Genomic DNA, 72,089 nt, shown 5'->3' on the forward strand with positions numbered 1-72,089 from the left:
AATAATACCAAATACAAGAGGCTTACGTTCTAGTATTTCGAATATGTTTTTCGAAGTTGTGTTCTTTTGTTTTGTTTTTTTTTCCTTGTGATTTGATTGTTCTTTTTGGTTAACCTAAAGTTATTTTAGGAAATTAAATATTAGATTTCTATAAAAGGTTTTGTCTAGTCGGTGGTGGTTGCTCACATATCCAAGAAGGTCATGTGGCTCGCCACGTCAGTACTGGGAACCAATTATGAAAATTAATATTTAATGGAATTAATAACTTAAGGTGACTTGGGTCGAACGTGTTAAGTTCCGCAGGAGATCCAAGTCAAAACCTAAAAGAACAAATAGATTAAGTTTTGGATCAAACGTGTTAAGTTCCGCAGGCGATCCAAAATTTAATTTAAAAGAACACATGGTAGCTAGGAAAAGGTTCAGACCTTTGTACAAAATTTTTGTACAGTGGAACCTCTAGGTTTTCCGAGTAGCAACCAACAACAAGAAGGTCTCGTGAAATTACAACAGGATTTGAAAAAGGAATTGATCTTGATTTGGAACCTGTTCTTTCCATGACCCCTCTTCATTGATATTTTCTTATTTGTATTTTTCTATATATTCTATTTTTTTTTATATTCTAGCTCGGCTAATTGGAATTGCCAAGTCATTCCCTTTCCCTTTTATGAAAAAAGGGCAGGGTCAAATGAATAAAGAATAATTTTTTCAGTAAGCAAAAGGAGAGAGAGGGATTCGAACCACGATAGTTTTTTGTTCAAACTATATCAATTTTCAAGACCAGAGTTATCAACCACTCAGCCATCTCTCCCATAGTTCATTTATATTTTATTCCTACAAATGGAATATAACTATATGAAACACTAACTATATGTAGAAACATCTCAGATACGAATATATATTTCGATGTATCTAATTGTGTGTATATATATATATATCATCAACATTTCTACTTGTGAAGTAAATACTAAACTCCCCTTAACTCCATGTCCGAATAAAATAAAGTGGTAATAAGTTCTAAGTTCTAAAGAGTCAACTTATTCATGGTTAAATCCCTACATGATGTATTATTTATATATATTTTGACGAAGCGATGGATTAAATGGTATAGTTTATTTGTTGGTAACTTAGAGGATTACAAACATGACTATTGCTTTCTAATTAGTTGTTTTTACATTAATTGCTACTTTATCAGTTTTACTGATAGTATACCCGTTGTATTTGCTTCTTTTGACAATTGGTTAAGTAATAAAAATATTATATTTTTTGGTACATCATTATGGATTGAATTAGTCTTTCTAATAGCTATTCTTAATTCTCTCATATCTTAAATTGAAACTTATTTTTATTTTCCCGATCCAAAAATGGAAATCCTTCAATTTTTAAGTTCTAAGAAATTCGGATTGTGAGACTCATTAAGATTCAATCTGAGTTCAAAAAAAAATATATTTTATTTTTACATTTGAATATTTGGCATGTACATATGATCTAAATGTTACATGTCATATATGTGTGGACTTATGGATGCATAACAAAAAAAAAAGTGAATATGGTCAAATGGTAAAATTTCTCTTTGTCAAGGAGAAGATGCGGGTTCAATTCCTGCTATCTACCCGTGGTAAAGTAATGTATTATGATAAGATAAGAGATAAGATCGCAAATTCGAACTAGTAATACTAATTCCTATAGAACTACTACTACACTTTACCTTTTTTTTTTTTTTTGGCTAAAAACATAGTTATTAATTAATGATACCTCATTTTTTTTTAATGTTGCGGAGACAGGATTTGAACTAGCAACCTCAAGGTTATGAGCCTTACGAGCTACCGAAGAACCAAGAACTTATGGACAAAGAAAGATGGAATACACCTCTTTACCACTATATACAAATGGAGTATGCTATTTGTACAAAATGGTAAAGAGGTGTAATCCACAATCATAAATCATAGAAATTTATACAAATGGGAAAATATATTTTTCTCCTTACCAACTTGATCTTATTGGGCTTGATAATAAACATGTATGAAACATTTCCCAAGTATGTGTCCAGATATCCCAAAGTCTTGATGGTTAATTCTAGGTCTTCTTATCAAAAAACAACGCCGATGGAGACGTGTAGGTACACTATCACATGGCGGGGATTGCAATTTTACATCAATTTCTCATTTTTCACTTAATGATGAAACTTTGCTTATTATTATTATTTTTGAGGATCGAAGAATCAAATGATATTTTTGTTCCAATTTCTGCCTTTATTCTCCCTCTGAATGAAACTTTTTCTTGTCATAATATAATGTTTAGTCCCTATTATTATTTATGATAGAGTTCGGATCCTAGATGTAAAAATATAAGAAGGTGGATCCTTATCCTCCCTATCCATCGAAACAAATGAGATTGTTGATGTTGGTGGTTTTGAAAGCATGAAAAAACAATTAAACAAAGTAAACTTTAATCACTCACAGTGATCTCCCGAAGAACCGCAACCGAAGACGTCGGTCAATGAAGAGGCTGCCGCTGTCGGAAGCACGATCACGGGGCAACCGGAAAGCGCTTCAAGGTTCACGAGCCAAATCCCAGCCTCTGGACGTTCTCCTTTGCTTGACCAAATCACCGTCGCCTCACACTTCTGTCCTCTCTGATCACCTTTGAAACCTTCTCCTCCGTTTTTCTTCATTAACCGAATCTGTGCTTGGACGCTCCTTTTATAGGAAGGCTAAGGAAGACGAAGGGGAAAGGGCGTCCCTTCGTCTCCCTGGCGTTTGCAGCAAATCGCTGTTTGCAACAGCGAAAGAGACGAAGCCTTTCGTCTCCTGTAACACCCAACATCTCTCACTCGTCCAAGTCAATCCACAAAGTTATATGGTCACATAGACTATGCCAGTCACATAGACTACAAGATGATCATGTCACGAAGACCAGAGAAAATTAGTCACACAGACCAAATAAGTCACATAGACTTTATGAGGATCAAGTCACGAAGACCATAGCAAATTAGTCACAAAGACCAAATAAGTCACATAGACTTTATGAGGATCAAGTCACGAAGACCAGAGGAAAATTTAGTCACAAAGACCAAATAAGAACATCCATTCCATACATTAGGGAAAATGATTTGTGCGACAGTAAGTACATTAAGCATTCAACTGCTAAGAAGATTGTCACACCTTACTTAGCTGCTCCACAGAACGAATAAGAGACATATGTCCATAGAACGAATCAGAGACATAAATGACTTGCCTTTACCCCAGATTAAATTATTTATATAATTATGAACATCTTTAATCTCTCATATTGACCATATGTCAAGAGCATGTTCAATATCTCCAATCAAACAAATTATTCATAATTACATTTTATGTACTGAACTAAAAATGTAACCGGTACCAGTGAATAAATGTCACAGATGTAAATCAATCTTAATCTTCCTTTTTAGCTAGAATTTATTCATTCTAATCAGTCGCTTTCCTAGTTATGCTCCATAGACCGAATCATCCATAGCCAATAGGAAATATGCTAAAGTAGCAGACACTGATCAGAACTTCAAGTAGACAGCTAAATAGTCACTTAGGGTAAGATCGAGATTAACTTATAATCTCAAGGGTCTCACATAGTAGAGAAGCAGAGATCCATTCTCCTACTACCCTTCTTGTCATCATAGCACATGTGGTATGAATCACATGTTACGATGTTATTCTCTTTTCCAAAAAGAGCGCATGTTTTTCCTAAAATTTAACATCGTACAGATTTCGATCTAGACATTCTCAATGTCTAATCCTGAATTTAACATATGAATTCTAATCTGACCTCAAGCAGATTCAGTAAATGGTTGGTGCATTTACTCCAATCATTACACAAATAATCTCCTCTTGACACAAATATCAAGGCGACCTTAACTTATGGGTATGTCTCTATTCACAGGAACATAAGCTGCCTCATAAGCAACGGTCTTACCTCTATTTGTACTCAACAAATAAAGATGATTATCCATGTGAGTGGACCAATCTCAATCTACTAACATGCTTATCGAGACTTTTATTCGAATGTAACAAAAACATATACACTGAATAAATCATGACATTTTTCATTTATCACAATGTCTTTACAATTAGTTACTTTCTTCGAAGTCCCAAAGACTTCACATGCCCATGAAATGACTCTTTAGTCAATGGCTTAGTAAAAGGATCAGCAAGCATATTTTGTGTAGGGATGTACTCAAGAATAATTTTTTTATTGTCAACAATATCCCTTACAAAATTATACTTAATTTCTATATGCTTGCCTTTGCTGTGATATTTGGGATCCTTGGAAAAAGCTATCGCATCTTGACTGTCACAGTACACAGTAACAGACTCCCACTATCCTCAGCAATCTTCAGATGCTTCAGGAACCTTCTTAGCTAGACAACCTCTTATACTGCTGCTGCACAAGCCACATACTCAGCTTCTATTGTCGACAAGGCTACACAAGCTTGCTTCTTGCTATTCCATGAGATGATGCCACCATACAGCAAGAAGACATAGCCGGATGTGGATTTTCTGTCATCAAGGTCCCCTGCCCAATCGCATCTGTGTAGCCACTTAGGCTCATTTCTGATCCTTGGAAGTAGAGGCAATAATCCATTGTTCCTTTGAGATATTTGAATATCCTCTTCACCGCTTTCCAGTGTCTCGAGCCTGGGTTTGACTGAAAATGACTAACTAAGCCAACAACATAGTTTATATCAGGACGAGTACACAACATAGTGTACATCAAACTACCAATGCCACTGGCATATGGTTTCTTCTTCATTTCGGCTATTTTCTCAGGAGTCTTGGGATACATACTTTTGCTCAAAACAGTACCTTTCGCTATAGGCATCTTTTCAATGTTGCAATCTGACATATTGAAGTGTTGTAGCATCTTAGTGATATAAGCTTCTTGAGACACCCAAGAGTCTTTTTGACCGGTCTCTAACGATCTCCACTCCTAAGATGTACTCTGCTTCTCCCATATCTATTATGTCAAATTGTGATGAAAGTCAACTTTTGACTTCTATCACACACTTTATGTCGCTTCCAGTTATTATCATATCATCAACATATAATGATAAAATGACAAACTTTCCTTTCTCTTTTCTTTGGTAAACACAATGATCCTCATTGACCATTTCGAAACCATAAGATAATATTATTTTATTAAATCTTATGTTCCGTTGTCTTGACACTTTCTTTAGCCCATATATAGTCTAAGTCTACATACTCTTTTCTCTTGGCCTTCAGCAACATAACCTTCTTGTTATACCATATAGATTTCTTCGTCAAGATTACCATTAAGGAAAGCTGTTTTTACATTCATCTGATGTAATTCCATGTCATATTGTGCTACTATAGATAGGATGACACGTATTGACGCAAACTTCACAACTGGGGAGACTGTCTCTTTAAAGTCAATACCCTCCATTTGAGTATATCCTTTTGCAACTAATCGAGCTTTGTATTGATTAATCGATCCATCTGCTTTCCTCTTTACTTTGAGAATCCACTTATTCCCAATAGTCCTTCGACCCGAAGGAAGATCGACTAAATCCCAAACTTGTTCTTTCTCATTGATTTCATTTCTTCATCCATTGTAATTTTCCATTCTTTTCTAACTGAGCTTCTCAAAGCTTCCTCAACTGTTTGAGATTCCTCATCATCAATTGGGAGAACCATCAATGCCTCATTCTCAATATCAAACCTTCTCTGAGGAATAATCTGACGACTACTTCTTCGAAGTTTAGACGGTTGAGAAACTGACTCATTCAATGGAAAATTACTCCCACTCGGTTGACTAGATTCAGACATCTTCTGATTTGTTGATAAAGGAGCATTATCCTCCTCCTCTATCTCATATAGAGGAATTGTCTTATCAACTTCACCTCGTGTTGGGAACTCAATTTCAAGAAAAGTAGCATCTCTTGACTCTATTTCAGAGATGGTTCTATCTCGTCGCTCACTAATAAAAACATAACCCTTAGAAGTCTTAGAGTACCTTATAAAGATACACTTCTTACCTCTGGGTTCTAATTTCCCATGTTCGTGAGTCTTATCATGAATGTAGGCAGCTGCCCCCAAGGTCTCAGATTACTTAAATTCGGCTTTCTACCTGTCCAACGTTCATGTGGGGTAGATGAAACTGACTTTGAAAGCACTTTGTTAAGTATATAGGCCGCAACTAATAATGCATCTCCTCAATAGGAGATTGACAAATTAGCCTGCGCCATCATAGACCTAACCATTTCAAGAAGAGTCTGTTAGTTAGAGCCCTAGAGCCAATCATTTGATGATTGTTGTATGGACTCATTATATCATATTTCTTATATATAAAGGCATTTGGTTTTTGGTTATTATGCTTACTTGTATTGGTGCCAAATAAACTAAGTATAATAGCGTCCTCGAGTAGAAGGTTCTTACCTATATCAATCGATTGGTTGAATCGATAGTGAAATGATATAGGGAACACTACTCTTAATCATTCCTAGTCGAGTATTAACATTCAGGGACAATGTTAATGCAATAAGACTAGTATGTAGGTCAACTCGATGACTTGATCTCACAAGTCATGGATATGGAGATATCAAGTTGACACATGAGTATATATTGGAGAATGTATACTGAATGACCCGCCATGAGAAAGTATCATGAATCGTTATATGAGTGGCATATACTTTCTCATGTGACTATTAGTATGACTACTAGTCCTTAGACCTGAAGTCATCATGGTTCCCTACATAAGGAGTTATGTACTTTGGTTTCGTCAAACGTCACCCGTAACTGGGTGGACTATAAAGACGATTACTGGGTATGTAACAAATTATGCGGAGGGATGTGAGTGATGTAGATGAGATCTATCCCTCCTATATGACGGGAGTGACATCGATATTCTTGATAGAGTGAGACCACGAAGTACATGGTCATACCCAAATGAGTCAATATGAGATATTGAGCTCATTTGATTGAGTGAGTCTACTTGGAGTTCAAGATTTGGATTGATTAGAGGATGACACGGTCTATGCCTCACATTGATCAATCTAGATGTCTAAGATAGAAGGACAATGTCATATTTTGTGAGGAGTCACAATTAGTAGTCACAAGGTGATGTTGGATCTCAACATTCTTGTAACTTGGGTAGTAATGATGTGTTGCTAGATACCGCTCATTACTTATGCTCCTAAATGGGTTTAGGGGCATTGCCAACGTTACAAGAACCTATAGGGTCACACACTAAGGACAATTAGATGGAGATTAGGTTCATATGATGAACCAAGAGGATTAGATTCATGTGATGAATCAAATTGGATTAAGAGTAATCCTAATTGGGCTAATTGAGTTGGACTCAATTTGATTCATGTGTTCAATGAGTCTAATTTAGATTATGACTCATTGAATCAATTTAATTAAATGAATTAGATTCATTATATTAAATTATTTTGAATCAAATGGTTAGATTAGATCAACCATGAGAGAGATTTGGTCAAGTTTGACTTGGCTTGAGAAGGAAGATGAAAGGTCAAGTTTGACTTGACCATTTGCCACCTCATTTGTGAGTTGACATTAAGTGGCCAATGATGATGTGCCACATCATCATAGTTAACACATGTGTGTGTCACCTAATGGAGATTACAAATCCCCTCTTTAATGGCCACATTAAATATGAATGGAGGTTACAATTCCATTATGTGGCCGACCACTTTTGTGATGAATGGAATTTTGATTTCATTCAAGGCATTCATTCCATCATCTTCTTCCTCTAGCTCTCACTCTCTTCTCCCTCTCCTCCTCCTTGGCCGAACACTTCATAGGTGCTAACACACCTTTTGTTTGGCCTCTCCACCTAGTTTGTTCGTGTGGATACTTCTAGAGGATCGTACGCTTGACGATCTTGAGATCCGGCCAACCGTTGGACGAGCGGGATTGCGAAGGGCATCGCATCAAGGGTAACTTCCTTCTCCTAGTGTAGATCTAGATGTAAGAAACTCGTACTCGTATTTTTGTTTTATTTTACTTCGCACGGATTCGGTGGCTTGGGGTTTCGGGGTTTCCGCGACGTGAAAAAGCGAGTTTCGCGGCTCGAAAATCCCAACAGAGTCCTATTTCTTCTTTCAGCAACCCCATTTTGTTGTGGAGTTCCAGGGATAGTCAACTATCTAATAATCTATTTCTCATTACACATTGTTTTGAACTGATCTCCCAAAGAACCGCAACCGAAGACGTCGGTCGATGAAGAGGCTGCCGCTGTCGGAAGCACGATCACGGGGCAACCGGAAAGCTCTTCAAGGTTCACGAGCCAAATATCAGCCTCTAGACGTTCTCCTTTGCTCGACCAAATCACCGTCACCTCACACTTCTGCCCTCTCTGATCACCTTTGAAACCTTCTCCTCCGTTTTTCTTCGTTAACCGAATATGTGCTTGGACGCTCCTTTTATAGGAAGGCTGAGGAAGATGAAGGGGAAAGGACGCCCCTTCGTCTCCCTAGCATTTGCAGCAAACCGCCGTTTGCAGCAGCGAAAGAGACGAAGCCTTTCGTCTCCTGTAACGCCCAACAGTTGATGATACAATACATAAAAAATTAATAAATAACTAAACTAACTAAATTTTCTTGATGTAGAGGCAATCAAGAAAGCCGCATAAGTAAATATATAACCTATGGAAAAATGGGTTAATCCAACTGATCTTGCTTGCATAATGGAAAGAGCCACTGACTTATCTCTTCATCGAATCAAATTAGCCGTAGGTATACGTTCATGAGCCCATTCTAAAGTTTCAATCAATTCCTGTCAATATCCACACCAAGAAATTAAGAACATAAATTTAGTAGCCCAAATAAGATGTCCAAACAAGAACATCTAAGTCCATACAGATAGACTATTCATACGAAAAGGATTATATCCATTGATAAATTGTGAATAGTTTAATCATAAATAATCTCTTAACCACTTTATCAAATAGGTAGAAGATTCATTAAATTGTGAAATGTTACCTTGCCATAATGTGATATGTTTCCAATGTCAATAAAAAGTAGCCCATCCAATGATATTTAACATCCATAAAATTGGCAAATTAAAAGCGTCCCAAATAGAAATATCACAAGTATTGCCATGCCTGAGCCTGTCATAAGGAAAATTATAACCAAAATCTTTTTTTATCTAGTATTAGCTTGGAACCATGTGCATTTAAAGTACTTTTTACTAAATTTTTTACTAAAATCAATGTAGTTGCCTGCAAACCTAGAGCAATATCATGATCAACCAAAAAATCCTCAGGACTTATTGTTAAGAAGAATGAATTATTATTCTCATTAAGTGCATTGCCCTCGGGAAAAAAATCTCTTCCATTTTCTAATGACACTATTGTAAACTTGGATCTTTTTTCTCAACAACTATTGTATTGTAAACTTGGCTGTCAATCTTTGTACTAAGTTATAAATGATGGATCGAAAGCGCTAGAGGGGGGGGGGTGAATAGCGCTCGTGGCTATTTTATTTTTCGAAATCCGTAAATCGTACGTGAAACTAATAGAGTAATGAGCAGCAGAATAAAGACAGTCAAACACAGAGACACAGGGAATTACTTCGTTCGGAGCCTAAGGCGACTCCTACTCGAAGGCCCGCGATCCTTGATTGCTTCCGGTGGGCAACAACTATAATATCGTGAATAAGTACAAGGAAATAAGTACAACTGGAATTGAAATAATACCGACAACAAAATAATAACTGAAGCTTTAGGTCGTCGGCGACTGTAACGGCACTTTAGAGTCGTTTCTTGAGCAACACACAGCAGAAGGAAGGCTTGTTAAATCGTTGTCCTTGAAGCTGCACCTCAACCCTCTTTTTATATGACATTCAGGGCGCCTGGATCCTTTCCGGGCGCTTGGAGTGTGACGTGGCCAACCAACCAGGATGCTCCACGTGGCGAAGTCGCAGCAGGGATAAAGTTTGGTCCCGGGCGCCCGGACCACCTTTTTCCAGCAGGTTCCTCACCTGCAAAACAAGGTTAGTCCGAGCAAAATCCCCTGCAAGACAGTGTTAGAATCTGATAAAACATAGTAAGGAATAACTGACAGTCTTCGGACTGTCCGAGTCTGACTTCGGATTTTCGGCCGGAAACCCTAGGTCGACCCGACGCCTACTGTTCCCTCTACGGGGAACGCGTCCTCACCTACTCCCCTCAGGAGAGATTACCTGACGCCAGTCCAATCCTCCAGACCGACTGGACTTTCCGCCTAGGGTTACCACCCCCTAGGACCTAAGGTTACCGCCCCTTAGGGTTTTTCTCCACCTAGGGTTACCGCCCCCTAGGACCTAAGGTTTCCTCTCCTTAGGGTTTTCCTCCACCTAGGGTTACCGCCCCCTAGGACCTAAGGTTATCGCCCCTTAGGGTTTTCCTCCACCTAGGGTTACCGCCCCCTAGGACCTAAGGTTACCACCCCTTAGGATTTTCCTCCACCTAGGGTTACCGCCCCCTAGGACCTAAGGTTACCGCCCCTTAGGGTTTTCCTCCACCTAGGGTTACCGCCCCCTAGGACCTAAGGTTACCACCCCTTAGGATTTTCCCTTTGCCTAACCGCAGCTAGGACTTTCCTGAAACACTTATTCAAACATGTTAGATCACACACTAACTTAACTTTGAATCCTTTGCCATTATCAAAACTAAGGTTCGATCGTCGGATGCTTCCCGCACTAACAATCTCCCCCTTTTTGATAATGGCAACCGAAATTCAATGTTAAGTAAAAAATATGCAGTTATGTATAAACACAAGAACCAAGATAAGCGTGATAGCCAGATAAACATAGCTCCCCCTTAATATAAGTTATTCTCTTTGAATTTTTTTTACTAATAGCCAATAGCTCCCCCTTAATACAAGTTCCCTTTAGAATATTTCTTTGAATTTCTCTACTTGAATTTCTCTACTCTCCCCCTTTGCCATATATCAAAAATGAGCCGGTTTTGAAAATTTTAACTTTTCAAGACGGAATTTAGCAGAAAATAATTTAACTTAGGCAAGGAGCAAGTGAAGGGCAACACCTTTTGCTTGAAGAGATATAGAAAAAAAAGGTGCACTTTTTAACTTAGTGTATTTTGAGGAGTTTCCAAAATTTTCACAGAAAAATTTTCAAAACACAATTTCCAACTTCAGAAATTTTCCGGGAAAAAGAAAAAAATATTCAGGTTTTTAAAGAAAATTTCCAAGGAAAATTTTCAACTTAAAGAAGTTAATTGCAGCTTAAAAAATTTTCAAAATAGAGGACACTTGAATGTTTTAAGTTTGAAAAAGTTTTTTTTTTTTTTTGAAAAGCTGCTTAAGAGGAACGAATTTCAAAGATACTTAAGGCAAAGGAGAAGCGATAACCTTAGTGTTTAATAGTTTATAAATTTTGTTTTAGTAAGGTATCAGATCCCTAAGCATGAGTCAAGATTTGGTTTTGATCAGGTATCAGAGCCCTTAAGTACAAGTTGTCCTAAGGTCCAAGCAAGAGTCAAGATTTGATTTTGATCAGGTATTAGAGCCCTTAAGTACAAGCATGCTTAAACTTTAATATTGCCTCTAGAGAACATCTTGCCAATTAGCTAAGTTTAGAAAATAAGTTAACTAAGTTTAGAGAAAACTTAATTAAGTACTTAGCTTTGAAAACCTTTAGCTTATAGAGGAGTTATAATTTGAAGGTCAGGTCATAAATAATTTTTAGAGCTAAAAAATAGCTTGAATTTTCGAAGATATGCCAAAAATAGTTTTTTAATTTTGATGTCAAGTCAAAATTTTTAAAGAAAAACTAATTTTAAAACCGACTCAAAATCACTCCCCCTTAATTAATACCTTAATAAATTTTTGAGTTCAGGAGTTCAAGCATGAGAGGTTAAAAAATTATTTTCCTAATTTTCCATCTCACTCGTTCTAGATTAACAAGCATGTTTAGCATATGAGTGGGTGTGAGATGGAGTTTACTTTAATTTACAACATTGAAAATCTCAGTTAGAATTCCAAATAGGTGACCATTATTTTGAAAAATTAATTGAGTTTAGAATTTCAAAGAATTTAATAACTTCTGAAAAGGGTTTTGAAATTAATTTTTCAGAGGATATTTCAAATGATTTTTCAAATAGATTTTGAAATGATTTTGAAAAGATTTTTCAAATAAATTTTTTAAAAGAATTTTAAAAGATTTTGAAATGATTTTGAAATAATTTTGAAATTGAGTTTAAAAGATTTTTCAAATAATTTTGAAATAAATTTTGAAATTGAGTTTAAAATATTTTTGAAATAATTTTGAATTGAGTTTAAAAGATTTTTGAAATAATTTTGAAATAATTTTGAAATTGAGTTTAAAAGATTTTTGAAATAATTTTGAAATTGAGTTTAAAAGATTTTTGAAATAATTTTGAATTAATTTTGAAATTGAGTTTAAAAGATTTTTGAAATAATTTTGAAAAGATTTTTCAAGTAATTTTTAAAAGAATTTTGAAATTAAGTTTTAAAGATTTTGAACTGATTTTGAAAAGATTTTTCAAATAATTTTTAAAAGAATTTTGAAATTAAGTTTTAAAGATTTTGAACTGATTTTGAAAAGATTTTTCAAATAATTTTGAAATGAAGTTTTAAAAGATTTTGAAAAGATTATAAAGAATTTTGAATAACTATCAGTTTGAATTTTTAAAATTCCTTAGTCATCTCACCCATCTAAATTTTCAATCAGAGAATTCTATAATTGTTGTGAGATGAATTATGGTTGAATTTAAGGGTCTGGTTTAGCTTTGTGTTAGATTCAGGTTTAGTTTTGGGTTCAACAAGTAAGCATTCTTTGGATAAACTTCTGGGCTATGGTGAGTCACAAGGTACTCATTAAAGTAATCATGCCTTCGAGGTTTTCCAAATAGTCCTACCCATTGAACTTAATACTAAACCTTGGTCTAACTAGTTAGGATCCATTTAAGGGTAGCTTCGGTCAGTTCCACTTGGCCAAATACACCAGGTCGAAGCCATATATTCCTAGACATGCGATGCCCAAGCTTCCCTAACTTACTATCATCCAAAAATTTCACCAGTACCATGGGTCAAGTTAAACCTAGCCCATTTTTTCTAACCTTAATTACCCTGCCGGGTAGTCTACTCTTGTTTACCCATTTCGGGTAGATTAGTTAGGGGTGCCAGCTTTTCTGGACCCTCCTTCTATTTTGAATTTTTGAATTAATTTCGAATAATTAATTTTGAATTTTGAATAATTAATTTCGAATTTTGAATTTTAGAATTTTAGTTATTAATTTCGAATTTGAATTTTAGTAATTAATTTCGAATTTAAATTTTTGAATTTTAGTTATTAATTTCGAATTTGAATTTTAGAATTTTAGTTATTAATTTCGAATTTTGAATTTAATTTTGAATTTTGAATTTTAGTAATTAATTTCGAATTTTGAATTTTAATAATTAATAATAAATTTCGAATTTTTAATTGAATTTTTAATTTTTAATTTAATTTTGAATATTAATTTGAATTATGTTCTTAATATTGTTTTTCTATTAGCTCCCCCTGGATCATAGCCTCGATATGGTCTATCAAGGTAATAGACTTGATCCTTGGGGACCCAATAGTGACTATTTCCAACTTGATTAACCAAGTTAGATTTTGGCACCCATGCTTGGACAATTTTTCTATTAACTAGCGATAAATATGATTTGTATTTTGTTTTAGTTTTAAATCCAAGTCCAGTTCTGTTGTAAACGGCTCGCTGTTTTCCAAGAATCAGATCCAGATTCTTGGAGCCCAAGGTGAACCGTTCCAATGTGTCCTTGAGTTCTTTAATGTGAGCTTTCAAATTGGAATTCTCTTCCTCAAGTTGTTGGACTTGAGTTGAACTTCCAGTTTGAACTGACTCAGTTAAAGAGCTCGAGTCAGTCGCTTCCTTAAGGACCGTTACCTCCTTTTGGAGCGACTTAACCCGGACGTTGGATTTAGCCAACTTTTTTACTAAGTAAGGTAATAATTCATGCAAGTTATCTAATTGAAATTCTGCGAGTAGTGAACTTACAGTCGGTTTTGGTCCTTCGGAAACGAATGCAGATTCGTGGCTTCGATCAGACTCAGTCTCGGATTCGCTCTCGATTTCTGACTCATACTCGGACTCAGTTTCCGCCACGGTTGCTTGTACTGGTAGAGCGAGGAAGCTCGTCGGTTCTTCTTCGTCGGACCCGGATTCATCTGATGACTCGGACCATGTTGCCTTCAGTGCTTTCTTCGTCTTACTTGTTCCTGCAAATAACGCAACACCTTCCTCGGCCGGAATAGTATTAGTCTGCTCAAATAATTTATTTATTAAAACATTCTTACCTATTTTCGTATCAAGAATACCTTCGTGTAGCTCAATCAGATTCTCCCACAGCTCCTTAGCGCTTGAAAATGGGCCGGCGCGATTCAACTCCTTATTCGTTAAACCACATTGAAGTGTATACGTTGCTTTTGCGTTTGCTTCTACATTTTTGATAAGGTTTGCGTCCCAGTTCTCGTACGGTAGTGGCTTGCCGGCGCTGCCAGTTGGCAGTTGAAGCCCGGTTTTGACGATCATCCAGACTTCAAAGTGGGTCTGGAGATACGCCTCCATCCGACCCTTCCAATCTCCAAAATTATCTCCGGAGAAGAGCGGTGGGCGAGCAGTGTTGTAGCCTTCTTGATGGGTCATCTTAGAAAGACAATCTCGCAAAATAAACACAATAAAACTTGTTCCAAGACTTAGTCTTGGATTAGTAATGCGGGAGAGAGATAAAAAATAGTAATTCAGGAATTTTGAGAGAAAAAAATGATAAAATATTATTAAAATATTATTAAAAAAAATATTACTACAAATTTTTGAAAATGCAATATTTTGTTAATTCCAACCAATGGTGAAAAGATGAAAATTAATTTTTCAAAAACAGTTTTGGAGGGAAAAAACGAAAGGCGTAAGGTTATATTTTTAACCTATATAAACGACAAAGCCACGAAAAATGCTTGAATGGTGGTTGCACCAATTCAAAGCGACCCCGCTCTGATACCAATTGATGGATCGAAAGCGCTAGAGGGGGGGTGAATAGCGCTCGTGGCTATTTCGTTTTTCGAAATCCGTAAATCGTACGTGAAACTAATAGAGTAATGAGCAGCGGAATAAAGACAGTCAAATACAGAGACACAGGGAATTACTTCGTTTGGAGCCTAAGGCGACTCCTACTCGAAGGCCCGCGATCCTTGATCGCTTCCGGTGGGCAACAACTATAATATCGTGAATAAGTACAAGGAAATAAGTACAACTGGAATTGAAATAATACCGACAACAAAATAATAACTGAAGCTTTAGGTCGTCGGCGACTGTAACGGCACTTTAGAGTCGTTTCTTGAGCAGCACACAGCAGAAGGAAGGCTTGTTAAATCGTTGTCCTTGAAGCTGCACCTCAACCCTCTTTTTATATGACATTCAGGGCGCCTGGATCCTTTCCGGACGCCTGGAGTGTGACGTGGCCAACCAACCAGGATGCTCCACGTGGCGAAGTCACGGCAGGGATAAAGTTTGGTCCCGGGCGCCCGGACCTGTCCCGGGCGCCCGGACCACCTTTTTCCAGCAGGTTCCTCACCTGCAAAACAAGGTTAGTCCGAGCAAAATCCCCTGCAAGACAGTGTTAGAATCTGATAAAACATAGTAAGGAATAACTGACAGTCTTCGGACTGTCCGAGTCTGACTTCGGATTTTCGGCCGGAAACCCTAGGTCGACCCGACGCCTACTGTTCCCTCTACGGGGAACGCGTCCTCACCTACTCCCCTCAGGAGAGATTACCTGACGCCAGTCTGATCCTCCAGACCGACTGGACTTTCCGCCTAGGGTTACCACCCCCTAGGACCTAAGATTACCGCCCCTTAGGGTTTTTCTCCACCTAGGGTTACCGCCCCCTAGGACCTAAGGTTTCCTCTCCTTAGGGTTTTCCTCCACCTAGGGTTACCGCCCCCTAGGACCTAAGGTTACTGCCCCTTAGGGTTTTCCTCCACCTAGGGTTACCGCCCCCTAGGACCTAAGGTTACCACCCCTTAGGATTTTCCTCCACCTAGGGTTACCGCCCCCTAGGACCTAAGGTTATCGCCCCTTAGGGTTTTCCTCCACCTAGGGTTACTGCCCCGTAGGACCTAAGGTTATCGCCCCTTAGGGTTTTCCTCCACCTAGGGTTACCGCCCCCTAGGACCTAAGTGTTGGTTGCTACTCGGAAAGCCTAGAGGTTCCACTGTACAAAAATTTTGTACAAAGGTCTGAACCTTTTCCTAGCTACCATGTGTTCTTTTAAATTAAATTTTGGATCGCCTGCGGAACTTAACACATTTGATCCAAAACTTAATCTATTTGTTCTTTTAGGTTTTGACTTGGATCTCCTGCGGAACTTAACACGTTCGACCCAAGTCACCTTAAGTTATTAATTCCATTAAATATTAATTTCCATAATCGGTTCCCAGTACTGACGTGGCGAGGCACATGGCCTTCTTGGATATGGGAGCAACCACCACCGACTAGACAAAACCTTTTATAGAAAGCTAATATTTAATTTCTAAAATAACTTTAGGTTAACCGAAAAGAACAATCAAATCACAAGGAAAAGAAAAACAAAAGAACACTATATCGAAAACAAATTCGAAACTCTAGAATCGTATGCCTCTTGTATTTAGTATTATTTCCAAAAATAACTAGTATGATGCGGAAAGGAAAAATTACTAGTTATACCTTCTAAAAAGACCTCTTGATCTTCTACCGTATTCATCTTCTAACCTCGGACGTTGTGTGGGCAACGATCTTCCGAGATGAGAACCATCAAGCACCTTCTTCTTCCTTGCAAGTTTCGGCCACCACAATTCTCCAAGAGAAGTAGAGGTCCGGCCACCACCACCAAGCTCCAAGGGATGCAAGAAACAAAACCACCTTTCTCTCCTTCTTCTCCTAGCTAGAACCGGCCACCATCAAGAGCTCCAAGAGAGGTTGCCGCCGGCCATAAGAAGAAGAGAAGAGGAAGAAGCTAGGGCCGGCCACCAAGGAGGAAAAGAGAGGAGAAGAATAATAGAGTTGATCACCCGTGAAGGCACCTCTACCCCCTCTTTTATAATCCTTGGTCTTGACAAATAAGAAAATTTTAATAAAAAATTCCTTAATTCTTTTGTCATAAAAAAGAAAAATTATTTTAATTAAAAAACAATTTTCTTCTTTTAATAATAATGGCCGGCCACTTCTAATTTCCCAAAACAAGGAAAATTTAATTCACACAAGAATTAAAACTTCCTAATTTGTTTCTGGAAATTTATAAAAATTTCTCCAATAATTTTTATCCCTTCATGATTGGTTAATAAAAAGGAAATTTTATAAATTAAAATTCTTCTTTTAAACATGTGGATAATTTCTAAAAGGAAAGTTATCTCTAAAAATTAAAATCTCTTTTCAATCTACAAATAAGGAAAGATATCAAATCTTTTCTTAATCTTTTGTAGAAACTAATAAAAGAGAATATTTAATTTTTAAACTTCTCTTTTAAATTATTATCATGGTTAAAAAGGAAAGTTTTTCTTAAAAATAAAATCTCCTTTCAATCTACAAATAAGGAAAGATTTCAAATCTTTTCTTAATCTTTTGTAGAAAGCTTTAAAAGGAAAGATTTAATTTTTAAACTCTCTTTTAAAACTATGATATAAGAAAAATTCCTTTTTAATATGATGCGGCCGGCCACCTAAGATTGGGCTCCAAGCTATTGGTCGGCCACCTTAAGGCTCAACCTTTAGGCTTGGCCGGCCCTAAGCTTGAGCTTCAAGCTTGGCTTGGCCGACCCCTATTGGTTGGGAAAGAAGGTGGGTATGTGGTGGGTATAAATCTCTATATACAAGAGGCTACGATAGGGACCGAGAGGAGAAATTGGTTTTGGTCTCCCGATGAAATTAGGCTTCCCGTGTTCGCCCCGAACACACAACTTAACTTCATCAATAATAATTCATTCCACTAAAGAATTATTATTGAACTACCGTACCAATCCCAAATTATATTTTTGGGCTCCTTCTTATTATGAGTGTGTTAGTCTCCCTGTGTTTAAGATAATGAATGTCCACTAATTAAATGAGTTACTGACAACTCACTTAATTAATATTCTAGTCCAAGAGTAGTACCACTCAACCTTATCGTCATGTCGGACTAAGTCCACCTGCAGGGTTTAACATGACAATCCTTATGAGCTCCTCTTGGGGTCATTCTCAACCTAGATTACTAGGACATAGATTCCTTCTATAATCAACAACACACACTATAAGTGATATCATTTCCCAACTTATCGGACTTATTGATTTATCGAACTAAATCTCACCCATTGATAAATTAAAGAAATAAATATCAAATATATGTGCTTGTTATTATATTAGGATTAAGAGCACACACTTCCATAATAACTGAGGTCTTTGTTTCTTTATAAAGTCAGTATAAAAGAAACGACCTCTAATGGTCCTACTCAATACACTCTAAGTGTACTAGTGTAATTATATAGTTAAGATAAACTAATACCTAATTACACTACGACCTTCCAATGGTTTGTTCCTTTCCATTATGGTCGTGAGTTACTGTTTATAATTTATAAGGTACTGATAACATGATCCTCTATGTGTGACACCACACACCATGTTATCTACAATATAAATTAATTGAACAACTACATATATCATAAATGTAGACATTTGACCAATGTGATTCTTATTTCTAGATAAATGTTTATACCAAAAGCTAGGCTTTTAGTATACACTCTAACACTAAGGTTATCGCCCCTTAGGGTTTTCCTCCACCTAGGGTTACCGCCCCCTAGGACCTAAGGTTATCGCCCCTTAGGATTTTCCCTTTGCCTAACCGCAGCTAGGACTTTCTTGAAACACTTATTCAAATATGTTAGATCACACACTAACTTAACTTTGAATCCTTTGCCATTATCAAAACTAAGGTTCGATCGTCGGATGTTTCCCGCACCAACAATAAATAGGTCAAAATAATGTGTTTAATTGGATCAAAGCTATGGAATTTAGAAAGTTTTTTCAATGGTCATATATGATATGATTTATTTAATTGTAATATAAATTTGCTAAATTGTTTTTTTTTAGATAAGTCATCAATTTTTGATAAATGAATAATGGTAAAAAAAAAATCAAAATGTATCCTTTTTCTCAAATCAAAGATATATATATTTTTATTTTTAAATCAAAATGTCTCCCACCCATCAGCCCTTATAAAATAATAAAATTGTCATCTTTGCAAAATAATAAAGTTATCCGATGTATGTTTCTTACATGCATTAAATTAAGTGTCAAATCTTTGTTACATGTATTAAATATGGTGTTAGACAGATTTGACATGTTTAAAAATATTTATGTTACAATAACTATAATTTTATAATTATTACCATCTAAATTTTTATTTATATTAGGATATTAACATATCTAGTTATAGTAGGTAAAATTTATAGTTGTTGCAATATATATTTGATCTTGTTCAATAATATTCATGTTGTAGTAAATATAAATTTTAGTTGCTATAATAATTATAATAACTATAAAATTGTAGTTGTTATAATCAGAATTTATCTTGTCCATACAATTGGTTAATCAGACTGTTTATATAACTAGCTAATGGAATGAGAGAATAGAAGATAATAATATGGGAATTCTATATTTTAAAAATAGTTAATAATAATACGGGAGTGAGTTACTGATGGATTATAAATAAAAAACGAGCACTTGATGCTTAAGAAAAAAATGACTTTTGATTTATGCCCATAAGTTTTTGAAGCTGGTCATTTTGTTTGAAGAATTTGTTCCTTTTGGCACAATTGGGCCTGGTTCCAGAATTTAAGGAGCCCAATTCAGCCCATAAAATTAACACCTACATCGTAATCGATAGCCCCAGTACCGAACCGTCCTTCCGACTTCCTCTTCCGTTTTGTTTTTATCTTCGTCTCGTAAATCCCTAAAAATGTCCTAAACTATAAAACTTCGCCCCAGTCTCCTCTCTCTCTCTCTCTCTCTCTCTGTCGCACTTCATCGCCGATCTGAGGCGAGCAACCAGCGATTCGAAACCCTAACCATTGTCCGTGACGCTAGCCATGGCGGCGCAGTCAGTTAACAACCTCTACGAGACGGCTTCGCAGCCGGACACCGGCGGCGACGCCTACACTTTCCTCGAGTTCAACACCCAGGACGACTTCGACGAGTACCCGGCGTTCCAAGAGCTCTCGCAGCCTTCCCGATCACCCGCTTGGCCGCATCCCTCCCCGCAGCCCGAGCCCGCGCCGGAGTCCCCCGCCTCCGATCTGCAGGCTTCTGAGCCCGCCCTATCGCCTTCCGTCTCGACGCCCCACAGCGCTCCTTCCTCGTCCTCCAAGGGCAGGGGTGCCGCTGGCGGCCAGACGACTGCCCCGGCGGTTGATACCCTAGCGGCTGGGATGGGCGCGCTCAACTTCGAGGAGACTGGAGATGAGGGTTACGAGTTTGGCAAGGGGAATTTTACGGAGCACGCGTGCAAGTATTGTGGGGTGCAGAATCCGGCGTGTGTCGTGAGGTGCAACATTCCGACGTGCAGGAAGTGGTTCTGCAACTCGAGGGGGAACACCTCCGGTTCTCATATCGTGAACCATCTGGTTAGTGCCCAGATAGTAATGCTTTACTTTTCTTTATTTAACAGGCCACACTTTGGATAACTGTTGCGGGGAGAAACCAACTGTATTTTTCTCCCTCATTGAGTTTTTTTTTCCATGTTAATCTTTACTTGAATTTTCCTCATTACCTCTCAAGTGATACGTAATCTAACCATTTATTTGAGAATGCCTTTCTTTCTTTTTTGTTGGAAACACGAGGGCCCATCGGCATTACATGTTAAGTACGTCTACATCCAATTAATCTAATTTGAGGGGTTCACCCTTCTTTCTATAATAATTTTTGTTTTGTTTTAGGCATGCAATATGCACTCCTGTAATCAGTAAATTTTAAGTTCATTCACCTTATACAAGCGTTCCTTTTCTTTTGTTCTTTTGTTTTTCATTGTTAATTGTTCTCTTCAATTCATTCATTAATTTTTATCTGCAACATCCTGTACTTTCCCTACTACATAGCCGGATAATTGCAGTATAATTGCTATAAATAATTTCCCATCAATGCAAATGTTATATGACTTTATTTTGAGAGTTTCTATGGTCTTTATTTAAGTCCCTTCCAAATAACTTTGTTGTTTCCTTTATTTGGAAAAGTAGAAATTTTCTGATGCTAATAGATTTAGTCATGGAAATGTAAAAAATAGTGTATCTAGGAAGCTAAGATTTATGGAACAGGTCTACTTTATAATTTAGTAGTCATTACCAATGGTGAAAGGCTGTATCAATGTGACAATGAATCTTGTGCATGTCAAGGTTATATTCATCTGCAAAATTAAACCCATATATATATATATATATATATATATATATATATATATTACCAACCATATTTGTCATCGAGTGACTAATGGCTGCACTGTTGGATATTGGATGGTGCATAGTTGAAACACACTACACACTGTGCATGTAAGGAACTTTGATGATTGATCGGATTAATTATTTTTGTGGAAAATTAGAATGCCACTTAATTGTTATTGTGAATTTTGTGAGTGTGTTGCCTAGTCTACCTAGTGCAATAAATCTAAACTTTAAAAAAGGTCAAAAATTCAAGATGCTTAGCTGCTTTTATGTGTCACTTTTGGGATGAACCTTCTCCAGTTCATGGAAGTTTTATTTTGTCGGATCTGGTTGCCCAAATAAAGTGAGTTTTTTGTCCATAGATAGGCGAGGCATGGAACGTGGTAGATTCTCTCTTTTTTTTTTTTTTTTTTGTTTTCTGTAGTTGTCACTAGTCATTTTGTATTTGTTCATATTGAAGTTTGTACCATAGGTTTATTAAGGTGCTCAAGTGGGCATTCATGAAAGGATTTTGACTATATTGAGGCATTCGAGTGGAAGAATTTGCAAATGAATTCCATAGTGTGTGCATAGATGATTACTGAGATGATAATATGAAAAGCATTTTGATAGATGTACAGGAAGGGTGTTGTTTTGGGAAAAGTCGATTCTTTTTTGTAAGTGATTTTAGTTCTGATAACTGCTCAGAATAATCATCTTTATGTTGCATGTGATGATTTGGCCTGTAGGTCGAATTTAGTACCGTATTGCATTCTATGGGTAAGCCTTGGCAGGCAACTGTAAAAATTTTGAGCAAAGCACCCATTTAATTTTCATTCTTGGTGGCATGCTAATTTTGTTTTTTGAGTTCCTTTTACCTATTCTGTATTTTTACCTCCCTCAACTTTTTTGCCTATATCTACATGTGTTTTATGTCTTCCAAAGCTGGCTAAGTCTCTTGAAACCAATCCCCCTCCAGATCAATTAATGTTGTTACTGTTTTTAGGTGGTATTTACATTTGTCATGCAACATTTAACCATATGCTATTTGTACCTTGTTTGTTTATAAAGGATCAACATGTTGTTTGAGAAACTGCAATTATTTCTTTTGTTAGATTACTATTATAGAGTGAGATCCTGTTTATACTAGTTACATTTTGGATATGTGGATTGATATTTACTGGTTACATATTAATTGATTTTAGGTGCGAGCAAAGCACAAGGAAGTTTGTCTCCACAAGGACAGTCCCTTGGGAGAAACTATTCTTGAATGCTATAATTGTGGTTGCCGGAATGTTTTTCTTCTTGGATTTATTTCTGCTACAACGGAAAGTGTTGTTGTTCTCTTGTGCAGAGAACCATGTTTGAATGTCAATGCATTAAAGGACATGAATTGGGATCTTAGTCAGTGGTGTCCCCTTATAGATGATAGATGTTTTCTACCATGGCTCGTTAAGGTTTGCTACTTTCACTTACATTCTGTAGTGGTTCTTCATGTCCATGTCACTTACTCTGGTTATTTTTACCAGGTGCCTTCTGAACAGGAACAACTGAGAGCACGCCAAATAAGTGCTCAACAAATTAACAAACTTGAAGAGCTATGGAAGACAAACCCTGATGCTTCTTTAGAAGATCTTGAGAAACCTGGAGTTGATGATGAGCCGCAGCCTGTTTCATTGAAGTATGAAGATGCATACCAGGTTAGCTTCTGTCCGGAGGTTAATTGTTTGCTGGGTGTCTTTAGCTTAATCTGTATTGGGGCTTCTAATCTGTAGGGTCGATTTAGTGTACTTATTTTATTTTATTTTTTTCCCTGGTTTGCCAGTACCAAAATGTATTTGCTCCACTGATAAAGCTTGAAGCTGACTATGATAAGGTATGTGAACTTGCTTTAATTTACAGTTTAAACAGTTTTATTAAATTAGATGAAATTGATCTTCTTCCAACTAACATATATGCTAAGTAATTATAATTAGGTGTTTTTATTCCTTCTTACCACTCTTATTTGATAGCATGAATATTCTGACCAATTTGACTTAATGTTTGAAGATCTTCTGGTTAATATATCTGTGGCTATGCACATAGGCATTCACACTAATAAGATATTTCTAACTAATTCATGCAACTTTAGTTGTTTCTGATGGTTGTCTTCAAGCTATGTTAGTCCCAAGTTTTAATTGTTTCTCCAATCGCTTAGGGCATCCGCATTGGTTTGAACGTTAATATATGCCACATCTTCAAATAACATGTCACGTACCTATTATATGAACACCTTCCTTTTATTAACACACACATTCATTTAACATTAACATTGTTTATTTGTGGGTCCCACTATCCATTTATTCATTTTTATTTTTTATATCCAAAATTTATTTTCTTATTTTTTTTTATATAAAATCCGCTCATTAACCACGTTCAAAGAATTGAACATTGTTAATGTGTGAGTGTTATAACATTCATCCATATTGGTTTGTAACACTATTTAGATGTCATAACACTCATATATTAACACCAATGTGGGTGCTCTAATAAATATGCTCACTTTTTGCTTGATTATGTTAATGACTTGCAATATTTGTATTTGTGTAGATGATGAAAGAATCACAAAGCAAAGACAATGTTAGCGTACGCTGGGATGTTGGCCTTAATAAGAAGCGTGTAGCCTACTTTGTCTTTCCTAAGGTTGTCTCAAGTTATTTATATTTCACTGTTAATTGACAAATTGTTTTAATGTCATTTACTGTGTTTTTCTCTATTGCCAATCCTTAACTGAATTTATTATAATGTTATCATAGGAAGACAATGAACTCAGGCTTGTTCCTGGAGATGAGTTACGTCTGCGATACTCCGGTGACACAGCTCATCCTGCGTGGCAATCTGTTGGACATGTGGTATGCTAGTAATTTATATACATGAATTATGAAATAGATGATATGCATGAGTTCAAGTTTTTTACTATTTGCGGTCAAATTCATTGACTCAAATGAACACATTTCTATCACTATTACTGGGTCATTCAAAATTGTTCAGTTTTTTATGTTTTCTATGTTGATTAAGCTACCCCAAATGGTTTGGGACTATAACAGTTTGTTGTTGTTGTATGCAGATTAAGCTAACTGCCCAAGAAGAGGTTGCACTTGAACTTCGTGCGAGCCAGGTTTAAACAAATTACTTCTTTTATTAGATTCTCTTTTGCTGGGAGAAACATGCTAATACCATCTTTATTTTTGCCAGGGAGTCCCTGTTGATTTGAGTCATGGCTTTAGTGTGGACTTTGTCTGGAAAAGTACTAGCTTTGACCGAATGCAAGGAGCTATGAAGACTTTTGCAGTGGATGAGACAAGTGTCAGTGGGTAAGTTTTATTTTAGTGTATGTTACAATTTACTTTATTGATCTCATTTTAATAATGTTGGAATATTGTTCCTCGGTAATGTACAAATAGTTCATGAATTACCTGTAAAAGTACCCACTTATTCACAGTGTTAGAGAAGATGTAATGCTTACATGCTATTTTTGTTTTGCAAAGCTATTTTTGACCTTTTCTCCCTTTGTTTTTTGTGTCTGAACTTTTATCATTACCTTGTTGTACAGATACATATATCATCCCCTAAATAAGATATAATGCTTAGATACAATTCCTGTTTGAAGAACTATCTCCAAACCTTTTTCTTGATTCTATATATATATATCTATTTGAGTGAGTCACAGCCTTATTAATGGGCAATGCAATTAAAATTATCTATTTCCTTCTTATGCAGATACATATATCATCACCTTTTGGGTCATGAAGTTGAACAACAAATAGTTCGAAATACTCTACCTCGGCGGTTTGGTGCTCCTGGGCTTCCTGAATTAAATGCATCCCAGGTAAATTAAACTACCATTTTCTTTATTTATTCATCCAATGAAATTTCAACTCAAAGGAGAGAGAAAGAATGATAAATTAATCATTGAATAGTTGCTGGTCTCCCTTTGTGTCCTCTTTTTTCTTTCTTCCACCTCGCCCCCCTCCACTTGGCTTATGCCAACAACCACTACTTCATGATGACACACATTATGTCAGTTGGCTCTGATACCATCTCGTTTTGGTTAGCAACTGACCTACCGGCAAGGAATAAGATTTTAATCCTTATACTGCTAGAGGGGTCAATTGAGTCATTCCACAAATTGTAAGATGAAATGTAATATTTGCTGATTTTTCAGGTTAAAGCAACTAGCTAGAAATGTTAGTAAGTAGTAGATTTGTTTTGAACATGGGAGGATACTGTTTTCTCTTACGCAACAGTGCCAATAGGGATATGAGCAGTTTCTTGTTAATGTGTTGGTTTATAGAAGTAAGCAGTTCTTAGGAAGCTCTTGTGGCAAAATTCTCCGTACTATGTACTGCATTTAGAAATAAGTATATTTCTCAGTTCAATAAATAGTTGTACGATTAAAAAATATGGTGTTTTCTTTATTGGTTTAGTTTACAGATGGCATTTTTTGTTTTGTTTGACGATTTCTGATAGCCATTAGAAAGTTAATCAAATTATTTGACAAGGGAAACTTCTGAGATTGCTGTGGCACTTGGAGGCATGAAATACTTATTTTGGTGTATTAGCCATAAGCATTTCAGTCCTATTTGGTGATCCTGAAAAGACCCATAAGCATTCTGGTAGCTTTTATGATAATGCTACACTTTTTCCCTTAACTGTAGGGAACTGTGCAATGTAAATGCCTTTCTACCATGGAACTCATTTGTAACTTAGTTCTAGAGTTTGTTGTACAGTACCACAATTGCGTATTTATTTATTTATTTTTTTTTTTTCAGTTATAGGATTTGATATCTTCATTTTGCATTATGATCTATGTTGAGATTAGCTGATCCCACCCAGTGGATAAGACTTGGTTGTTGCTGTTTATCGATGTTGCAATTTTCCCTTGTTTCTTGTCACATTTTGTTTAAATGCTTCCTTCCTTGGACAGGTTTTTGCCGTTAAGAGTGTCCTTCAGAAACCAATAAGTTTGATACAGGGCCCACCTGGTACAGGAAAGACTGTTACTTCTGCAGCAATTGTATATCATATGGCTAAACAAGGACAAGGACAGGTAAATGAATATGTTTAACGTGTTGTTTATGCTAGGAGCAAATTTAGAATTCATTTTGTTTTAGGTCTTAGTATGTGCTCCAAGTAATGTGGCTGTTGACCAACTGGCAGATAAGATAAGTTCCACGGGTTTGAAGGTATGAAAATTCATTCTTCTTCACACCATATCTTGACATACATGTTTTCAGGAAAATCTAGTTTAATTTTCATTACATTTTTTACAATAGATCCGAGTTTAAATTTCTGCTGTGCTGTCTATGTATCTTGTTTCCCATCACTAATATTGGTTCTTTACCTCTAGGCCTCAAGGGTGATATTGTAGGTTCCATGCTTTGCAATTAGAATTTTTTGTGGTTCTCCAGAACTTGGATGTAGTGCTAAATATGTAAGAGTTCGCGTTACAGGGTCCGACTGTAACGCCTCAGCAAAGACCGCTACATCTCCATGAGAACTTGGGTGTAGTGTTAAATATGTAAGAGTTCTCACACTATAGGTTGGATAAGAATAAATATGATAGGAAAACTAATAATCTAAGATTTGGAACATGGAACATAGAAACTCTCATTGGTAAATCAATGGAGGTAGTAGATATGATGATTACGAGAAGAATTAGTATTTTGTGTGTACAAGAGACAAAATCGGCAGACGAGAAAACAAAGATGATAGAGAACTCGGGTTTTAAGTTATGGTACATTGGAAAGAGTAAAGCAAGAAATGGAGCGGGTATTATTGTAGATAGTTTGTTAAAGGATGAAGTTGTAGGAGTATTTATAAAAGGGGATAGAATTATAACCCTTAAGATAATAGTGGCGAAAGAAACTATGAACATAATTAGCGTATATGCACCATAGGTAGGATTAGATGAAGCTACCAAATCAAGGTTTTGGGAGGATTTAGATGAAATATTACAAAATATTTTACCAAATGAAATGATTTTAATAGGAGGTGATCTAAATGAGCATGTCGGAGTGAAAAATGAGGAATATGAGAGAGTACATGAGAGTTATGGGTTTGTAACGAGGAATGAGGAAGAGAAATTAATATTAGATTTTACGATAACATATGACGTTATATTAGTTAATACGTTTTTTTAAGAAAAGAAACATTTAGTTATATTCAAAAGTGAGAGTAATAAATCGTAAATTGACTTTCTTATGGTTAGGAAGAAAGAAAGATTTGTAAAGATTGCAAAGTCATCCCTGGAGAAAGCTTAACTACCCAACATAGGTTAGTAGTGTTGGATATACGCCTCAAACATAGTATCAATAGAAAGAAAATATATACAATTCCTAAAATTAAGTGGTGGAAGTTAAAGGATGGGAAGCAAAATATATTTAAGGAGAAGGTAGAAGTACAAGCATTAGATGAAATATACGATGAGTCTAATACAACATGGGATAAGATGATATCAAAGTTGAAAATAGTAGCCAAGAGTGTACTCGGTGAGTCAAAGAGACATGTACCACTAAGTAAAGAATCTTGGTGGTGGAATGAGAAAGTACAAGAGAAAGTGAAGGAAAAACGAATAACTTATAAGAAATTATATATTTGTAAGAACGAGGAAAACTTAAAAAATATACAATAGCCAAGAAAGAAGCTAAGAAAGTAATGAGTGAATCAAAAAATAAAACTTTTGAACGATTATTAGCCAAATAAAACTTTTGGCTAACAAGAGATCTTAGCCAAATCAAATGGATGAAAGATGAATGTAATAGGGTATTAGTAAACGATAGAGAAATAAAAGAGCGGTGGAAGAGGTATTTTCATCAACTTTTTAATGAAAGTTTAGGTGACCATAGAAATTTTAATTTTTATCATAGAATTCAAATTTCAGAAGTAAAACAAACTTTAAATGAGATGCACAATGGAAAATGCGTTGGACTAGATGATATTCCGATAGAGGTATGGAAGTGCTTAGGGAAACAAGGTATTGAATGACTTACAAAATTATTTAACATGATATTGAAAACGAAAAAAATGCCTGATCAATGGAGGATAAGTACTCTAGTTCCCTTATATAAGAACAAGGGAGATGTACAAAATTGTGCAAACAATAGAGGTATTAAACTAATGAGTCATACTATAAAACTTTGGGAAAAAGTAATAGAAAAAAGATTAAGGAAAGAGACCACAGTGACAAAAAATCAATTTGGATTCATGCCTGGAAGGTCGACAATAGAAGCTATACTTCTTAGATAATTAATTGAAAAATATCGGGAGCAAAAACAAGATCTACACATGATATTCATCGACTTAGAAAAAGCTTATGATAAAGCCCCACGAGAAATTATATGGAGAATTTTAGAAAAGAGAGGTGTTAGCGTAACATATATTGAACTAATTAACGACCAGAGTAAAGACTTCAGGCGGAGTAACTGAAGCATTTCCAATAAAGATAGGGTTACATCAAAGATCGGCTCTAAGCCCCTATTTTTTTACACTAATTATGGACGAATTCACTGCGCACATTCAAGACACAGTACCGGTGTATGTTGTTTGCAGATGATATTATTTTGGTAGATGAAATACGTAAAGGAGTAAATATTAAACTAGAATCTTGGAGGGAAACACTAGAAGGGAAAGGTTTTAATTTTAGTAGATTAAAAACAGAATATATGGAATTTAAGTTTAACAATATTAGAAGTAATGAAACAATCGTTAAGATAGGAGAGGACGAGTTGCTCGGAACCGAGAGATTTAAATATTTAGGATCATTTTTGCAAAATAATGGAGGGATTGAGAGAGATGTCTTATATAGAATACAAGCAGGATGAATGAAATGGAGGGAGCGTCGAGTGTTTTATGTGATCGTAAAATATCTCTTAAACTTAAAGGTAAGTTCTATAAAACCGCAGTTAGACCTGCTATGTTATATGGAGCTGAATGTTAGACTATGACTCGAGCACATGAACAGAAGATGAGAGTTGCAGAGATGAGGATGTTAAGGTGGATGTGTGGACATACGAGGATGGACAAAATAAGAAATGAGAGCATTAGAGAGAAAGTCGGAGTTGCATCTATTGAGGAAAAACTCCGAGAGACACGTTTAAAATGATACGGACATGTACTTAGACGACCAATAAATGCTCCAGTTAGGTGATGTGAAACTATGATAAACATGCATATCAAACGAGGAAGAGGAAGACCAAAAAAGACTTTGTTAGCAACAATAAAACAAGATAAAATTTATTTAAATATAGATGATGATATAATAGGAGATAGAGCTCAATGACGTAAAATGATTCATATAGCCGACCCCACCTAGTGGGAAAATGCTTGGTTGTTGTTGTTGTCTGCATCTTGACCATAGTATGTGTGGAGCTAAACATCTGTGGCAAAAGGTGATAATGCTCACCCCAAGTGACTAGTATCATTGACCCTCCAGTTAGATACATGCATATAAATCACTGAGGGCTTCTCCCAGAAACAGTAGCTCATGGGGTGGGGTGGGTCATGTGGGGACAAGATGGAACATATCTTCTAAATATAAAGCCCATCACAAATTCTGGTGCTAAACATGATTATGAAGATGCATGTGTTTTTCATTAGAAGATTATTGTTCTATTTCTGTGCAACATAGTATATGAAAGAATATGGGTGAGATTTATACAATTGTTTACTAGAAGTATTTTATTTTGTAGATTATCTTATTAACGTTAATAAGTAATCACAATCTAACCACTTTGCCTATTTGACAATGCGAAAGAAAGATAATATGTGAGAAACATAGTGTGCGATACATTCACTTGTCTCTTCCCATATTTTTCATGGTCATATGTTTTGTCATCGTCATTTGGCAGGCCCTCGTGCAGAGCCTCGTTTAATAGTTAATCTGCTATTTGACTGATCTCTCTTGGACTTAATTAAGACTAGCAAGGTTCTAAAATTTGTTAGGCGCTAGTCGGACGGCAGACCAGCGTCTAGGCCGTCTAGGCGGGGACTAGGCGCTGTTAGGCGGATTCCTCGGTATCCCTTGATTTATGTGGATTGTGGACAATGTCATATCTAAATCTGAATGTTGTCTTAAACAATTTCATAGCAATGGAGATCTAACTATGTATGTTGAAATAAATGCATACTTTCCAATACCAAAAAATAAAAAAACTAGAAAAGAAAACTAACCGTTTTGTGCAAAGGAAATATAATAGACTCAGTAAATACAAGCAAAAGAAACAGTTGAACAGTAGAGCATGCAGTTAGTCATAATCATGTAGTAAACAGTAGAACATTTATCCAACTCGAATTTTAAAACTTTGCTATAAGCTAAAACAACTTTAGTGGTGGAAAACATTAGAAAATAGTAGCAAGAGTTCAATTCAAGATTACATCATTATGAACCACTAAGCAAAATATAATTGTTAAATAACATAAGTCACGGCTTAACAAAATGAGTTCAAAATTACACAATTAATAATATCTCATAGACTTATATTTATTCTACTTCTTCATAATTTTCAATAACTTATTCTTCATCAGATACAAACTCAATATCATTATTGTGATCCTTCTCTTCTTCTTCAGATGCAAAATCATCTTCATGAAGTTCTCTCTCTAGAGCTTCTTCGGGGTTGTAGATTTTTATCTACTCCACTTGCTTCATCAATCATTTGCCAAGTGAGCTCGGAATCTAGTTCAATTTCATCATCTTCCCCACCATACACAATCCAACCTTGTGCATTTAAAGCATCTTTTGCAAGAAGGACATCGACATTCCTTTCTTTTTCTTTTTTTTTTTTTTTATTTGTTCAACAATCTAGCATTAAATTGGACAAATACTAGAGTATTCAACCTGTTGACATCCAACCTATTTATTTTCTTTGTATGAATCTAAAAAAAAAGAGAAAGTAAATATTATAGTTAGTACATGAATATAAACTTTAAAAATTATTGCTACTTTAATTAAAAACTGAAAGTTTAAAACTTACTCCTTCAAATGTACTCCAATTTCTTTCACACCCATATGAACTTGTAGTTAATGAAAGTATCCTCAATGCCACTTTTAGCAAGTTGGGTGTATGAGCACTGTATGCACTCCACCATGCACATGGATCAAATGTATCATCATTTTTTTCACATGCTTTTGTTGCCAATGCTTTTCCAAATAACCTAGTCTTATCTCTATATTTTGCAAATTCCTTATTAATAATTGTATTTTGTAGATCTAATTCATTGGCATGCAAAATTTCCATGCATTTAAAAATCCCCGTCGCGACCTCCTTATGAAGAGCAGTAGAACTATCTTTATAGTAAAAATATGGATTCAACAAAAAGGCAGTAGTATGCAATGATGTATCAAGTCCGTCCTTCATTTTTGATTGATTTAATAATGACTATGATAGGCTGATAATTTGATTTCACGTTGTTCAAGGCCACCTTGATATCTTCTTTAGCTTGAAGAAGCTCTCTATATAGAAACTCCATTGATGACTTTCTATCTCCATCTACCAATCGAAGAACTCTTACTAAAGGAGTAAATATTTTCAAACAAAGTGTCTCATCATTCCAAAAACTCATGCTCATCATTATAGAGTAAGCCAATTTCTCTTTGTTTGTTTTTGACCATTTACATTTCTCCCACATATCACTAGTTTTTTTTCAATCAAACTTTGCAATGTGAGAAAATTTGATGCAAACCTGGTAACTCCTGGTCGGACTATGCCTTTCTTCTTCGTGAAACTTCTCATCAATGATAAAATTTTATGGTGAGCATAGATGGAAATGGTAAAAGACTTGGCTTGCTTAATAACCTTTTTATATCGTGGAAGCTTGTCAATACTTTCAAGCATGAGATTCACGATGTGAGTTGCACATGAATTCCAAAAGATTCCAGGTCGCTTTTCTCTCATCAATTTCGCTGCAGCCATATTATTGGAGACAATATATTATTGGTGACATTGTCTGTTACAAACAATATTCTGAGCTCCTACTTGTTCAACACACTTGTTAACATACTCAAACAAGTTCAGCTGTATGTGCCTCATATGAAGACTCCTTAGATTCTAAAAATGTAGTACTTAGCTTGCAATTAACACATATATTTAAGATGCTTTCTATCACTCCATGCATCTGTCATGATCGAGCACCCATTCTTTGCCCATTCTTCTTCATGTTTCTTTAGCAATTGCTTTGTTCTTTCAACTTCGGCTTTCAACAGTGGTTCCCTAAGTTGGATATTGAGTTGGAGGCTTAAATTCCAGTCCAAATTGATCCACTGCCTCCATTAGTTGCTTAAAGCTATCATTATCAACAACATTGAATGAGATTCCATTTTCATAAACTCATCTCCCAACATATCGTTGAACTTGTTGAGTTCTCTCTTTTAAAAGACCTCATTTATATTTTTTCGTCGAAGCACTTTACTCCCACTAGAGCTTGCATTTTCTGGAGCAATTGTCGATGCATATCTATCCATGGGGCCAAGTAGAAGACATTTTTTAATTCCATCTATCCCTTCAATTTTAGGACCTTTTTCGTCAAGCGAAATAGACACCTAAATATTAAATATAATTTTTAAATCTGTTATATAAATTAATAATATTTATTAAAAAATAAATTTTAAAATTTATATATTTAAATCTGATTATATAAAGTAATTATGTTCATTAGAATTTTAAATATAATTTTTATATTTTTAAATCTGTTTTATATAAATTAATAATATTTATTGAAAAAAGTATATTTTAAATATATTTAATTGGGATAATTTAATTAAGCTTTATGAAACCCTATTACTGAAATTATATCCTAGTTGGGAGTTGTTTTGTTTTATTAAATTCTAAAACAAATTATGCACCGTACCTACAAATTATGTGACCAAAATGTCACGGGTTCGAATCCTGGAAACAGCCTCTTGCAAAAAGCAGGGTAAGGCTGCGTACAATGGATTCTTCCCCGGGACCCCGCATGGCGGGAGCTTCGTGCACCGGGTTACCCTTTTACCTACAAATCACGCGATGCATCGCCGCCACTGGACGCCTCGCGGGAGGTGTCTGATGCCGCCGGAAGCGTCGTCAGACGCGTTCGACGAAGTCCAGCGTTGCTTCTAGCGGCGTTGGAAGCGTCGCGACAAACTTTTGGCGCCGCTGGAAGCATCGCGAGATGCCGCTGGAAGCATCCTGCGATGGTTCTAGCGGTCCAGAAGCTTCCGGTGGCTGTGGATGCGTGGCGGTGATGATTGATCAAGAAAAACAAAAAAAATTAACAGAAACAAAAAAAAGAAGAAAAAACTTACCGGAAGCGACGACCGCGGCGATGAGAGAAGATGAAGAGCCTCTTCACGTAAACACAATTACGCAAACGAGCAAATTAGGCAACTACATTAGATTTACAAACATATTAAAACTTAAAGTCTGTAGCGCGGAGGAGGGCCGCCGAGGACCGTCTAGGCATGGCCGCCTAGGTCACCTGCCTATTGGGTTTTCGGCGCTACCTGTCGCCGCACAGTGCCTAGGCGGCCGCCTAGGGCGTTTTTTCGAACACAGAGTACTAGTAATTAGCATTGGACGAACATTTCAGACGTTTATAAAAACCAAGTGCTTCTAATATCAAATTTACATATATTGGATGTCACATAAAGAGTGCTACTACTTGGAAGGAAAAGATGAAGGTTTTTTTTTTTTTGAAAGAAATTAAAACTTGAGCACTGCATCTTTTATTTGTAGCGCAATTAAACTAGTTAGATACCTGTGTTTTGCATGTTCTATGTAAATTGTAAGTTTATTAAGGAACTTTGTTATGGGATTTATCTATCATATCAATACTCCTGGAAATACTTAGGTTGTCAGGCTTTGTGCTAAATCAAGAGAAGCAGTCATGTCTCCTGTTGAGCATCTGACACTTCACTACCAGGTATGTTGAGAAGTGTAATTCTCTTTGTTTCTCATTTCACCATAGATTCTTTAGATCTTAACATGGGTAGAATATAATGTCTTAGGTCCGACACCTTGATACATCTGAAAAAAGTGAACTTCATAAGCTGCAGTTGCTAAAGGATGAACAAGGCATGTACAACATAGTAATTTCATTAACATGGAATTTCTTATGGTGATGAATTTTTAATTTTAATATTTCCTTCATCACCTTCTTTGCAATTTTCTCTATTGAACTCTTACATATTCATTGTCCAAGAAAGATTATGTCTTAAAAGTCGCTCTTCTGGAATGTGCTATGTTTCATGAGAGAGAAATTTTGCCATTCCAGATTGTAATTTCTCTACATAACCACCAAATCACTTGGATATATTAATTTATAAATTTCTTCTCTCGTATGTCTCTAGAGCTTCCTCATTTTGAAGTTTAATCTTCTTATTGAAGGAATTTTGGCATTATTGGTTGGTAGATGTAATTTTTTCATTCTTCACTCAATTTAGTCTTCGAGATTTCTGTTTGCTAGCGTTGCTTGGCAAGACTGATTATTATTTACATGCTTCCAATGTGTCTTACTTGAGATTGTGTGTTTCTGTAATTTTACAGGTGAATTATCAAGCAGTGATGAAAAAAAATTTAAGGCACTAAAACGGGCTACTGAAAGGGAGATATTGCAAAGTGCTGATGTTATCTGTTGTACATGTGTTGGAGCTGGAGATCCCCGCCTTGACAATTTCAGATTCCGCCAGGTAATTTTTTTTTTAATGTGCTAGAATTTAGATCTATATTAAAACACCAGTGTTCCTACTTGATGCTATCATTATGATGTAACCTTCAGTTGTTGGCATTCTTTCATTTCTATGTTCCATACATGTTTCTTCATCCTTATTTTAACTTGTTTTATTACATCGTTTCAGGTTCTTATTGATGAATCTACACAGGCAACGGAGCCTGAGTGTCTTATTCCATTAGTTTTAGGCGTCAAACAGGTAGCTGAATTTGGAGGCTTTGTTTAGTATGCCTTGATGTTTATGTGATTTATTTGCTGAGGAACTGCTCTCTCACTACAACAGGTTATTCTTGTTGGAGATCATTGCCAGCTTGGTCCAGTTATCATGTGTAAGAAGGCAGCCCGTGCTGGGTTAGCACAATCACTCTTTGAGCGGCTTGTTCTTCTTGGACATAAACCATTTAGGTTACAGGTGATTTGCACCTTTTTCATTTATCATTATTCACCCGAGGGTAGTAACTTAAAAGTTATGTTGGTTGAGGAGCTTTAGAACTACTATTCTTGTTTGTCGCTGAAAATTGTTTTGCTTGCTTTATTCAATGTGTTTTTTGTATGGGGATGTTTTATCAAAAGCTATTTTCATGGTCTTCTTGAATTAAATTTCTTGCCATGAACTTGTAGTTTAGAAACTATGCCTATTGATGGTTGTTCAAATTTTATTCTCATAAATGAAAGTTGAAGTGTTAGTGGTAGGTGAATTTAATCATTGAATTTTGCTGTCCTGGTTGTTTTATATATTAATTTTGACAACACAACTTGGAGATTAGACAAAAAACTTTTGTAAATGTATTTAATATATACTGAAGCTTGCATTGGTGGGAATTGATATTCTCACGAAGTTTTCTATGGCATAGAAATCAAATTTTCTTCAAGTTTTTTGTCGCTCGAGTTAAATCGTGGCATAACTTTATTTCCCTTCATTTGTAATTTTTTGGCTAGATTACCTTTTGTGTGATTTGAAAGAAAATAATTTCGAAATGACATCATCTATATCCAACAGATTTTCCTTTTGTGATCTTTGACATGTATGAGTTATCTTCTGAAGATTAGGAGAATCTACAAATTACATCTAGCACTAATAAAAAATAAAAATGGGATTTAGGGTCATTGTTTGAAAAGTAATGTTTTTTCATACCAAATGTCATTTGAAATTTGTCCTGTGATTGCATTGTTATTATTAAATTGCAGGTCCAATACAGAATGCACCCTTGCCTCTCTGAATTCCCTTCTAACAGCTTCTATGAAGGCACACTTCAGAATGGAGTGACAATCAATGAGAGGCAATCAACTGGGATCGATTTTCCTTGGCCTGTTCCCAACCGCCCCATGTTCTTCTATGTGCAGGTATCATTCATCTGTAGTTATCTACTTTGGTTCATCCATTCAGTTAAAACTTTTTCTTATTTGATTTTGGATATTCTGAAAAATCAATAGTGTCTGTTATCTTTATTTGTATGCTAAGATTTCCTGTGAGTGTGTGTGTGTGTGTGTGTGTGTGTGTGTGTGAATGACCTGCCTAACTTATACTGTTATACAATCCTGATTTTATGAGTTTTATATATGTAATATTTCTTGTTTAATTTTATCTCTTGTTTGATTTTGTCTGTGAGGAAACCAATTCTGTTATCTTTGTCTATATGCTAAGATCTTCTCTCTGTTTTTTCTTCTTTTTTTAGATGGGACAAGAAGAAATTAGTGCCAGTGGAACATCTTATCTCAATAGAACTGAGGCTGCAAATGTAGAGAAAATAGTCACTACCTTCCTTAGAAGTGGTGTCATACCTAGTCAGGTATTATGTTTATTACTTTAGAAAAATAGTCTTATCTGTTCTCTGATCTTTGGCTGAATGATGTAGATAGGAGTTATCACACCATATGAGGGGCAACGGGCATATATTGTGAATTATATGTCCAGGAATGGTGCCCTTAGACAACAGCTTTACAAGGAAATTGAGGTTAGTGTCAATCTTAGTTAATCAATTAGGATGTTGTATTTTTTATTGTTTTGGTGTCAAATTTAAGTCTTTCAGGTTGCTAGTGTTGATTCCTTTCAAGGCAGAGAGAAGGATTACATTATTTTGTCTTGTGTGAGAAGCAATGAGCATCAGGCATGTCTTTTTCTGCTTTTCATAAATGGACTCTCTCTCAGTATTATAACATGCTTTATTGAGACAGTTGATAAATTCCCTTCAGATTATGTATTATAAAGGATATTGATATAGATTGACCTTTTTAAAGAGAATACTGGATTTTCCATTGTAGCTGCTGTTGTCTTCAATGACAATATTAATTGCAAATGGTCCTCTTTTACTTTATAGAAGGATAAGCTGTATCTTGTCCCAATAATCAACCATATGTGGTAGACATCCATCATGCATGTTCCTGGATTTCAAGCAGTTGGCATTTTAAGGCAACAAAGTCTTTTTTTCTTGAGATCCCACCATCATAGTCAGAGGCAAGATTTTTGCATTTACCATTTAAGGGTTTCTTTCTTTTACAATGAAATAATTCTGCCCATGGCGAATAAATTCCGCCATGGCCTAAACAAGGTGGATTGTTGCATTAGGTTGCCAGTCAGCATCAAACAATGACAAATGTTATGTATGAATCCATCAAACTATGTATGGATAATGGTAGAAGTTCAAGAGTAAGTTGATTATAAGCAAATTATGCCTCTTTAAAGCCTACTTCGACTTGCATGGTTTGATAATAATGATGATGTCTCTTTAACAGTATGTCTGTTGAAAGACAGTGAAGCTTACCCTATATGTTGTTTTTTTTCATAGGCATAGGAAGTTGTGCAGGGATTTGATTCTGTATCATCATAATTTAATGAAGACAAAATAAGGGGGTGTTTGGTTTAGGGTAATAGGAGTGGGGAATGAGAATGAGAATCATTGATTGTCATTGTTAATGTTTGGATTATAGGAATAGGAATACAAATAAGGGAATGAATCCTTGAAATTGGGTAATGACTCATTCCCATGTACCTCCCCTTCAATGAGCAATTACCCTATTTTCATCAATCAAAATATTCCCTTATTCCAAAAATACCCTTGACTTAAAACTAAAATTTTCTCCATTAATATCAAATATCAAAATATATTTATTTATTTTTTCTTTTATATCACTTATCTCTCCTTGTCCTCTCTCATCATATTTTCTCTCATCATTTTATCACACACTTTCTCTCTCTTTAATCTCTTCTATCACACTCTTTTTCCTTTTTTCCTCCTTACACTTTCTCTCTCATCACACTTTCTCTCTCCTCAATCTCTCCCATCACACTCTCTTTTCTTTTTTTTTCTTATCACACTTTCTCTCTCCTCAATCTCTCTTATCACACTTCCTTTATTTTCCTCAACACACTTTCTCTCTCATCATACATTCTCTCTCCTCAATCTCTCCCATCATATTCGCTGTTCTCTTTTTCTCTCATCATATTTTCTCTCTCCTCAATCTCTCTCATCACACTCTCTCTCCTCATTTTTTTTCTCATTATATTTTCTCTCTCTTCATCCTCTCCAATCATACTTTCTCTCACATCATATTTTCTCTCATCATGCTCTCTCCAATCACACTCTCTTTTTTCATTTCTCTCATCATACTTTCTCTCTCTTCATTTTTTCTTATCACACTTTCTCTCTCATAATACTTTCTCTCTCATCGTTCTCTTTCATCATATTTTTCTCTCACATTCATTTTTCTCTCACATCTAATTTTTTCTCTTATTTTCCTTTAAGGGTAAAAAAGGAAACTTTGATTTATTCTGATAGAAGATATACAACTAATCAAACATTGTTTTTAAGAGTGATATCCATGCTCATACCCATTCCCATTCCACAATATAATGATTCCCATTCCGATTTCTATTCCTAGGAAAGAACCAAACGCCCTCTAAGTTGTGAAAAAGGATTGGAAGTTAACCAAGGTTGTGACACTTATTTGTTTGGTACATTTCCTTGATTCAACTTTGACTTTAAGATTGAGATGGGAAGGCTCTATAAGTAAAAGAGAAATGTTTTATCAGAGTTATTCACTGTGGAGATCATAAAAAAGGGTAACATTGGGAAGGGGCAACAGAAGTTGGGGGAGTTTCTATTCCAAATGAAATTTGTTAGGGCAAGGAAAAAAATAAGTTGAGAGGAGCAAGTATAGAAAAAGTGTGTCAATGATAAGATGCAAGAGATTGCGATATGAGATTTAATAATTTTTTTTTAAAAAAAGAAAACACATGATGTACACAAAGAGAAAGTAGTAGAGGAGGAACTAAAGAGAAACCACCATGGAAACTAATAGAGAAGTGAACTGAAGAGAAACCGCCATGGAAGCTAAGGAATTTATTGTGATTTACTGAAAACTGCTGCTATGTTTGCAATACGATGACACCATAAAATTGTAAAAATTATTTTATGATAACTTTTTTTTTTTTGTAGAAAATTTTTCAGGATTTGGAACTTACTTTTTACTTGTATTTATAGGGTATTGGATTTCTTAATGATCCACGTAGGTTAAATGTTGCGTTAACTCGGGCTCGTTATGGCATTGTCATCCTTGGGAATCCCAAGGTTCTAAGCAAACAACCTCTTTGGAATGGTTTGTTGACTCATTACAAGGTATGTTTTTCTGTTTTATTTATCATTTTGTATTGTCACACTGGCTATTATAATTGTGTGATTAATATTGCTTAATATTCTTTTCTTTTAACTAGTTATTTATTTTTCAAGTTCTGACGTGAGCTATTATCTTTCTGTTCATTCTTGGCCATCAGAAAGAATGCATTTTAGTGGTTAATTGTTTAAGTGTGTTATGATGTGTTTGCTTTGAAATACCTTTACCAGTTTTCCATTTCCTTGTTTTAAAGAAAAGGAAAATTGTTTCTGAAAACGTGTTTGATAGCAATTTTCAAGAAATAGATGTCTTTCTTTAAAAAGGAAAATGGAAAAGTGATCCAAAATCAGCTCAGCCTCTTTCTGTCATTTTTGTATTTTAGTTGTAGCTAAAGATTTCTTTCACATGAAATGGTTATTGCACACATTCTCCCTGCTATGCTCACATCACATTTTTGTGAATGGTGCATAAACAGTTATTAATTCAGTGGTGTGCGCTTCAATATGACATGTGTGAATGCTAAGAAGTGCTGTATCTGTATTACTGTTAATTTGTATATGAGTACTGACATACTTGTTCATGATTTGTAAAGTTCAAAGAGGAAGGTAATATTTTATATTCACTCCAGAGGACTCATGTGCTCATCTATTATGTTCATTGATGCAATTGATAGATATGTGAGTTTAAATTCAATTATTGCTCTTCTTTCTGTCATATGTAGAACTAGGTTCTCTTCTCTTGGAGGATTGTCTTCTTCTCCAATTGAACCTTCTGAGTTTATGCTTTTCTTTAAACAAATTATTTACTCTGTCCATCTGTGTGCACTTCTCTCACTCTTCATTTGGTTTCACTCTAGCCACTAGTTTCATCCTTCAGTTCTTCTTGCCTTGTGGTAATTTAACTAATACACGGGATTGAATATTTTTCATGTGGTTAATCATGCTTTCTTCTATTCTAATAGAGTAATTCGATGTACTTCAGCATATTTTCATCATTCAAATTCAAATGGTGCTTGTTTAGATCGTAGTTATCAAAATTAGTATCAGGATTGAATAGTTAAAGGATTGAAGAATGGATCATTTTTGGGATAATACACATGTTTGATGGACCCTTGTTTATTGCCTAGGAGCTAACTGATTCTTATTTATTTCTTGCTTCATGTCTAGGAGCATGAATGCCTTGTAGAAGGACCACTGAACAACTTGAAGCAGAGTATGGTGCAATTTCAAAAGCCAAAAAAGGTTTATTGAATTTACGCACAAATAATTGGAATGCCTTTTCTTTATACTCTGTGTAATGTGTTTGTGTGTTTGGTAATGATGTACAGATTTATGGTAGCAGACTCTATTATGGGGGTGGCCCAGGGATTGTTCACAGTGATAACATTGGTTATGTTGGTTCGTCAGTCCCACTTGACAAGAGAGGTGGACGTAGTAAAGGTATTATTTTGAGGTTATGGCCAGAACAAAATATTTTTAAAAAATTATGACACTGACAACACTAAAACACGTGATATTCACTGAGTATATCTATCAAATTTTTTGTGCTTTAGCATAGTTAACTAGTAGCAGTGTCTACAATCAGATATAATGTGCTTTTGATTTGAGCTACCATTTTCTTCATGAGTACTTATTTTTAGATGCTCCAAACCAGGACATTCTTATGTTCCATTTGGTCCACCAAATGGTAATCCTAAACCTGGCATGCACCCAGCTGGCTATCCATTGCCTCGTGTTCCTGTACCACCATTTCCAGGAGGTCCTCATTCTCATTCTCATTCTCAGCCATATGCTATTCCAACTCGTGCTGCTGTTCATGGACCTGTAGGAGCTATTCCACAGGTCCCACAGCCTGGCAATAGGGGTTTTGGGGCTGGTCGTGGTAATGCTGGTGGTCCTATTGGGGGTCACCTACCTCATCAACAAAGTTCCCAGCCCTTGACTGGTATTGGCTCTGTTTTTAACTTCCCTCCATTGGACAACCCTAGCAGTCAGCCCTCTATTGGGGCTCCAGCATCACAAACTGGATTAATGACACAGGTTAGGTTTTTCTATTATTTGTATATATCTTCCATTCATTGGTTGCTGTTCTCAATGTTCTATATTTATCGTTATCAGATGCCAGTTCAAGGGCTCAGCCAAACATTTCGTGATGGACTTTCTATTGGCAGCATGTCTCAGGTACTTGATGCTTATGAATTGTTTGTTTGTTTCTGGTTCTTTATTGTTAATCTTGAGCATTCATGAGTTGCAGGAATTTCTTGGTGATGACTTCAAAAGCCAAGGATCGCACATCACTTATAACATGGCTGATTTTTCTACACAGGTTTTTTTTATCACTTACCTCTTTTGGCAAGCATGACAGTTTATATTTGATATTTTAACTAGGTATTAGTTTCATAATGGCTTCTTTTATTTGTAGCCTAATCATGCACTGACAATTCCTTCTCATGTGCCTTTTACATCCATTTTGCATTCTTGTATATGCTTGATGGCGTTCTTATTGTATTGGCAATGCATTCTCATGCGCAGCAGATTTTGTCGTTATTTCTGTTGTTATAATTTGTTCCATTGTTGCTGGTGTATCTTGAATAGATTTTCCCCCCTCTTAATAGGCTTCTCGGAGTGGATATGCCCTTGATTATGCCACTCAAGGACCTCAGGCTGGATATCCCGGAAGCTACATGAACCAGAATACTCAACCAGGGTATTCACATTTGGGAACTGGTCATGATTATGTTTTCCAGGTTGATTTATAACTTGACCTTCTAATTATGTGCACATATATTCTGTTAGCTCCTGTTCCTGTGGCTGTGTGTAAATTGCTTCTCATATGCTGACTAAATTAGTGTGAAATTTAACAGGAGTATATGCCTCATGGATCACACGGTCTGTTTACTCAAGCAGGATTTAATGATCCCTCACAAGATGAATCTTCTCAGAGCCATTTTGGAATAGCTGGACCTGGTTCCCTTCAATCGCAGGTTCAATTAAGAATTTATAAGTTGAACATTTGAGTTTTTTTATATTTGCTGTTGCTGATTGAAACTCTAACCGCAATTTTTTACCCTTTTTCTAGGGCCTTCTAAATCCACTATATTCACAGCCTTTCCCTCATTACAATGTTCAAACTCAAACACCACAGCCGCCTCCGCAGCAAAATCAGAGCTCAGCAAACCTGAAACCACACTACAATGGCTGAGCTGCAGTGGTTTCTAGAGAGTGATGGGTTACATTCTTTGCACCCAGCTAAAGTGGTTGTGCTTAGACATGGTTTTGTTGTTGCCGTGACTGACTCGATCTTTCCTAGTGGCTACGATTCTTGCAGTCACATTTTGATGGACTAGCTGTATATGACGATATGAGTGGTACAGATGGAGATTGAATATGGCAGCTGTTGCCAACTTACACAGCCAGAGCTGAGGAAAGGATAACCCACATTTTCTTCGTGAAAGTTAATGTTATTGTTTCAGGAGTCCCCATTTGGAGGTTGCATCGTCAGCTTAAGATGGGTTACAGATTTTCTTGCTCGCAATGAAAGCCATGCTATCGAATGAGATCCATTGTGCATCGCAATTTCTATCTACTACTTGTTGATGAGCGGCCTTCATTGGTCTTCTGAAGATCTGTCACCATTTTATGATCTCACAAGTTAAAAAAAGATTGTGTACAGCAGCATTTGAAGATGATCCTCACCTTTCGATCAAACTCATGTTTCCTCCTGGTTTGGTGCCTTATATCACAAATAAAACCTAGTGTGATTTCTGAATGCATGTTCATATCCTAAATGCCTGTACTCTATCAAAGTTTAGTCTGTTGATTTCTATGTTTTATTTTGATTCACTATCCTCGGCGTCTCAAACTTTCATAGTTGGATTCAAAAGGCAGCCGTGTTAGATCATCATATACTAGTCATTTATGGTTAGTATTCCATGGGTAGACTGGATTAGGTGTGTTCTTAAGATTAGCTCTAGTCATTATATCAATAACCATGTGTTATTAGTTCACGTTCCATGCCACATGTTCCATGCATAGATTGGATTAGTTATGTTCATAAAATTAGCTCTACTTGGATCAATGAAGTTTTATCATTATATCAATAAGCATGCTGAACATAACATTATTTCCTGTCAAGTGTATATATATATATATATATAAGTATTATGTAATGTGTTTAATCGATAATGTTTTTTTATTTGTTAATTAAAATGTGTGTAGATTTATTAAAGATACCAAAAATTTGATAGTTATCATTAAACATTATTATAAACGGGGAAAGAAAAAAAAAGACGTGATCAAAAAGTTGTCAATCAAATGGACCCATCATGTAGTCGAGTATAACTCAAATAAAAAACTTATATTGCCCCTAACTCGAATAAAAAACTTATATGGTCCTAGGGGCAATGGCGTATTAGTATATGTCTTCTTAGTTTCTTAAGCATTTAAAAATTGAAAATTTGTTTTGATGAATTAATGGTTGAATTTTTCTTAATAAGTGGTTGATCTAACAATGTTATATTGATGAGTCATTTGTTATAAGTGTTTTTCGATTTACCTTAATGGTCGATGAGAAATTTTTATGGCGTCGGGTTGGTCATATCAGGTTCGACGTTATCTAGTTTGATTAATTAATTAATTAATTATTATGGTAGTTGGTGAAAATTTTTTGTGGAATCAGTTTTAGGATTAATTGATATAAATTGAATATATAGTAGCAATTAAAAAGAATACAAATTAAATTAAAAAACTTATATGGGTGAGGGAAAAAAGAGTACAAGTATAATTTTAAATGAGCACAAGTAATTAAAAAAAAATTAAAGAATACCAACTATTCGGAAATTTAAATTTTCAACGCGGTGGTTGTTAGGGCAGCTTTTGAGCCTCGAGGAAGCATTTTCACAGCAACATGAAGAAGCGAAAGTTGCTTGGAATGTTATTTTTTAGGTGTTGATCGAATGTTGCTTTTATAGGTTGTTCCGGGTGTTTGGATCCCTTCCGGGCGCTTGGACCGTGACGTAGGCTTGTCCAATTAGCGTGCTCTACCTTGGCGACAAGATAAAATTCGACGTTTTAGGCGCCCGAATTAGCTCTGGGCACCTGGACCAGCTTTTTCCAGTCTCTTCATTTTCTATAAATAAAATTAATTTAGGCAATAAACAATATATAATATGAATTTGATAGCTTCTGATTGTCTGATCTTGACTTTAAATTTCATTGAAACTTTAGGTCGGACCGACGTTTATTGTTCCCTCTTCGGGCAATGCGTCCTCACTTACTCTTCTCAGGAGAGATTACCTTTTGCCAGATCGGTCCTCCGGATCGTCTGGACTTCTGCTTAGCATTTGTGGCTTTAGGTCTTTTCCGCCGGACTCTCGATTCCCGACCCGTCCAGTCTTCCGTCTGATGTCCGCAACCCCCAGGACTTCCACTTAGAATTTACGATTCTAGGATTTCGCTTGACGTCCTTGTTCTGCTAAGACTTCGCTTAGTCCTTCGGACTAGGATTTTGTTGCCTAACCGTAGTTAGGATTTTCCTTTACCCAAGATCACTTAGGACTTTCTTGCATATTTAGTTTTGCTTGTTAGATCACAAGACTATTTAACTTTGAATCCTTTGGTTAACTAAACTTTAAATCCTTTGTCATAACCAAAACTTAGGTTCAATCGTCTGGTGCTTTCTGTACCAATAATTCTCCCTTTTTGATTATGACAACATAATTTAAAGTTAAGTTCAAAACATGTAGAAAACCATATAGATAACAAGAAATGTTAAGTAAAAAAAACTAAGTGTCTAAGATTTTAAAAAGGAACTAAGAAATAATTTTTTAAAGAGTTCAAAACTCCTCCTGAAACATGGTATTTTCTTATCCTTTTCCCTTTAGCTACTTACATAGATATGAGGAACCTTTGTTAAGTAGAAAGGATTTCTTATAAAGCTTAGTTAAGAAAAAAACTTTAGCTAAGTACCGAAAAGATTTAAAAATTCTGATAAAGACTTAAGTAGTTAGCTTTAAAATTTTTTTGATCAAGTGCTTAATTAGCTTAAAAAGGATTATGAGGAAGTACTTAACTAGTTTTTAAAAAATTTTGATAAAGTACTTAGCTAACTTTGATCAAGTGCTTAATGAGCTTAAAAAGGATTATGAGGAAGTACTTAACTAGTTTTTAAAAGATTTTGATAAAGTACTTAGCTAACTTTTTAAAAGATTTTGATAAAAAAACTTTTAGTTAAGTATTTAGTTTTAAAAAGAGTTTTGATAAATAACTTTTAGTTAAGTACATAGTTTTAAAAAAATATTTGATAAACAACTTTTTGTTAAGTACTTAGTTTAAAAAGAATTTTAATAAACAACTTTTAGTCAAGTACCAAAAAGAATTTTAGAGAAAAATTTAATCTTCCCCTTAAAAAGATCTAAGTGAATGCTTTTAAATTTGAGGGGGAAGTCCCTAATTCTTATCTTAGAGTCCAAACATGTAAATGTCAAAAAAAAAAAAAAAACTTTTAAAACATTCATTTACTTTCCTCAAAGTAAATGTCTAACCCTTAGCTACTAGCTGTTTACCATAAGGTAGTAGTGTTTACTTGGTTAGTTAAGTTTGTTGGTGCAACATCTCTCAGGTCAAGGTTGACCTGGTTGACCAAGCTTGAGTCTTGGTTTGAGTTTCGATGTTTGACAATATAAGGTTGATTGAAGAAGAGTCAAGTAGGTCAAGGATGACCGGATACTTGACTGGGAAGTCCTAACTGGAATGTTAGGCAGAAAAGAAGTCCTAGTGAGTGAAGCTAGGCAGAAGAAAGTCCTGGTGAGTGAAGCCAGGCAGAAGAAAATCCTGGTGAGTGAAGCCAGGTGAAAATCCTAGTGAGTGAAGGTAGGTGAAAGACCTGGTGAGTGAAGTCAGGCAGAAGAGAAGTCCTAGTGAGTCAAGCTAGGCAAATTGGAAGTCCTGGTGAGTGAAGCCAGGCAGAAGAAAATCCTGGTGAGTGAAGTCAGGTGAAAATCCTAGTGAGTGAAGCTAGGTGAAAGACCTGGTGAGTGAAGCCAGGCACGGGGAAATTTAGATGGGTCAAGATTGACCAGACATCTGGTGGAAGTCCAAGTAGGTCAAGGGAGTGACCGGATACTTGGCACGAAGAGAAAAGTCCAAGTGGGTCAAAGGGATTGACCGGACACTTGGTTGGGAGTCCTGGCAGGTCAAGGGAGTGACCAGATGCTAGGCATGATATACCAACAGGTCAAGGTTGACCGAATGTCGGTTTGAGAGACTTGGGACTTGGTTTTGGGCAAAAACCAAGAGCTGGATCGATCAGTGGATCGATCCAGGCTTTTCCCAGCGAACAGAAAGCCTCTGGATCGATCAGCGGATCGATCCAGGCCTTTCCCAGCGAACAGAGAGCCTCTGGATCGATCAGTGGATCGATCCAGAGGTCCCAATCGATCAGCCGATCGATTGGGACTTTGCTGGTTCGCGCGATAAGCGCTGGATCGATCCGTGGATCGATGCAGGCGTTTTCCCAAAGCACAGAGGCGCTCTGAATCGATCCGTGGATCGATCCAAAGCCTCCCCGATCGATTGGGAGCTTTCGAATCGATCGGGATCCGACCGTTGCGTCGTATTTGGGCTGCAGGCGTGCGATGGCTGCGGTAGAACTTCACCGATTCATCTTAGATCACTTCATTGCTTCCACAGCTCCTCCACAAAGATCAGATCGCTAGTTCTTGAAGGTTCTTGGAGGTTTTCCAAGTCAAGAGACGGATCTACAGCTGAAGAAGAAAGCTAGGGTTAGGGTTTCTATACTCATTGTAAGTTTTTGCTTGTATTTGTGTATCCTTTCCCTTTCTTCTTGTAGTGTGAACTTGTAGGGCTTCTCCGCCTTCGGTAGTTACCGAAAAGGAGTGTTTGTTAGTGGAGGTGTGTGTGCGTGCGTGGATCCTTGGACTAGTCACCTCTTGTGAGGTGGATACCAAGTAAAATCCCAAGTGTTAGCGTTGTATGTTTTTGTTTCTTGTATTTCCACTGCACATCTTTGAAGAAACAAGCAACGTCAAGCACGAAGATCGCGACGAGCTATTCACCCCCCTCTAGCTACTTTTCGGTCCCAACAAGTGATATCAGAGCGAGACCGCTCTTCACCGGAATCATCGCCGGAAGGGGCAAACAAAACAAGCAAAGCTAGAGGGTGAAGAAGTTCAAGAAATTCTACAAGTCAAAGACTTCATCAAAAGGCTCAACTTCAAGATGCAATTCCAAGATGGACTTGGATTTGACACAAGGGTGGCTCCACCGTACACATCCACAAGCTTCGATTCTTGGAGATCAAGAATCGAAAATTTCTTGATGATGGAGATAGAGCAATGGTTTGCTCTCATGGAAGGCTTCGAGGCTCCATGAAATTCAAAGGGCAAAGTCCTCAAGAAAAGCAATGGGAGCCAAGAGCAAATCCAAAGATGTGAGGCCAATGATAAAGTGACCAAGCTTTTGGTCAATCTATTGCCTAGCCACATTCTTGGAAAAATTGGAGAGTTCAAGGATGCCAAGGAGCTTTGGAGCAAATTGGCATCAATCCATGAGATCCCCTCCACTGTACCAAATCAAGGAGAATCCAAAGAGGGCGACTCAATGGATCAAAAACAAGAAGAGGAGGACTCCGAGGTTGAGAAATGCTCAACCTCCGAAGAGGAGGTCCAAAAGCTTCATCCTCAAAGGAGAGCAATCAAAAGAGCAAGGAAGGAGTATATTCCTTGTTTTATGTACAAGAGGATGAAGATGAAGAAGAAGGTGAAGCCTCCATCTCTAAGATTGAGGGGGAGCAATCTTCATTGACATCAGAACAAGAGCAAGAAGAATCCTCCACATCCGGGTCAAGAGAAGAAGAGGATGAAGAAGCTTCCACCTCCACAAGTTAAGCAAAATCAAATGGAGGAATATCATCTTCGGATCAAGAGGAAGCTTCTACCTCCGGATCCAAAGGAGAAAGTGTCATCCCCACACAAAAAGGTATAAACATTTCAATTAATAATAAAAATCATATTATATGCTTTGAATGTAGGGAACATGGGCATTACAAGAGCAAATGCCCTAAATAGGCCAAGAAGAAGGGCCAAGTGGCATTAAAGGGAAAGGAAAAGCCCAAGGAGACCATCCCCGGAACAAAGAAGAGTAAGGAGCACATTGAACAAAGAAGAGTAAGGAGCACATTGTGTGCTTCTCTTGCAATCAAAAGGGGCATTACCGAAGTCAATGCCCTAATGGGAAGAAGGTGGTCAAGGCTTATGGAGGAAGCTCAACTCAAGGGGGAGCCTCCAAGGTAAAAAATAAGGTATCTTTTATTGAGCCTATTTCCTTGCAAAATGGTAAAAAGCATGCTAGGTCGAATTTATATAATTTTAATGCTATTTACAATGAAAATAGGAGGCATGATAAAATTAAAGAAAATCATGTAGCTTATCATGCTAAGACTACCACACCTAGGTTTAGAAAGGTAGATAGGAACTTAGGCAAGAACTCTAAGGATTCTAGGTATGTGTCTAAGAAGAAGAAAATCATGATTTTAGTGAAAATTTTATGGTCGAGGAATTATGGAAGGAAAATCAAGTCTTGAGGTCAAGACTTGATAAATTAGAGAAGACCCTTAGAAAAATCACAAATGGAACACAAGGGTCTAAGGGTAAAAATCTAGGTCTAGAAATATCAAAGTCATCCAATGGTCATAAGGGTTTGGGATACAAACCTAAAACCAAGAAGGATGTATTTTCTTACCATAGGGTTCCATATAGCTATGGAACAAACCCTAAGTCTAGAGGTTAAGTCAAGGATACAAGGGAAGATATCCCTAGAAGTATCTTTGCAACCAAAGTGACTAAGACTTCTAAGAAGTCTAAGAAAGTCACTAACAAGGTCACAAGGGAGGCTATCCCTAGAGTTGACCTAGAAAATGTGACCAAGGCTTCTAAGAAGTCCAACAAGGTCACTAGGAAGGTATCTAGGGAAGTTATCCCTAATGAGTACCTAGAGCATCCAAGGAGCACCAATAGGTGTTGGGTTCCTAGGAGCATCTTCTCTACCCCATAAATGGGTTAGAGAGTGTCAACTCCGATTAGAAGGGTAGTTAACCCAACTTTGAGGAAATTGACACTCAAGGAGCATTTTCAAGGTTATTATTAACTTTTGAAAATGAAATGGATTTACATTTACTCTTTGGAAGAGTAAAATGTGCCAAAAATTGAAAATATTGATTTTAATCTTAATTGACACAATTTGGGAAAACATAAGAAATACCAAGTTGGGATTTTGGTATTTTCTTAATAATCTAAGGCAAAAAGCCTTAATTTAAAGTGCTTCTCTTGTGAAAAAATGAAATATGCCAACACTTGAGGAATATGCTTAATTTCAATTGGCATAAATTAATCAAGAGAATTAGAAATGTCAAGTTAGGATTTGGCACTTTCTTGAAGCACTTTAGGCAAATCTAGGGTTTAAGTTTTAGGATTAGCTAAAATTAAGGATACTTAGATAGATAATCTAGGTATATTTTATTTATGCTAAATCTTGCCATGATTGTTTGCCCATTATATGTCATGACATCATGTTTTATTTTTGCACTAATGCCTTATTATAAAAATACAAAAATATCATGTCATGTCATACATACATCATGTAATTATAGGAATCTTTCTTTTGAAAGTTATTTCATTTTGATGTATACCATAACATTATCATGCATTATGTTTAATTCCTTAAAAGCAAGGACAAATGACATTTATCAACAAGTGTTTTCAACAAGTGTTGTCAACAAGTGGTATTAACAAGTAACATCCTAAGTGGATGTTTAATATCCACAAAATGCCTAGATAGATATGCATGATCCCTAGATTAGGGCAAAACCAAATTTTACATCTCACAAAGACACATAAAATGACTTGTATGTGTTTTAGTGCACGTTAGATACAAGTGAGATGTTAGGAAGATGAATAAAACTCAAGATGTTGATTTAGTGCATTCTTTTGAGTTTTAGGTTCATCAAAACACATAGTTATGTGTTTTTCCATCATTGGGAAAGCTAATGTACAAGTCATGTGCATTAAGCCCAAGGAATGTGATGGGATATTGGTTTTGAAAATTATTTTAAAAGGCTTTTGGAAAACCTTGGTGACGGCTACCTTGTGATAGTAATCACCATTAAATAGTGAGACACAAACTTGAAGAAAATGTTAAAGTTTTAGCAAGTTTTCAAGCTTATGTCAATCTTTGAAAAAAATGATGTATTTTCATAGAAAACTATTTTTCCATGATAAAGTATGCACTAAATAATGTCTACACGAAATTTCATGATTTTTGAATTTTTGTAGAATTTTCTAGGGGTTTCTGAAGTTGGCTGAATTTGAAATTCAGCAACTATCAGAGCTCCGATCGATCCATGGATCGATTGGAGTGTCTGAATCGATCAGTGGATCGATTCAGAAGGCATTTCTAGCAAGCAGAAGCTCGCTAGATCGATCAGCCGATCGATCCAAGTAGACTGAATCGATCGAAGATGCTGATTTTGGCTGGGAAGGTCTGATTTCAGCATCTTTGAACCTATTTTAGTCTAGTTAACTATTCCAAACCCCTGAAAATACATTTGTATACATAAAAAGGGTGTTTTCGTGTGGAAAACAAGGATGGATTGGTTAAGGAAGGCTAAGTTGAAGTTTAGGTTGAGGTTTGTTTCAAATTTTGAATATTTGAACCTCCAAACCTCTAAAATTGGGTTTCCTAAAGTTTTAGGGAATCCAAGTCATTGTTGGTGCAATGACAGAAGTTACCACCATGTCTTTAGGGGGAGGGACTCTTTAAAGACATGAAAATTATTTTTCATGAACCTTGGAAGGTGGTTAACCTTCTGTTAAGAACATGCTCAAGGTTAATCGTTTGAACTTTAATGGGGAGTGGATATCCTCATTGTTCAAGTGGTTTCAATTGGATAATGCTCAAGGATGGGCATTTGCCTATATTGGGGGAGAATGTGAGTTTAAGGATAATGAAGGGTATGAGATCTTCATTATCGTGCTGATCACAACGAGTGAAGTTGTGAACAACGATGAGCAACTCTTCAGGGGGAGAGTTTTCAACAAGTGAATTTGTTGATGTGTGCCCAAAAATGGGGCATGGTTTGATGTGTGCCAATAGGGGGAGAATGAAAGGGAGTAAGTTAGACTTTCATTTCCTAGAGGGAGTTTGCTCTCTTAGGGGGAAAATGAAGGGCTTAATTTATGTATTCATTACCTAGTGGCATGAAGAAGGTTTAGACTATGGGATTAGCCTAACTTACATGTGGTATTGTAAGTGATAGTGTTGGTATTGTCAAACATCAAAAAGGGGGAGATTGTTGGTGCAACATCTCTCAGGTCAAGGTTGACCTGGTTGACCAAGCTTGAGTCTTGGTTTGGGTTTCGATGTTTGACAATACAAGGTTGATTGAAGAAGAGTCAAGTAGGTCAAGGATGACCGGATACTTGACTGGGAAGTCCTAACTGGGATGTTAGGCAGAAGAGAAGTCCTAGTGAGTGAAGCTAGGCAGAAGAAAGTCCTGGTGAGTGAAGCTAGGCAGAAGAAAATCCTGGTGAGTGAAGCCAGGTGAAAATCCTAGTGAGTGAAGCTAGGTGAAAGTCCTGGTGAGTGAAGCCAGGCAGAAGAGAAGTCCTAGTGAGTGAAGCTAGGCAAATTGGAAGTCCTGGTGAGTGAAGCCAGGCAGAAGAAAATCCTGGTGAGTGAAACCAGGTGAAAATCCTAGTGAGTGAAGCTAGGTGAAAGACCTGGTGAGTGAAGCCAGGCAGAATAGAAGTCCTAGTGAGTGAAGCTAGGCAAATTGGAAGTCCTGGTGAGTGAAGCCAGGCAGAAGAAAATCCTGGTGAGTGAAGCCAGGTGAAAATCCTAGTGAGTGAAGCTAGGTGAAAGACCTGGTGAGTGAAGCCAAGCACGGGGAAATTCAGATGAGTCAAGATTGACCAGACATCTGATGGAAGTCCAAGTAGGTCAAGGGAGTGACCGGATACTTGGCACGAAGAGAAAAGTCCAAGTGGGTCAAAGGGATTGACCGGACACTTGGTGGGGAGTCCTGGCAGGTCAAGGGAGTGACCAGATGCTAGGCATGATATACCAACAGGTCAAGGTTGACCGAATGTTGGTTTGAGAGGCTTGGGACTTGGTTTTGGGCAAAAACCAAGAGCTGGATCGATCCAGGCTTTTCCCAGCGAACAGAAAGTCTCTGGATCGATCAGTGGATCGATCCAGGCCTTTCCCAGCGAACAGAGAGCCTCTGGATCGATCCAGAGGTCCCAATCGATCAGTCGATCGATTGGGAACCAGCAGATCGATTGGGACTCTGCTGGTTCGCGCGATAAGCATTGGATCGATCTGTGGATCGATCCAGGTGTTTTCCTAGAGCACAGAGGCGCTCTGAATCGATCCGTGGATCGATCCAAAGCCTCCCCGATCGATTGGGAGCTTTCGAATCGATCGGGATCCGACCGTTGCGTCGTATTTGAGCTGCAGGCGTGCGATGGCTGCGGTAGAACTTCACCGATTCATCTTTGATCACTTCAGTGCTTCCAGAGCTCCTCCACAAAGATCAGATCCCCAGTTCTTGAAGGTTCTTGGAGGTTTTCCAAGTCAAGAGGCGGATCTACAGCTGAAGAAGAAAGCTAGGGTTAGGGTTTCTATACTCATTGTAAGCTTTTGCTTGTATTTGTGTATCCTTTCCCTTTCTTCTTGTAGTGTGAACTTGTAGGGCTTCTCCGCCTTCGGTAGTTACCGAAAAGGAGTGTTTGTTAGTGGAGGTGTGTGTGTGTGTGCGTAGATCCTTGGACTAGTCACCTCTTATGAGGTGGATACCAAGTAAAATCCCAAGTGTTAGCGTTGTATGTTTTTGTTTCTTGTATTTCCGCTGCACATCTTCGAAGAAACAAACAACGTCAAGCACGAAGATCGCGACGAGCTATTCACCCCCCTCTAGCTACTTTTCGGTCCCAACAAAGTTAAGTGTGTGATCCAGTTAATTTTGACTAAGAAGGATGACTCAACTTGATTAATTTGAGTTGATATTTATATCCCAGGTTTATGTTGATGCACAGACATAAGTGTTCTGAAGTCCAGACAATACTCTATGTATTTTATATAATTCTAAGTGTTTTTCATACATAAGTAAGATATTCATAGTGTGCTTATGAGATGCTCTGCTGATACCTATGTGTACATGATTTCAAGAGAGAAAGATCTAGGCTAAGTCCAACATTTGAAAATAATAGTAAAATTGAAAATTTTGAAAAAAAAAATGATTTATCCTAAATTTTAAAATCATACTGATTTTGAAAAATACCTTTAAAAAAACATGACTTTTAAAGAAACAAAGAAGAAATGATTTTAAAAAAATATCTTATTTTAAATCTATTCTATTAAACACATGTCTAACTATCTTCTGAGTGTACTGGATTCGAGTTCAAATAAGGGTTTTATGAAAATATCTACTAGGTTTGACTTGGACTCAATATAGTCAAGTATAATATCACCGATAGCTACATGATTTCTTACAAAGTGATGCTTTACCTATATATGCTTAGTCCTTAAGTGGTAGATTGGATTTTTAGTTAAATTGATGGAACTTATGTTATCAATTGATATTTTTATATTTTTATATTCTAATTGATAATCTTTTAAAGTATGTATCATCCATAATAGTTGAGATACACATATTCTCCCATGGCTATATACTCTGCTTTAGTGGTAGATAAAACAACACAGTATTGCTTTCTACTGGACCAGCTTATTGGGCACCGACATAGAAATTGACAGCTTCGACTGTACTCTTTCTATCTAGTTTGCACCCAGTGTAGTCTGAGTCAGAGTATCCAACTAAGTCAAATGTGCTAGTTCTAGGGTACCAGAACTCTATGTTTAGAGTTCCTTTAATATATCTAAGTATTTTTTACATTAATTAGGTGTGATTCTTTTGCACACGATTGTTACCTAGCACACATACCTACTGCAAATAAAATATCAAGTCAACTTGCAGTTAGGTATAGTAGATTTCCTATTGCACTTCTATAATATTTTAAGTTTACTGATTTTCTTTCTAAATCAGAGTCAATTTTAATATTGGTTGCTATAGGAGTATTTATATTTTTGAAAATTTCCATTCTAAAATTTTTAATGAATTCTTTAGTATATTTTATTTGAAAAACATAAATTCCTCTTTTGTTTGTTTTATTTGTAAACCTAAGAAAAAAAATTAAGTTATCCTACTAGACTCATTTCAAATTTATTTTCCATTAATTTAGTAAATTCTTTTAAAAATTTAGTATTGGTTGAACAAAAAATTATATCATCTACATAAATTTGAGTTATAAAAATATCTTTTTCTAAGGTTTTAACAAATAAAGTTTGATCTATTTGACTTTGGTTAAACCCCTTAAATATTAGGTATATTGATAGTCGTTCATACCAGGCCCTATGTGCTTGTTTTAGTCCATATAAGACTTCCTTTAACCCAAGGACATTGTTTGGGTGGTTTAAGTCTTTAAATCATGGGGGTCACTTTACATAAAACTTCTTCTTTGATGAACCTATTTAGGAACGCAGACTTTACGTCTATTTGGTATAACTTTAATCTTTGATGTGATTCATAGGTTAGCAGCATCCTGATGGATTCAAGTATGCCTACAAGTGCATAAGTTTCTGTTGGGGCCGAAAAGTAGCTAGAGGGGGGGGGGTGAATAGCTCGTCGTTGGCTCGTTGCTCGGCGTTGCTTGTTTCTTCAAAGATGCGCAGCGGAAAATACAGAAACAAACAACACAACGCTAACAAGGTTGGTTTACTTGGTATCCACCTCACAAGAGGTGACTAGTCCAAGGATCCATACCTACACACACACCCTCCACTAATAAAACTCTCATTTATGGTAACTACCAAGGGCGGAGAAGCCTACAAGACTCAATACAAGAAGAACGGGATAGGTAATGAAATACAAGCTTACAATGAGAGCAAAAATCCTAACCCTAGTTTCTTCTTCTTGCTTTGATCCGCCTCTTGACTTGGAAGAACCTCCAAGAGCTTTCAAGAACTGGCGATCTTGAGCTTGAGAAGAGCTGTGGAGAAGCTGATGAAGATCTGAAATGAATCGGTGAAGAGATGCCGAAGACAACGCTCGCCTGCGGCTCAAATACGACGCAACGGTTGGATCCCGATCGATTCGAAAGTTCTCAATCGATCGGGGAGGCTTTGGATCGATCCATGGATCGATCCAGAGCGCCTCTGTGCTATGGGAAAACGCCTGGATCGATCCACGGATCGATCCAGTGCTTATCGCGCGAACCAGCAGCGTCCCAATCGATCGGCTGATCGATTGGGACCTCTGGATCGATCCACTGATCGATCCAGAGGCTCTCTGTTCGCTGGGAAAGACCTGGATCGATCCACTGATCGATCCAGAGGCTTTCTGTTCGCTGGGAAAAGCCTGGATCGATCCACTGATCGATCCAGCTCTTGGTTTTTGCCCAAAACCAAGTCCCAAGCCTCTCAAATCAACATTCGGTCAACCTTGACCTGTCGGTATATCATGCCTAGCATCTGGTCACTCCCTTGACCTGCCAGGACTCCCCACAAAGTGTCCGGTCAGTCCCTTTGACCCACTTGGACTTTTCTCTTCGTGCCAAGTATCCGGTCACTCCCTTGACCTACTTGGACTTCCACCAGATGTCTGGTCGATCTTGACCCATCTGGATTTCCCCGTGCCTGGCTTCACTCACCAGGTCTTTCTTCTGCCTGACTTCACTCACCAGGACTTTCAATCTGCCTAGCTTCACTCACTAGGACTTTCACCTGGCTTCACTCACCAGGATTTTCCTTTGCCTGGCTTCACTCACCAGGACTTTCCTTCTGCCTGACTTCACTCACCAGGACTTTCACCTAGCTTCACTCACTAGGATTTTCACCTGGCTTCACTCACCAGGATTTTCTTCTGCCTGGCTTCACTCACCAGGACTTTCTTCTGGCTTCACTCACCAGGACTTTCTTCTGCCTAACATCCCAGTTAGGACTTCCCAGTCAGGTATTCGGTCATCCTTGACCTACTTGACTCTTCTTCAATCAACCTTGTATTGTCAAACATCGAAATCCAAACCAAGACTCAAGCTTGGTCAACCAGGTCAACCTTGACCTGAGGGATGTTGCACCAACAATCTCCCCCTTTTTGATGTTTGACAATACCAACACTATCACTTACAATACCACATGTAAGTTAGGCTAATCCCATAGCCTAAACCTTCTTCATGCCACTAGGTAATGAATACATAAGTTAAACCCTTCATTCTCCCCCTAAGAGGGTAAACTCCCTCTAGGTGATAAAAGCCTAACTTACTCCCTTTCATTCTCCCCCTATTGGCACACATCAAACCATGCCCCATTTTTGGACACACATCAACAAATTCACTTGTTGAAAACTCTCCCCCTGATGAGTTGCTCATCATTGTTCACAACTTCACTCGTTGTGATCAGCACGATAATGAAGGTCACATACCCTTCATTAACTTTAACCCTACATTCTCCCCCAATGTAGGTAAATGCCCATCCTTGAGCATTATCCACTTGAAACCACTTGAACAATGAGGATATCCACTCCCCATTAAAGTTCAAACGCTCAACCTTGAGCATGTTCTTAACGGAAGGTTAACCACCTTCCAAGGTTCATGAAAAATAATTTTCATGTCTTTAAAGAGTCCCTCCCCCTAAAGACATGGTGGTAACTTCTGTCATTGCACCAACAATGACTTGAAATCCCTAAAACTTTAGGAAGCCCAATTTTAGAAGCTTTGAGGTTCAAATATTCAAAATTTTAAACAAACCTCAACCTAAACTTCAACTTAGCCTTCCTTAACCAATCCATCCTTGTTTTCCACACGAAAACACCCTTTTTATGTATACAAATGTATTTTCAGGGGTTTTGAATGGTTACCTTGACTAAAATAGGTTTAGAGTGCTGAAATCAGGCCTTCCAAGCCAAAATCAGCATCCTGGATCGATTGGAGTTGGGTTATAATCGATTCAACCTATCTGAATCGATCCACTAATCGATTCAGGATGTGTGGATCGATCGGCTGATCGATCCAGCGAGCTTCTGCTCGCGAGAATTGCCTTCTGAATCGATCCACGGATCGATTCAGGAACTCCAATCGATCCATGGATCGATTGGAGCTCTGATAGTTGCTGAATTTCAAATTCAGCCAACTTCAGACACCCCTAGAAAATTCTACAAAAATCCAAAAATCATGAAATTTCGTGTAGACATTATTTAGGGCATACTTTATCATGGAAAAATAGTTTTCTATGAAAATACATCATATCTTCAAAGATTGACACAAGCTTGAAAACTTGCTAAAACTTTAGCGTTTTCTTCAAGTTTGTGTCTAACTATTCAATGGTGATTACTATCAAAAGATAGCCTTCACCAAGGTTTTCCAAAAGTCTTTTAAAATAATTTTCAAAACCAATATCTCATCACATTCCTTGGGCTTAATGCACATGACTTGTACATTAGCTTTCCCAATGATGGAAAAACACATAACTATGTGTTTTGATGAACCTAAAATTCAGAAGAATGCACTAAAACAACATCTTGAGTTTTGTTCATCTTCCTAACATCTCACTTGTATCTAATGTGCACTTAAACACATACAAGTCACCTTATAGTCCTTGTGAGATGTGAGATTTTGGTTTTACCCTATTCTAGGGATCATGCATATCTATCTTGGCATTTTAGAGATATTAGACATCCACCTAGGATGTCACTTGTTAATAAGTGTTGTTAAATATCATTTGTCCTTAATTACAAGGAATTAAACTTAATGCATGATTATGTTATGGCATACATCAAAAGGAAATAATTTTCAGAAGAAAATATCCTATAACTACATGATATATGAATGTCATGACATGGTATTTTTGGATTTTTCATAATAAAACATGAATGCAAAAATAGACACGATGTCATGGCATATGATGGGCAAACAATCATGGCAAGGTTTAGCATAAATAAAATATACCTAGATTTTCTTTTTAAGTATCCTTAACCACTTAGCTAACTCAAAATATACCACTTGTTTTAACTTAAAACGTTAAACCTAGATTGCCCTAAATGCTTCAAAGAAATGCCAAAACCTAAATTGACATTTCTATTTCTCTTGATTTGTTTATGCCACTTAAAAATTAAGCATATCCTCAAATGTTGGCATATTCCATTTTTCCTCAAGAATAATCACATAAATCAAGGCCCGGATTGCCTTAAATTTCTAAGAGAATACCAAAATCCCAACTTGGTATTTCTCTAGGTTTTCCCAATTTATGCCATTTTAAGATAAAATCAATTTTTCCACCATTAGACACATTTTACTCTTTCAAGGAGTAAATAATAATTCCATTTTATTTTCAAAGGTTAACAAAAACCTTGAAAATGCTCCTTGAGTGTCAATTTCCTCAAAGTTGGGTTAACTACCCTTCTAATCAGAGTTGACACTCTCTAACCCATCTATGGGGTAGAGAAGATGCTCCTAGGAACCCAACACCTATTGGTGCTCCTTGGATGCTCTAGGTACTCACTAGGGATAACTTCCCTAGATACCTTCCTAGTGACCTTGTTGGGCTTCTTAGAAGCCTTGGTCACATTTTCTAGGTCAACTCTAGGGATAGCCTCCCTTGTGGCCTTGTTAGTGACTTTCTTAGACTTCTTAGAAGTCTTAGTCACTTTGGTTACAAAGATACTTCTAGGGATATCTTCCCTTGTATCCTTGACTTGACCTCTAGACTTAGAGTTTGTTCCATAACTATATGAAACCCTATGATAACTAGGCACATCCTTTTTTACTTTGGGTTTGTATCCCAAACCTCTATGGCCATTTGATGACTTTTGTACCCCTAAACCTAGGTTATGCTCATTTTGCCCTAATAGGATATTTTCCAATCTTTTAGGGTCTTTTCTAATTTATCAAGTCTTGACCTTAAGACTTGATTTTCCCTCACTAAGTCCTTAGTATTTGATTTTTCATTTGATCCATAAGCATTTTTATTCTTGGGCTTGTATCTATTATCCTTAGTGTTCTTGCCCAAATGTCTATCTACCTTCCTAACCTTAGGTTGGGTAGTCTTGGCATGTAGGGCCACATGCTTTTCCTTAATGCCCTCATGCTTTCTATTCTTATGGTAAATCGCATTAAAATGATAAAAATTAGAACTATCATGCTTTTCACCATAATGTAAAGGGGTAGACTCAATAAATGTTACCTTCTTCTTTACCTTGGAGGCTCCCCCTTGACTAGTGCCTCCTTGAGCCTTGACCATCTTCTTCCCCTTGGGGCATTGACTTCGGTAATGCCCTTTTTGTTGACACAAGAAGCACACAATGTGCTCCTTGCTCTTCTTTGTCCCGGGGGTGGTCTCCTTGGGCTTCTCCTTGCCCATTTGTGTCACTTGACCCTTCTTCTTGGCCAAGTTGGGACACTTGCTCTTGTAGTGTCCACTTTCCCTACACTTTAAACATATTATATGATTTTTATTTTTAATTGAAACATTTATACCTTCTTGTGTAGGGATGTCACTAGCTCCGGATGTGGAAGCTTCTCCATTTGATTTGGCTTGACTTGTGGAGATGGAAGCTTCTTCATCCTCTTCTTCTCTTGACCCGGATGTGGATACTTCTTCTTGCTCCGGGGTCAAAGAAGATCTCTCCCCTCAATCCTAGAGGTGGAGGTTTACTCATCTTCATCTTGTTCATGGAACAAGGAGTATGCTCCCTCCTTGTTCTCTTCATTGCTTTCCCTTGAAGATGAGGCTTCTTCTTGGACTTCATCTTCGGAGGTTGAGCATCTCTCAACCTCGGAGTCCTCCTCTTGATCTTGCTCCAATGAGTCGCCCTCTTTGGATTTTTCTTGATCTTGTACAGTGAAGGGGATCTCTTCATGGAGCTTGATCAATTTGTTCCACAATTCCTTTGCATCTTCAAATTCTCCAATTTTGCAAAGGATGGTGCTTGGCAATAGATTGACCAAGAGCTTGGTCACTTTGTCATTGGCCTCGCACCTTTGAACTTGCTCTTGGCTCCACTTGCTCCTCTTGAGAACTTTGCCCTTTGAGTTTGTGGGAGCTTCAAAACCTTCCATGAGAGCAAACCATTGCTCTATCTCCACCATTAAGAAGTTTTCGATCCTTGATTTCCAAAGATCGAAGCTTGTAGATGTGTATGGTGGAGGCACCCTCGTGTCAAATCCGAGTCCATCTCGGAATTCCATTTGAATTTGAGCTTCTTGTGATGAAGTCTTCGACTTGTAGAATTGCTCCAACTTCTTCACCCTCTAACTTTGCTTGTTTTGTTTGCCCCTTCCGGCGATGATTCCGGTGAAGAGCGGCCTTGCTCTGATACCACTTGTTGGGACCGAAAAGTAGCTAGAGGGGGGGGGGGGGGGGGAATAGCTCGTCGTTGGCTCGTTGCTTGGCGTTGCTTGTTTCTTTAAAGATGCGCAGCGGAAAATACAGAAACAAACAACACAACGCTAACAAGGTTGATTTACTTGGTATCCACCTCACAAGAGGTGACTAGTCCAAGGATCCACACCTACACACACACCCTCCACTAATAAAACTCTCCTTTATGGTAACTACCTGTTAAGACCAAAAGTAGTTAGAGGGGGGGGGGGGGTGAATAGCTTCGCGTGTGCTCGTCGTGCTTCGTTGCTTGTTTCTTCGAAGTGATGCGCAGCGGAATACAAAGAAACAAACTACAACAATGCTAACAATAGGATTTTACTTGGTATCCACCTCACAAGAGGTGACTAGTCCAAGGATCCACGCACACACACACACCTCCACTAATAAACACTCCTTTTCGGTAACTACCGAAGGCGGAGAAGCCCTACAAGACTCTCAATACAAGTAGAAGAAAGGGTAGTAAATAATAAGCAAAAGCTTACAAGAGATGCAGTAAAAACCCTAGCTTCTTCTTCTTCTCGTTGCAACTCGCCTCTTGACTTGGATGAACCTCCAAGAACCTTCAAGAACTGGCGGTGAGGAGCTTAGAGAGTGCTGGGGAGGAGCTGTGATGAATCTAGAATGAATCGGTGAAGTTCTTGCGCAGCCATCGAACGCCTGCAGCTATAAACGACGCCAACGGTCGGATCCCGATCGATTCGAATGTTCCCAATCGATCGGGGAGGCTTTGGATCGATCCACGGATCGATCCAGAGCGCCTCTGTGCTCTGGAAACGCGCCTGGATCGATCCACGGATCGATCCAGCGCTTATCGCGCGAAGCAGCCGCGTCCCAATCGATCCACTGATCGATTGGGACCTCTGGATCGATCCACGGATCGATCCGTGGATTGGGACAGTCGGATCGATCCACCGATCGATCCGAGCCGGATCGATCCATCGATCGATCCAGACTTGGTTTTGTCCAAAACCAAGTCCTAAACCTCCAAACCAACATCCGGTCAACCTTGACTGTTGGTATGTCATGCCTAGCATCTAGTCACTCCCTTGACCTGCTAGGACTCCCTTACCAAGTGTCCGGTCAATCCTTTGACCCACTTGGACTTTTCTCTGTGCCAAGTATCCGGTCAATCCCTTTGACCTACTTGGACTTTTCTTTCATGCCAAGTATCCAGTCAATCCTTTGACCTACTTGGACTTCCCAACACCAGATGTCCGATCATCCTTGATCCATCTGGATTTTCCCTTGCCTGGCTTCACTCACCAGGACTTTCACCTAGCTTCACTCACTAGGGTTTTCCATCTGCCTAGCTTCACTCACTAGGACTTTCACCTGGCTTCACTCACCAGGATTTCCATCTGCCTAGCTTCACTCACTAGGACTTCCTTCTGCCTGGCTTCACTCACCAGGACTTTTATTTTGCCTAACATCCCAGTTAGAACTTCCCAGTCAAGTATCCAGTCAACCTTGACCTACTTGACTCTTCTTCAATCAATATCTTATTGTCAAACATCTAAACCCAAACCAAGACTCAGCTTGGTTACCCAGGTCAACCTTGACCTGAGTGATATTGCACCAACAATCTCCCCCTTTTTGATGTTTGACAATACCACAATAACACTTACAATCCCATATGTAAGTTAGGCTAATCTCATAGCCTCCTTCTTCATGCCACTAGGTAATGAAAGCATAAATTAAGCTCTTCATTCTCCCCCTAAGAGGGCAAACTCCCTCTAGGTAATGAAAGCCTAACTTACTCCCTTTCATGAGTCCTTTCATTCTCCCCCTATGACCTTCCCATAGGTAATGAAGGACTAAGCTTAACCATACATTCTCCCCCTATTGGCACACATCAACCCATCGTTGGACACACATCAACCTATGCTCCAATTCTGGGCACACTTCAACAAATCCATTTGTTGAAGACTCTCCCCCTGAAGAGTTGCTCATCGTTGTTCACAACATCACTCGTTGTGATCAACACGATAATGAAGGTCCCATACCCTTCATTTATCCTTAACTTCTCCCTCAATGTAGACAACTACCCAACCTTGAGCATTATCTACCACATGAGTGTCCACTTGAAATAATGAGGATATCCACTCCCCATTTCTCCCCATTTCAAGTTTAAATGCTCAACCTTGAGCAAGTTCACAACAGAAGGTTAACCACCTTCCAAGGTTCATGAAAAATAATTTTCATGTCTTTAAAGAGTCCCTCCCCCTAAAGACATGGTGGTAACTTCTGTCATTGCACCAACAATGACTTGGAATCCCTAAACCATTAGGAAACCCAAATTTAGAAGTTTTGAGGTTCAAATATTCAAAATTTGAAACAACCTCAACCTAAACTTCTACTTAGTCTTCGTTAACCAATCCATCCTTGTTTTCAACATGAAAACACCCTTTGTATGTATACAAATGTATTTAAGGGGTTTGGAATGGTTACCTAGACTCAAATAGGTTCAAAGATGCTGAAATCAGGCCTTCCCAGCCAAAACCAGCAACTTGGATCGATTGAAGTTGGGTTCCAATCGATTGAACCTTGCTGAATCGATCCACTGATCGATTCAGACTCCCTGGATCGATCGGCTGATCGATCGGCTGATCGATCCAGCGAGCTTCTGCTCGCGGGAATTGCCGTTTGAATCGATCCATGGATCGATTCAGGAACTCCAATCGATCCATGGATCGATCGGAGCTCTGATAGTTGCTGAAATTCCATTTCAGTCAACTTCAGAAACCCCTAGAAAATTCTACAAAAATCCAAAAATTATGAAATTTCGTGTAGACATTATTTAGGGCATTTACTATTACGGAAAAATAGTTTTCTATGAAAATACTTCATATTTTCAAAGATTGACACAAACTTGAAAACTTGCAAAAACTTTAGTGTTTCTCTTCAAGTTTGTGTCTAACTATTCAATGGTGATTACTATCAAAAGATAGCCTTCACCAAGGTTTTCCAAAAACATTTTAAAAACATTTTCAAAACCAATATCCCATCATGTTCCTTGGGCATAATGCACATGACTTGTACATTAGCTTTCCCAATGATGAGAAAACACATAACTATGTGTTTTGATGAATTTAAAACTCAAAGGAATGCACTAAATCAACATCTTGAGCTTTGTTCATCATCCTAACATCTCACTTGTATATAATATGCACTAAAACACATACAAGTCACCTTAGAGGTCTTTGTGAGATGTAAAATTTGGTTTTGCCCTATTCTAGGGATCATGCATATCTATCTAGGCATTTTAGAGATATTAGACATCCACCCAGGATGTCACTTGTCAATAAGTGTCGTTAAATGCCATTCGTCCTTAATTACAAGGAATTAAACTTAATGCATGATTATGTTATGGCATACATCAAAATAAAATAGCTTTCAAAAGAAAGATTTCTATAACTACATGATGTATGTATGACATGACATGGTATTTTTGTATTTTTCATGATAAGTCATGAATGCAAAATCCAAATAAGATAAAATATGATATCATGGCATATTATGAGCAAACAATCATGGCATGGTTTAGCATAAATAAAATATACCTAGATTACCTATCTAAGTATCATTAATCTTAGCTAATCCTAAAACTTAAACCCTAGATTGCCCTAAAGTGCTTCAAGAAAATGCCAAAGCCTAAGTTTGCATTTCTTATTCCCTTGATTAATTTATGCCAATTAAAATAAACATGTCCTCAAATGTTGGCATATTCCATTTTTCCTCAAGAGTAGCACTTTTAAATTTAAGGTCCGGATTGCCTTAAATTGCCTAAGAACATACCACAAACCCAACTTGATAGTTCTTATTAATTTTCCAATATGTGCCATTTAAGATAAAATCAATACTTCTCCAATTTAGCACATTTACTCTTTCAAGGAGTCATCAATAATTCCATTTCATTTTCAAAGGTTAACAAAAACCTTGAAAATGCTCCTTGAGTGTCAATTTCCTCAAAGTTGGGTTAACTACCCTTCTAATCGGAGTTGACACTCTCTAACCCATCTATGGGGTAGAGAAGATGCTCCTAGGAACCCAACACCTATTGGTGCTCCTTGGATGCTCTAGGTACTCACTAGGGATAACTTCCCTAGATACCTTCCTAGTGACCTTGTTGGGCTTCTTAGAAGCCTTGGTCACATTTTCTAGGTTAACTCTAGGGATAACCTCCCTTGTGACCTTGTTTGTGACTTTCTTAGACTTCTTAGAAGTCTTAGTCACATTTATTGCAAAAATACTCTTAGGGATGACTTCCCTAGTATTTTTGGCTTGACCACTAGACCTAGGGTTTGTTCCATAACTATATGGAACTCTATGGTAAGAGGGCACATCCTTCTTAGCCTTTGGTTTGTATCCCAAACCTCTATGGCCATTAGATGACCTTTGTGCTCCTAGACCTAGGTTATGCTCATTTTGCCCTAATAGGATATTTTCCATCCTTTTTAGGGTCTTTTCCATTTTATCAAGTCTTGACCTCAACACTTGATTTTCTCTCACTAAGTCCTTAGTATTTGACCCATGAGCATTTTTGTTTCTAGGCTTGTATCTAAAATCCTTAGAGTTTACGCCTAGATTTTTACCTACAATCCTAGCCTTAGGTGTAGTAGTTTTAGCATGAAAAGCTATATGTTTTTCTTTAACACTATCATGCTTTCTATTTTCATGGTAAATAGCATTAAAATGATATAAATTTGAACTATCATGCTTTTTACCATAATGTAGAGGAGTAGGCTCAATAAATGTTACCTTCTTCTTTACCTTAGAGGCTCCCCCTTGACTAGAGCTTCCTCCATGAGCCTTGACCATCTTCTTCCCCTTGGGGCATTGACTTCAGTAATGCCCTTTTTGTTGACACAAGAAGCACACAATGTGCTCCTTGCTCTTCTTTGTCCCGGGGGTGGTCTCCTTGGGCTTCTCCTTGCCCTTTGTGCCACTTGGCCCTTCTTCTTGGCCAAGTTGGGACACTTGCTCTTATAGTGCCCATGTTCCCTACACTCAAAACATATTATATGATTTTTATTTTTAATTGAAACATTTATACCTTCTTGTATAGGGATGGCACTTGCTCCTCCATTTGGTTTTTCTTGACTTGTGGAGGTAGACGCTTCTTCCTCCTCTTCTTCTCTTGACCCGGATGTAGAAGCTTCTTCTTCTTCTTGATCCGGTGTCACCAAGGATTGCTCCCCCTCAATCCTAGAGGTGGAGGCTTCATCATCTTGAATGTGAAACAAGGAGTATGCTCCCTCCTTGTTCCCTTCGGTGCATTCCCTTGAGGATGACGCTTCTTGGATTTCCTCTTCTTCGGAGGTTGAGTATCTCTCAACCTCGGAGTCCTCCTCTTGGTCTTGATCCAATGAGTCGCCCTCTTTGGATTCTTCTTGATTTGATACAGTGGAGGGGATCTCATGAATTCTTGCCAATTTGCTCCAAAGCTCCTTGGCATCTTCAAACTCTCCAATTTGTTCCAAGATGTTGCTTGGCAATAAATTGACCAAAAGCTTGGTCACTTTGTCATTGGCCTCACATCTTTGAATTTGGTCTTTGCTCCACTTGCTCCTTTTGAGTACTTTGCCCTTGGAATTTGTGGGAGCTTCAAAACCTTCCATGAGAGCAAACCATTGCTCTATCTCCATCATAAGAAAATTTTCAATTCTTGATCTCCAAGAATCGAAGCTTGCCGATGTGTATGGTGGAGCCACCCTTGTGTCAAATCCAAGTCCATCTTGGAATTGCATCTTGAAGTTGAGCTTGATACAGTCTTGAACTTGAAGAATTTGCTCCAACTTCTTCACCCTCTAGCTTTTCTTGATATGCTTGACCCTTCCGGCGATGATTCCGGTGAAGAGCGGCCTCGCTCTGATACCACTTGTTAGGACCAAAAGTAGCTAGAGGGGGGGGGGGTGAATAGCTCGTCGCGTTCTCTCGGTGCTCGTCGTTGCTTAGCGTTGCTTGTTTCTTCAAGAATATGCAGCGGAAAATACAGAAACAAATGCAACAACGCTAACACGGTTGGTTTACTTGGTATCCACCTCACAAGAGGTGACTAGTCCAAGGATCCACACCACGCACGCACCCTCCACTATGAAAACACTCCTTTTCGGTAACTACCGAGGGCGGAGAAGCCCTACAAGACTCTCAGTACAAGAAGAAAGGAAAGGGAAACAAAATACAAGCGCAAAGCTTACAATGAGTACAGAAAACTCTAACCCTAGCTTCTCTTCTTGCCTTTGATCCGCCTCTTGACTTGGAGAGCTTCCAAGATCCTTCAAGAACTGGCGATCTGAGCTTTGTGGAGGAGTAGGCGAGAGCTCGAGTGAATCGGTGAAGTTCTTTTGCAGCCATCGAACCTGCAGCTATAAACGACGCTAACGGTCGGATCCCGATCGATTCGAATGTTCCCATCGATCGGGAGGCTTTGGATCGATCCACGGATCGATCGAGCGCTTATAAGCGCTGGATCGATCCACGGATCGATCCGGCGCTTATCGCGCGACAGCGTCCCAATCGATCCATCGATCGATTGGGACCTCTGATCGATCCACGGATCGATCCAAGCTTTCACGATTGGAATGTCCGGATCGATCCACCGATCGATCCACTGCTGATCGATCCACGGATCGATCCGACGCGGTTTTTGTCCAAACCAAGTCCCAAACATCCCTAACCAACATTCGGTCAACCTTGACTTGTTGGTATGTCATGCCTAGCATCTAGTCACTCCCTTGACCGCTAGGACTCCACCAAGTGTCGGTCAATCCCTTTGACCCACTTGGACTTTTCTCTGTGCCAAGTATCCGATCAATCCCTTTGACCTACTTGGACTTTTCTTTCATGCCAAGTATCCAGTCAATCCTTTGACCTACTTGGACTTCCCAGCACCAGATGTCCGATCATCCTTGATCCATCTGGATTTTCCCTTGCCTGGCTTCACTCACCAGGGCTTTCATCTGCCTAGCTTCACTCACTAGGACTTTCACCTAGCTTCACTCACTAGGGTTTTCACTCTGCCTAGCTTCACTCACTAGGACTTTCACTTGGCTTCACTCACCAGGATTTCCATCTGCCTAGCTTCACTCACTAGGACTTTCACCTGGCTTCACTCACCAAGATTTCCATCTGCCTGACTTCACTCACCAGGACTTTTCTTCTGCCTGGCTTCACTCACCAGGACTTTCATTTTGCCTAACATCCCAGTTAGGACTTCCCAGTCAAGTATCCAGTCAACCTTGACCTACTTGACTCTTCTTCAATCAATATCTTATTGTCAAACATCTAAACCCAAACCAAGACTCAGCTTGGTTACCCAGGTCAACCTTGACCTGAGGGATATTGCACCAATAAAATAGTCCATGAAATCTTTAAAAAGAATTCAATCTTTGCATTTAGCTGCTTTCAATTCTTGAAATCTTTAATATTTTTCAGTATATTGACAATATTCTATAAATCTTTACCAACAAGATAAGACTCTATATAAATCCTCCACACTTCGTAGTTGAATTGATTCAATAACTCCATATCAAATCTATTAGAATCCAATTTCGAGACACTGATTGAACCCTCGACTAAGGGATCTTGTCACATATATATCTAAACCCTATAATTTTGATACCATATAAAAATATAGTCACCAAAATATAGAAAATATTTTGATAGTATAAAGACAGTCAAAAGAAAAATATGGAAGACGAAAATTGAAGAGGTAATTACCTAACAACTAAAGATAAAAAAAAGTTTTATTGAGAAAATTAATTGAGTACTTAATTACTTGAATATATGGGGATGTTTGGTTGATGAATTTGAGAATAAGAGAATGAAATGATAGTAAAAGATAATGTTTGGATTGTGAGTTTGAGAATAATAATTTAAGAATGATTACTATGAAAATTAAAAAATATTTAACTTTAATATGGTTTTAAATAGTCAATTTGAATTTCTAATTAGATGCAGTTGAATTTATTAGTAGTCAATTTTAATTTTAAACAAGTTTTAATTTTGAAAAGACGTGATTAATTCTAAAAATCAACTTTAATTTTTTAATAAGTATTTTAAATAAAAATATGATGAAATATGATTTTGATGAAAATAATAATAATAAACGTCTTTTTTTTCTTTTAAAATTATTATGTATTTTGTATTTACGTGTGAAATTATAATTGACAGTTTTCAGGCGCTGATAAGAAATTACATTAAAAAAATAATAATGTACGTGTTATTCAATTTCAACTTTGATTTTGCCAACACGTGCTCGATCCCGTGATCACGTGCAAAGACTTGCATTTGAGTTGGACCGGGTTGTAAAAAGAATTTTCAGGCGCTGATAAGAAATTACATAAAAATAATAATAACACGTGCTCGATCCCGTGATCACGTGCAAAGACTTGCATTTGAGTTGGACCGGGTTGTAAAAAGAATTTTCAGGCGCTGATAAGAAATTACATAAAAATAATAATAATGTACGTGTTATTCAATTTCAACTTTGTTTTTGCCAACACGTGCTCGATCCCGTGATCACGTGCAAAGACTTGCATTTGAGTTGGACCGGGTTGTAAAATGAACTAACCAGTTGTCTAATTTTAAAATAAAAATTTAAGAAAAATTAAATCTTGGCAGAAGAATAAATATTCGGAGGCGGTGCACGGTGGCCGCCGCCTTCGGAGGGGAGAAGAGAAGGAAAGCGGTAGCATGGGTGCCGGCACCGCCTCTCCCTCTCTCTCCGCCTCTTCCGCTTCCGAAGACCATTAGAGCTTCCCTACTTTGTCCTTGCTGGATCCGCTACCTCGAATACGATCGCACCGCCCGAATCTGGTTCCAGTCGTCACGGATCGAGACGGTTAATCGCAGGGTAGGTTGTTTCTTGCTCTTTTTCCCTAGGGAGGGGATTAAAAGAGTGTTTTTTTTCCGGATTGCACAATAGGGATCATCGTGTTTATCTCCCTTGTGTTCAGGTAAGAAAAAAAAAGCATTTTTGTCCCCCCAAAAATTGTGTATTCCCCGTCTCCTTTTTGTTGGAAACTCAAATAGTGGATTTAATTATTCCACCCAGCTTGTCAATTGCCGTGAAAGTTATCGAACCTCGTTTTGAAGTACAATAATATTATCTAGCTACATGCTTTTCTTTTAAGACTTAGGCTTGGCATACATACTTCTAAGCAATTAAGTGCGAAATACTGGATCAGAATACAGTGGGCGTCATTCCCTGAAACTCACAAATCGGAGGTGAATGTCAATTTTCTTCTGTATTGCATTATTGATCTTTACCATGAGGGGGAACATATGCAATTTTTATTATTTTCAGATGACATTTTTTGCTTATTCTATTGCTCCAAGCACAAATTTTGCCAAGCGCTTTAGCTATCTGCAACATATGTATTCTTTTGTCTCGAATATTCAGCTACTTCAAATGCTAATCTAATGTATCTTACATGTATTGCAGGAGAATTCAAGATGGAGAGTCAGCAGCTTAGACTCTGTGGCATTGGACAGCTGTTCACTGAATTCTTACTTGATACAAGGGTTCCAAGAGTAGAAGTTATCTATCCTCAGCCTCGCCATGTGGTGAAAGTCCCTCCCATGTTAGATTGTGTTGGCAGTTTGGGTTCCAAGGCAAAGTGGTGAGTTACGACCATCTTGGATATTGAAAAAAAAATCTTTTTGTTTGGTGGATATTTCCATTATTTTTTTAATGTTACAAAGGTTTTTTTGTTTAGAGTCTGTTGTTCATGATTATTCATGATCATTCTTGTGCTTGCCATAAACTTTGAACAAGGACGAGTTGTTTTTTGCAATATCATTGTAGTTGGTTCCGCAAGTGAAGATGCATCTTCTTGATCTGTGCTTGTTAGTGGTATCTCTTGTCGATACTTCCATTTATAATCAAATGAGATTTTCAGAATTTAAGCATAAAATCTGAGATATGATTGCACATCTTTAAAGCGTCAAATACATTAGACTTTGTTAGCCTGCATCATCTAAGTTTCATTTCTTCTGTGTGATTTGTAGGTAGCGGTATCATTTTTATCCTTTCTACTAATGCTTACAGTCATTTGTTTTATTCCTGAATGGCAGACAATCTATATGTTTTTTTTCTTTGCAGAACAGCTGTAACAAAATTAAATGATACCATTGAACTTCTCATTTAATTTCCATGGGAACTATGTGGCTAATGATTGTTGCTCCCTTCTTTCACAGCAATTTGCCTGCTCAACAAGGAGATAATAACAATCTCAATTTCTTCGACATATTTTTCAATAAGGTCTGTTATGTCTACCTTCCCTCCTTTATCTTCCAAGTGCAATCTACTTCTACCAATCAATGTTTCTAATAGAAATTGATTTATTCAGGATGAAACTGGAGACGATCAAACTGGTTTCTTTTGTGGTACTCCTCCTGTAAGAACAGACAATCCTATGGTCTGGGATTCTTTCTTTACTAAAGAAAACCTAGCATTCAGTCCAACAATAATCCATGAATCAAGGGGACAACCTCGAGTAGAACAAAACCAGCAGTTCATCGTTCAACACAAAACCAGAATTGGTTTCTCAGAGCATTATCAGCACAAGTTCTGTTCCTAGCCTTGTGATTTCCACTTTGTCATGATCTTTACTTAGTCTTGACTGTAGCTTCCCTATTACTACTGTACACAATTTTCCTCTCCCTTTCAATAGCCTGTGCCATATCCCCAGAATTATTGTATATTGAGCCTTGTGATATTAATATCGCTATAAATCCATCTCAAACTCTCTGATTGTTTGGTGATATTAGTA

General features: G+C 37.3%; 2 protein-coding genes and 1 pseudogene across 3 annotated transcripts in view; 2 read left to right on the forward strand and 1 right to left on the reverse strand.

Moving 5' to 3' along the window:
• Positions 1-8,600: 8,600 nt before the first annotated feature.
• LOC121979813 lies at positions 8,601-20,133 on the reverse strand (annotated as a pseudogene).
• LOC121981111 (regulator of nonsense transcripts 1 homolog) lies at positions 19,977-43,650 on the forward strand. Its single transcript, XM_042533469.1, has 29 exons — positions 19,977-20,665; positions 22,660-22,911; positions 22,984-23,154; positions 23,280-23,330; positions 24,044-24,136; positions 24,250-24,345; positions 24,561-24,611; positions 24,689-24,807; positions 25,214-25,322; positions 26,421-26,543; positions 26,608-26,679; positions 34,319-34,390; positions 34,476-34,542; positions 35,014-35,156; positions 35,325-35,396; positions 35,481-35,609; positions 36,386-36,541; positions 36,874-36,987; positions 37,054-37,152; positions 37,228-37,305; positions 39,679-39,813; positions 40,975-41,049; positions 41,136-41,247; positions 41,462-41,847; positions 41,926-41,988; positions 42,062-42,133; positions 42,423-42,554; positions 42,672-42,791; positions 42,887-43,650. The coding sequence occupies exons 1-29, from the start codon at positions 20,132-20,134 to the stop codon at positions 43,007-43,009; spliced, it is 3,819 nt and encodes a 1,272-aa protein (XP_042389403.1). The 5' UTR covers positions 19,977-20,131; the 3' UTR covers positions 43,010-43,650.
• Positions 43,651-69,911: 26,261 nt separating this feature from the next.
• The window catches only part of LOC121981112, a 2,221-nt gene continuing 43 nt past the window's right edge, over positions 69,912-72,089 (forward strand). Inside the window, exons 1-4 of one of the 2 annotated variants that reach the window (XM_042533470.1) lie at positions 69,912-70,168; positions 70,760-70,937; positions 71,515-71,578; positions 71,667-72,089. The exon at positions 71,667-72,089 is cut by the window's right edge and continues 43 nt beyond it. In XM_042533470.1, coding sequence (XP_042389404.1) covers positions 70,771-70,937; positions 71,515-71,578; positions 71,667-71,897 — 462 coding nt within the window. In that variant the 5' untranslated portion in view covers positions 69,912-70,168; positions 70,760-70,770 and the 3' untranslated portion in view covers positions 71,898-72,089. Of the gene's footprint in view, positions 70,169-70,442; positions 70,543-70,759; positions 70,938-71,514; positions 71,579-71,666 lie in introns of those variants that run through there. The other variant, XM_042533471.1, reaches the window with a different exon arrangement.

This window comes from Zingiber officinale, chromosome 5A, assembly GCF_018446385.1.
Source record: "Zingiber officinale cultivar Zhangliang chromosome 5A, Zo_v1.1, whole genome shotgun sequence".
Lineage (NCBI taxonomy): Eukaryota > Viridiplantae > Streptophyta > Magnoliopsida > Zingiberales > Zingiberaceae > Zingiber > Zingiber officinale.

Coding starts and splice junctions, on each gene's coding strand:
- LOC121981111 (XM_042533469.1), top strand. CDS start 20,132: ATGGCGGCGCAGTCAGTTAACAACCTCTACGAGACGGCTTCGCAGCCG. Junction 22,912..22,983: donor TTCTACCATGGCTCGTTAAG/GTTTGCTACTTT, acceptor TATTTTTACCAG/GTGCCTTCTGAACAGGAACA. Junction 42,555..42,671: donor GTCATGATTATGTTTTCCAG/GTTGATTTATAA, acceptor GAAATTTAACAG/GAGTATATGCCTCATGGATC.